This window comes from Apteryx mantelli, chromosome 26, assembly GCF_036417845.1.
Source record: "Apteryx mantelli isolate bAptMan1 chromosome 26, bAptMan1.hap1, whole genome shotgun sequence".
In the NCBI taxonomy this organism is placed as follows: domain Eukaryota; kingdom Metazoa; phylum Chordata; class Aves; order Apterygiformes; family Apterygidae; genus Apteryx; species Apteryx mantelli.
Window position 1 is genome coordinate 1,396,305 of NC_090003.1, and position 66,876 is coordinate 1,463,180.

General features: G+C 45.5%; 3 protein-coding genes and 1 long non-coding RNA gene across 5 annotated transcripts; 3 read left to right on the forward strand and 1 right to left on the reverse strand.

Moving 5' to 3' along the window:
- Nucleotides 1–4,595: 4,595 nt before the first annotated feature.
- Nucleotides 4,596–23,238, forward strand: WRAP73 (WD repeat containing, antisense to TP73). 2 transcript variants are annotated; one of them, XM_067310897.1, is made up of 12 exons: nucleotides 4,596–4,737; nucleotides 6,006–6,158; nucleotides 6,720–6,836; nucleotides 14,355–14,427; nucleotides 15,868–15,971; nucleotides 16,855–16,941; nucleotides 17,811–17,945; nucleotides 18,038–18,115; nucleotides 19,488–19,590; nucleotides 20,634–20,759; nucleotides 21,611–21,802; nucleotides 22,770–23,238. In XM_067310897.1, the coding sequence occupies exons 1-12, from the start codon at nucleotides 4,669–4,671 to the stop codon at nucleotides 22,877–22,879; spliced, it is 1,347 nt and encodes a 448-aa protein (XP_067166998.1). In that variant the 5' UTR covers nucleotides 4,596–4,668; the 3' UTR covers nucleotides 22,880–23,238. The 2 variants fall into 2 exon arrangements, with proteins under 2 accessions (XP_067166998.1, XP_067166999.1); XM_067310898.1 differs by lacking the exon at nucleotides 6,006–6,158.
- A 709-nt stretch (nucleotides 23,239–23,947) lies between these two features.
- On the reverse strand, nucleotides 23,948–28,855 carry TPRG1L (tumor protein p63 regulated 1 like). Its single transcript, XM_067310899.1, has 5 exons — nucleotides 28,627–28,855; nucleotides 28,436–28,527; nucleotides 27,030–27,206; nucleotides 26,237–26,390; nucleotides 23,948–25,473 (listed from the first exon to the last, which is right to left on the reverse strand). Exons 1-5 carry the CDS (start codon nucleotides 28,837–28,839, stop codon nucleotides 25,279–25,281), a joined length of 831 nt encoding a protein of 276 aa, XP_067167000.1. The 5' UTR covers nucleotides 28,840–28,855; the 3' UTR covers nucleotides 23,948–25,278.
- Nucleotides 28,856–31,092: 2,237 nt separating this feature from the next.
- LOC106485745 (uncharacterized) lies at nucleotides 31,093–32,916 on the forward strand. The gene is made up of 3 exons (XR_010886402.1): nucleotides 31,093–31,129; nucleotides 31,227–31,282; nucleotides 31,745–32,916. It is a non-coding gene; the product is annotated as an uncharacterized lncRNA (long non-coding RNA).
- An 80-nt stretch (nucleotides 32,917–32,996) lies between these two features.
- On the forward strand, nucleotides 32,997–44,750 carry LOC136994267 (EGF-like and EMI domain-containing protein 1). Its single transcript, XM_067311274.1, has 4 exons — nucleotides 32,997–33,587; nucleotides 35,761–35,895; nucleotides 43,751–43,860; nucleotides 44,632–44,750. Exons 1-4 carry the CDS (start codon nucleotides 33,502–33,504, stop codon nucleotides 44,748–44,750), a joined length of 450 nt encoding a protein of 149 aa, XP_067167375.1. The 5' UTR covers nucleotides 32,997–33,501.
- The last annotated feature ends 22,126 nt before the right edge of the window (nucleotides 44,751–66,876 follow it).

Sequence of the window (66,876 nt, forward strand, 5' to 3'; positions counted from 1 at the left end):
AAAGCTCTGTTGCTATTTCATGTAGCAATAATATATTCTCCACTATCCTGCCAACTCTAACAGCCCAAAATGAGATGTGACAACACTCTACAGCCACCTTACAGGGAGATAAGTGCATGAAAAATGGTATGACAGGACTGTTCCTAACTTCTAAATACTCTTGGCTCATCCTGAGAGGTAGACCTGGGTAACCTAAGAAGCCATACACCTCTGTAAATCTGCATTGCTGAGATGATGAGTAAGGACTAACTGTTCCCAGGCAGCACTGTGGTCTCGCAGTGAGAACACGGGACTGGGATCAGGACTTCTGAGAGCCACTTCCAGCTCTCACTCCCAGTTGCTGTATACTGCTTGAAGGTATATTAACCTGTCTCTGTCCCTTCTCTCCTCTCCTGCTCTGCACAGTGACAACAGCAAGGCTCACCCACCCTGCAGCAAGTGGGTTTATGTTTGCAAAATGTTTGCGGATCCCCAGGTGCCAACACTACCCAGTGCTATTGTTCATTCACCCCAGATTATTAAATTCATACCTGCAACACAGAGCTTAGAAAAGTAAGCAAGAGCCAGTGAGCTTTGCTGCAGTACACTTGAATCTCAGGAGCAATCCTCAGTGTCCAGCAGCTTGCTAACAATTTTCTTTTCAACGTCCCCACTGAAAGAAGCACTAAGTCCTTTGACAGCTGGTCAGCCAAGCCAGTGCTTCTCCTGGCTCGCTGCTCTCTGGCTTTGCTCGCACACAAGTACCTCCTCGGGCAGGCGCAGTGTCTACCTCGCAGGTCCAGAGCAGGGTGCTCTTTCGGGCAGTGTGGAACAGGTCAGCCCCGCAGCAGCCACCGGCCGCTGGGTGACGGCTGGTGCCTACGCCAGGGGGAAACAGCCCCTCACACTGATGGGGAGCAGATCACAGTGAAGCAGCCTGAGGTACCAAGGAAACAGCCATCCCTATCAGGTGCTTCCTGGGGACAGCAGTGCACAGAAAAAAGGAGGAGCAGGTAGGTTAGAAAGCCTGTCTGATGGTTAGAGGAGTCAACAGAGAAAAGAGAAACTCCTACCAGCCTTGTGTTGGGGCAGAAGACTAAATGAGTGACTCCCATTCCCTACAGCTACCAGCTAAGCTTCGGCTCCGCGTACAAACCTGACTGCTGAACCCATGGAGCTTGGCAGCCCTGCAGTGCGCTGGCAGGGAGCAAAAAGCCACAGCATCCTGCCTGCACCTATCCCCACCTCTGATTTTTCATTCAAAGCTTTGCTGTTTCTCCTTCCACAAGTGCTGTACCTGGATCTAAGGCACGTTGGACCAAACTTTCCAAGATCCGTTTCTATCATGTAGCTACCCTACAGAGCAAAGCTGCCACAGATCGTCTTCCAGCTGCATTATCAAGCAGTCGGGAGAGGGTCTGTGCTGAGTAACTCCCGCACACAAAGAGCAAGGGGTTTCCTTTTGTCTTTTTCCTCCTACCTGCTCTGGCTCCCCAAGCGCTTCGAGTTCCCCCGGAGGTCTCCCGCAGACAGGAGCGGCCTGGGATTGAGGATCTACGTTATTTACTGCACTACAACCAAGTAGCGTCCCGGTCGCCTAGGCAATGACATTGGAGCTGTTGAAAGCTATGTGAAAAGTGTGGCAAAGGCTTGTGCGCTCCTTCCTGGAATACAAGGCAGTTACAAGGGGGTGGAGAATGCTCAGCCAAGCGTGCTGGGGAATTAAGCCGGTCACCGGCGCCAAAGCGACTCACGGGGCTAGCTGGCTCTTCAGGGGCTCCCGCAGAGCCAGCCAAGGAGCAATGCTGAGCTGGAGACTGTTAGCAGTGTTTAATCACGACTGAATAAGAAAGGAGACTTGATGTATGCCACACCAGCATCACCAGATTGCTGGTCTGGAGTTATTCTTGGGCTTGCATCGGTCAAAATGACTCGCTCATCCCTGACTAGCGCGGGCACCAAATTTCACCTCGTTGCTTCCTGCAGCGGGAGATCATCCTCCAAAGGGCAGTAGGCCTGAGTGCCTTCTTCCTGGCATATAACAACTTCGTAGGCATGGACTGAATGGAACACGTTTTATAACGTTCACAAGGAGGCAGCAAGAGTGAAAGAATTTTCTCTTTTCTCAGTCTGTCTTTGCAGAGGATAATTTACCACACAGACACACAGACTCTGCTGACATTTGAACGGGCATGAGAAAAAGTGACTCGTCAAGATGCACTTGGAGTACCAGTGGATGAAGACTGAGTGTTTCTGATGAAAAACCATTGGCCATGAGGCGTTCTCCAAATATGGCTCTAATTATCGGAGTTCAGAGGACTCACTGAATACCTTTTAATTGATACCTGTTTTCGTAAGTTGAAGTTTTGCTGTTCACCTTCCTTTTAGTCTGCATTCAGGCACTTGGGGAAAAAAGCTGGGAGGTTTCCATTATTCTCTGTTCAGAGACTAACAGCCAAAACTCTGCCCATAGGCACCCACGCATCATTTTCTGGGGCAGACTGTGTCTTTAGACCAGCTGTCATTTTCACTCCTTCATTGTGTCCAGGAAGGACCAGAAAATCGATGCATTTACCAGATTCTAAACGCAGCAGAGTCACTATATCCATTTTGCAGGGGCTATATATATAATCCGAAACGTATCATGAAAACAAGCCTCAAATGTTTGCTCTGATGCTGAGGTTTATTTTTAAAATGATAATGATTCTAATTACCAAGCACGAACGTGGGACGACCTCTGCACTGCCACATTTCTGTGACAAGTCGGTGAGCAGCACCTCGCCATGCCGCTGCTCGGCGCGCGAGCCGGGCTGAGCGGCAGGCTGCTGCCTGCGGGGGACTCACTGCCCCCCATCGAGCACAGCCAAGCAAGCTCCCACACGGCGTGTTCTCAGCTTGGTTTTCAAAGGGCTTTCCCCAGCTCAGCTGGTTACTATAACGGGATGTTTATGGTTGAGCGCAGCTCAGGTACCGAGTGGCAGTTGAACGTGATCAAGCAGGAAAGACTTGTGTATACCACACCACTGAATGTGGCTCTCCACCTCACCAGGCTGCTGGTCTACCGGGTGGTAGTTCAGCATGCAAGAGCAAAGGAGGTCTCCTTAGCTTCTGTGCTCATGGCCCGAAGGACTGACTCATTTGCAGGTCCTAAATGTACCCAAATGCAAGAGTGGGACCCGTGCAGCCAATAAACCTCTTCCTTCCACCTTGCCAGGTGCAGCAATTAAACAAATACCGATTTTACAGTTTGACCCAGAGCAGTGTAAGTACATCGTCCAGTGAGACTTGCAATGAAATCACTTTTCACACTCCAGGGTAGGAAAGAAGGAGCCCCAGAGAAACCTGCCGGGACTCACAGTCCTCCGCAGAGAGGCCGGCTCCTGTTTGCCCACGACAACTATCCAAGTGTGATTGTGGCCACACGAAAAGGGAGTTACACAAAGCCTTATCGTGCACTGTTGGAGTCCGTGAGTAAAAGAGAAGGCCGGGGAAGCGGGTATGATTTCAACGGCTATCGCTGCTGAATGGGCCATTAAAACGCAGCAGGCCCCCGTGGCATCTAGCCTGAGTCGTACGTGGGCGAGCACACCCCCGTCCCTGAACGGCTGACCCAGGCAAACCAGGGCCGTGCAGCCCGCCCGGCGGCTGGCTAAGCTGGCAGGCGGCCGCGTCGCCCGGCGGAACGGCGCTTCGCCACGGCCCGCGCCACCTGCTCTCCCCCGCGCGGCGCTTCCCGCCCCGCTCGCTCTCTCTCTCGTTTAGCGCCGTCTCCTTTAGATCCAGTCCGCATCCTCTTTACTGATATGGGGCATTTGCGGTCCCCACGGCCGAGAAAACTGCCACAACTTCTTGCCCACTTTGTTCATTACTATCAACAATTAGTCAGGAAGCCGCGTGAGGTCAGAAATTAAGGCTCAGGAAGCAGGCGGGGACACGCTTCCTTCCGAAAACGTCTAGAAAATAAATCGGAGGGACCTCTTCCAATCACAAAAAGGTTTTGCCGACTTTTGCGGACTACAGGGGACGAAGCCTGCGGAAGCGGCGATGAGGAAATCGGTGTCTAATCACGCAGCGCTGCACATCGCATCTTATTAAACATCCTATTTGCATAATAACTACTTTCATCTCTGCTTGTGATCACTGACGCCTTGCGCCGCCCGCAGCCTGGCGCGGACTGACTGACGGACGGACTGACTGACTGACGGCAGAGTGACTGACTGACCCGGCCGCGCGCATGTCACGTCTGCCTGCGTCCAAAACCCGCGGCGGCAAGCGGCCTTGCAGAAACGGCGGCTCCTCACACCGGCCTCCCGCCAGCTCCTTCGCGGAGCCGCCTCGCGGCCCCCTTCCCGCAGCGCAGCCGCCGCCGCCCGCCGCCGCCGCCGCCGCCCCCCGATCGCGCGGGGCCATTGCCGCGCTCCCCCGCGGACTACGGCTCCCAGCGTGCCGCGCGGCGGCCCCCGCGCTCTGATTGGCCGCGCGGCGCGCCTGCTCCCGCCCCTTCCCCGCGGCTTCCGGCCCGCGCGACGGCTAGGGCGCGGCGGGCGGAGCAGGCGGGTTTGAATCGGGCGCCGCTCCCCGCCCCGCCCCGCCCCGCAACGGTCCCGCCGCCGCCGCCGCCGCCGCCGTGCAGGCCGCGCCGCTGCCCCTCAGCGCGGCGGGGCGGGAGGGAGCGGAGCGGAGCCCGCCATGAACTTCTCGGAGCTCTTCAAGCTCTCCGGCCTGCTCGGCAAGTTCTCCCCCGACGGGAAGTGCCTGGTGAGTCCGGGCGGCCGCGCCGCCGGCAGCGAGGGCCCGGGGCGGCGCCTCCGCGGGGGCGGCCCCGAGGCGCTGAGGGCCCCGAGGGCCCCGCGGGCCCGGCGCCGCCGGCGGGCGCGGCCTGCTGCGCCGAGGCGGGCGCGGCCGTGGGGCGGGAGCGTCCGCGGGGCCCGGCTGCGGCGCGGCCGGGGGGGCGGTAGTCGCCCGGGCGAGGGCTTCTCCCCTCGGTGTGGTGGGAGCCGCTCGAGCGTCCAGCGGCAGCTCGCCGGGAAAAGGGAAAAAGGCAAATGCCGGCGTTCACGGAGGCTTCCCCTTATGAAGAAACACGGGAAAGCTGCACAGTCCAGTGAACTTAGCCCCGAACTGGACCCAGATGGAATCTTTTTTTTTTTTTTCTATTGAAGGTCATAAATAATTCTAAAGTTTTCTCTAAATTTAGTTTACCGCGATTTTAGTAAAGTTCTAGAGCAGTTAATGGACCGTAACTTGTGTTTAGCGACTTGTGAAGAAAATGCCATCGCGTGTGTTACAGTGACACCCAATGGTAAAGTCTTGTTGAAGACCAGTTAGGCTGGTGGGTTATACTGGGACGTAAAACCTTTTTTGGACTGACACACGTCTGCCCTGAAATATAATTTTCTAGGGTCAGGCTTCTTTCAATGACTTCAGTGGGAAAAAACTTAGCCGTTAGTACTTTGAAACTCATCGCCTTGCCAGCGCTGATGATTCTTAATTTATGTTGATCAGTGTTATGGCTGAGGCGGTCAGACTTTCTAGTGAAAATTTTTTTGTGTGAATAAGAGAACCTCAGTACATTGAAACACTAAGAGTGCTGCTAATCCTGTGAAAACTTAACTATGTATATAGGATGACTTAGTAGTTAAGCTGTTTAGTCAGAATAGGTCTTAATAATTGATACCTAATAAAGTTTCATTAAATAAAATAGTTATGGGTTGAAGGTTTTTTTTTAAAGTAGATTTAATTATACTTAACAAGCAGTTACAGAATAAATTAGTTGGGGTTTTTTTTGTTGTTGTTGGGGGTTTTTTTTAAGAATGTGGGCCCTGCTCCTGGCTTATTTATTCTTACTGTGGTTTGCACTAGAACACAGCTTATGCCAAGTCTTTCTAAAAGTAAAGATCCTAATTGCTTTTAAAACATTTCAATGCTACAACAGCACAGCAGGTTGTCATGATACAATAAAAATCACAGTTCTTTTAAATCCAGTGTTGATGCATGAACTCAGCTTTGTTTTTGCTTTTGGTCAGGCTTCGTGTGTGCAGTACCGTTTGATCATTCGAGATGTGAACACCCTCCAGATTCTTCAGCTGTACACTTGCCTGGATCAGATTCAATATATAGAATGGTCATCTGATTCTCTCTTTATATTATGTGCCATGTACAAGCGAGGGATTGTTCAGGTAAGGACAAATACAGAATAGAAAACATTTGCTCTCTGGGATTCACATGCGGTGCGAGTGAGAGCTTCTTAATGGCAAGCACTACTTCGATGCTTTTGCTAAAGTAACTGATACTTTGAGGATAACCCAGCATGCCATTATGTTTGAAACCATCATAAAAATCTTAGTTTGAAAACAAACAGAATAAAAATATTTAGGAAAACTGTTTAAGACAAATCTCAAAAGCATCTTAGGAATTTCTTATTTCAGCAGGAAATAAATTCATGCAGACTTGCTGAATGGACTAAAATAGACTTTCTTTAAAGTGTTGAATATTCAGAATATTTGGTACCGAAGAAAATTTATTTTACAATTTGTGTTAACACACAGAGATGTGTGGCTTACTTTTGTAGTGGGATCCAGCGCCAGTCCTTCATGGCCACAGGCTTTCAGAGGTCTCCTGACCCCTGTAGTGTGCGAGGCAGGAACTTTCTTTCTCAGCTGTGGCGTGTTCTTGTAAGAAGAGGTTCTGATGCACTGTTCGTTTGGAGCGCTGCCTGACTGATTTCCGCTCTTCCCTAGGTCTGGTCCTTAGAGCAGCCGGACTGGCACTGTAAGATTGACGAGGGGTCAGCAGGATTGGTGGCTTCATGCTGGAGTCCGGATGGTCGTCACATTCTCAATACAACCGAGTTCCATGTAAGTGTGAAGTCATGATTACTCTCGACAGTATCAAATGTTACTGTCTGCCCTTTGCCTCCTAAAATAACCTAGAGCTCTTAAAGCTGCAGTGGTGGTAAAGAACACAGATGTAGTTTCCCTAAGTCCGCAGATGTAACTTGGCTTAATTCCAGTTTAGACATTAGTTATTTTATTAATGTTTTGTTATCTTGCTTTGATGAAAAGATAGAAAAGGGACACTTAGCTTTAAAGCTAAGAATGTCTTTCTGAGAAAGGTTTAGGGATAACTGGCATTCATTAAAGTAGCTTTAGTAATCAAGTGTGTTGGTGGCTCAGGGAAAGCAAAAAAAAAAAATCTTTTTTTAAGAAGGCCTGTTGAATTAAAAGGTGTAGTGTTAGGTTTATTGACCTCTCCAGGTCCTGGAAATACTTTCAGAAGTGCTTAATTTTGCACGCAGTAATCAGACTGATGTTGACAGAACTACTTGCAAGATTAAAATTAAACACACGTAAATGGCTGTTGGTTGAGCCGTGTTCTGGAATCCAGATCAGAGTTTGATGTGTACATTGGATGCTGTGGGCTTGTTGGAAGGCGTGCGGAAGTCCGAATCTTCAGTTCTGTAGTCTTTGGATTGTAGCTGATGACTGATGCTGTTCATTACAATGAGGAACAGTCAAAAAATAGCTAAGAACATATAAGAAACTTTTCTCTTTGCTGTGTCTAGTCTGTTCAAAACTGTAGAGGATTTCAGATGCCAGGTTATTGCACTATAACCCTCACTAATGCTGAATTCAAATGTTAAGCTTCTATTATTATTGTTGTTATTATTATTATTTAATCTCGGTCAGTGGAATACAGGATGGGGGACTTTGTATGCAGACTGGAGTTAGTGCTGCAAATGCTGATGCTCTCAAGGGAGTCTGTGAGGAAACTTGCCTACAGCTGAAGCTTATTTTGTGACGCAAGTATGGTGGAGTTGTCTGGTGGATTTGCCTGGCAAGAATATTTAGTGCTGGCAAAGATTTTTAATGCCTGCTAGGGTATAGGTTTTCTAGCGATACAATAGTCTTGCAGACCATGCATGCCCACCCCCTCTATTAGAGTGTGAGTTACAAGGAGTGATAAATCCAGAGCCGAGTCTTCCCAGGAGTGACTTATCTTGATATGGCGATTAAAAAAATACAAATAAAATGAGTCTGGTGTTGAACCTGAAGTCAGTAAAGGCATGTCTGCTAGCTGGGCAGAAGTGCTGTAGTCTGAGTAACCCAAACTGGAGGCTGGTGCTATGTGCTGCAAGTGAATTTCTTATGGCACGTGTGTGTGGGGGTGGACTAGCGAGTATTTATTACCTCCCAACAGAACTTGGTTTGACCTTAGAGGATTTCATTAAGCCTTTGCCAAGCTGGCATCTGTGTCAGGATAAGTTTTCTTTCCAGCTGTAAACAGGTTGCTAAATTAGCTTGGGTCAGACAGCTGCCTGGGTTATGCCGATGTCTGAGTTGTGTTTACTCTCTAGTATGCTAAATCCATAGTCTGGTGGGACAGACGTGAGTAGTGCTTGAGACAAACTGTCAGGATACTTAATATTGGTGTATTATGTACATTATCAAGTTCAGGGTTTGCTTGGAGGGTTTAAAGGTTCCATGTCAACCAATTCAGTTTGGCTTTAGTAGTCTGACATTTTCACACAGCACCAACTAATTACTCATACTTGTAATTCTTCAGGTCAACATGTGAGCTCCACTCTAGGCTCACAAATAACTTTCTTACTGCTCCTAGAAACTTTTAAAAGGATATGTTTATGCTACTTTATTTCTAGCAATCCATACTTGTTACTGCCACATTAATTTTTAATTTTTCATCTGCTAGCTTGCAGTCAGGTTTTGTGGTCAGCCTTGTAGTGAATAACTTTTTTTTTTTCTTTTTGAATGTGAGTGATGTGCAGCTTCTAACTCAAGATATGTGCATGAGAATTCTGGCGCGCATTGTCAAAATCCATTTTGACCTCAGTTATCTTTTGAGACTGGCAGCAATGCTCTGTATGCGTTTGAATATCAACATAAGTTTGCAAATGTGATCATCTTTATTGCAAATGGGTCTGTAATAATGTGTAGTTTTTTGAGTTCCAGAATTATGTAATAATGTATAGTAATATAGAATAGTCCAGATAGATAACTGGATCTTTACTTAATTACCGCAACAGACAGCACGTGCATGAGACAACTAAATAGTACAGTCTTATCAGAGGAAGTATACAGAGAAGCGCTATCCTTTCCCTCAACAGTGGATTGTTTTCCAAAACTATGGATTAATGGCAGATGCAGAGGAATTCACTATGCTTTACTTCCTTTAAAAAGTTTTATCTTCATTTATACACACGCGCACACACACATATGTGTGTAAACCCCTAATTTAGGTATCTACTTACTTACATGAAAATTTTGAAAGCATCTTTGTGCTGTATCCTAGCTTAAGGGAACCTTCTGTGAACATCTGAGTTGCAAGTCCTCTTGATGTAGAGAGGTTGTCGGCTTGTCCCTTAAACTGACACCTTTGCTATGCGGGATTAGAGGATTTCTTTCGATTCAGAACTGTCAATGCTGCTGTCTAGTCTGGCAAGCTGCAAGGTGAGGTACAGGCTTGCTAGGTTGGGCCAGGCAAAAAAGTACTTGTAGCAGGCAGCTGTATACATTCAAAGCTACTTTAAAGCTTGGAAGGTAGGTTTTTGTTAACTGCCAGCTTATATCCTAGAGCCCACATGAGAAGTGGTCAGTGTAGTTGCAGTGTGATTTTTTTTTTTTCTTTTTTTTTTCTCCCTATCACCTTGGTTATAGCAAGCTAGCATACAATTCTGTTATGAAAAGCAGTTTTGAAAAATGATGTTTTGGAAGTACTTTTTTCTCATTTAATCAAGAGCAATTCTAAATAATTAGAAAAACATTTTCTGGCAGCCTGCTATGCAAAGTCTATCTGGAACCTGAAAAAGTGGGAATATGTTATTTATGTTGAGTTATGTAGTGCACTGTAAACCAGTTTGTTGTCCCATAGGGGTGTCTGCTACTTAATTTGTTGCAAGTGCTTCCTCTCCTGTTGAAATCCACTCTGTTTTGTGAGGCAGTTCTGCACGCCTGCTGTATAGCAGCATATCTAACACAGCAGATTACCAGAAGATTCCATATTATCAGTTTTTCCTATGAAAAATGTTGTACCAGGTATCTTTCATCTTACAGTGCCATTGTTCAATCTGACTTGGATTCAGAGACGTATGTAGAGCTTGAACAAGAACTGCAGGTATAAAATACAGGGAAAGTAAAAGGAACTTGTGGTTCCTCATAACTTAGATAAATAATTTGAAAATCATTAATATTGTTCTTGTAGTATTTCTTTTAGGAGCCATATTTATGAACTACATACATTGTGCTTTTTCTAGTTCTGCTTTAGGAATTGAAGCATTAATGAGCTTCTTTCAAATTACAGCAGCGGCTTTAAAAAAAAAAGTGTGTTCCTGTGTATATTGGAGCTAATCCTTAGTAACTCTAAATGGCTACACTGGTAGAAAAATACTTTCTGTCGAGGAATGTGCTCTGAATAATCTTCCGAAATCCGGTGCTGACAGACGCTGCTATGTAAGGAGGCCTTGTGACCCAGTCAAGTCTGGGACAAAAGTTGACAGTCATTTGAGATGCAAGATTGTTTGAAAGTGTGTTTTTATCTAGTGAAAATCACCAGTCTTACACCTGCCTATAGCTGTCAAAATCGGGATGTAGTCCTGAACCCAGCATGGGAGACTGTTTATCACATTACCATCTAAATACTTTTTATTTCTCAGCTGTTTTTAGGCTATTTTAAAAATGTTTCTGCTTTTGGTTTGTCTTTCCACTGCAAAACAACAGCTGAAAACTTCTCAGACCCTATTATTATTTGGATTTGAGTTTGACAAGTCCGCTTAATCCAGTCATCTATGCTAAAGAGAAAGTACCCCTTAAAATGATCAGCAAAGAAGTGCCTGCTTCTGACTTAATTAACTACAATCTTTTCTCCTGCTTTAAAAGCCGGTGGTCCTCCCCCACAAACCCTCTGAGAAAATCAAATGAGCAATACAATTTCTTAAAATCTTTAGTGTGCTTGACCTCCTTTTTTTTGTTGTTGTTCTCTGTGCATTTTATATTTTTGTCTTTCAATCTCTGCTAGCAGTGAAAGAATCCTTGATCTAGTTTACATTGGCATCTTGGGCAGGCATGTGAAATAATGTTGCAGTTCCAGCTGGGAGTGTTAAGATTCTCCCTGTCTGTCACATTTAATTGTAAGCACACTGTTACTATGTGTAAGATAGGTTTGAAGTCCACAGGTTAAGCATACGATGTAATTTTCCCAATTTAGGAAATGTTTTTGACTGTACACAAAGAGAACAGCTGAAAAGAATCCTAATTTGAGGAATCAAAAATGGTTACTTTCACATGTTTTTAATATTAGGCCAACATTTTCAAGTTGTATTTTATGTGATTTGGAGAAGAGGTCACAATGAAATGATGGAGCTTATATGTGGTCTCTGACTTGCAGCTGTGTACTTTTTTTTTTCTAGTTTGCAGCTTTTTCACAACGGAGATACTGAGTTGAATAGAGGATCTTAGTTGTTACAGATATGTTGTGGCTAATTTAGATCAGTCAAATCTTGACTCATCTAGAAGTTTGAAGATCAAGTGCTTTGATTATTGAAGAACTGTATGTATCCAGTATAAGAAGTCTGTTTTCAAAAGTGTGCTTTCGTGTTTGAGTAGATTAGGTGTAAACATCCCATGGACGTTTAGGGGTTGTATTCTTTAGCTGTAGTCTTTACCCAGTATTGCAGTGACATCACTGCAATTTATGCCTTACATGCTAGAAATTGTTAAGGAGATATATGGAGCAATACAGTACTATTCCAATAATAACTTTTAACGTTACTGAAAGTTTCAGTGTCTCTAAAGTAAGCAAATGTTTAGCAGTTAAATGCAACGTGACAAGAATGACCAGGGAAACCATCGTTAATGTCTTTTCTGGGGAGTTTCGCTTGACCATTTTAGGAAGTTTCTATGTGAATAGCGAACAAGAGGACTGCAGCCAAGGACAAAGCGGAGGTGGAAGTAGAAATAGCTTTCACGAGGAAGGTGTACTTGCCTTTTCTCTTCTGAGATGGAATCTCAGGCAAGGCAGCAGTTGCAGTAGGAGCTCTGCACGTGATGTGCTGCTTCCCACCTATAGAGATTTCCCTTTTCCCGTGTCCTTGGGCTTGATGTAAGGTTTCGCCTTGTTTTGAGCATCTGAGACGGTCTGTGTGGTACAGGATAGAAGTGTATTTGACACACAGCAGGCCAGGTGAGTTGGTTGTGCGGCCAAGTAGTAACACAACTGTAAAATTTAATGCCTTTGTCAGGAAAAATTATGACCCAGATCCTAGCATTCAAAGCTTGCAGCTGCTAAGCTTGTATTAAGTGGTGTAGAATGTGCGTGTTGTGTGCACCGCGTGGCTTGATCAAGGGAGGAACAGCAGCAAGTACATTTAACACTGCAATTAATAGGAACGAGCAGCATGTCACTATTGCAGTTGCTGGAAAAGAATGTGAGTAGGCATTGTGCTGGTATTTTTAAAGTAAATATTGCATGAAGAGCCGACTAACAGTGCTGTATTTTTGTAGGTCCGGAAGTGAGCAGTTGGAGTGATAAAACTTGATTAATGTTGCTCATCTAATGGATTCCTCCAGGGCCTGTCTAAAAACTTAACAGTAGTTCTACAGATGTCTAGCAGTAATTTCATACCTGTTAAATAAAGAAAGGGAGCAAAAACTGTTATACGCTCTTCCAATAATGTCTTGTTTTAAACTTTGCACAGAAAGAGGCTGGAATCCAATCTGGTTGTGCTCTTTCCTGTTATTAAAAAAAAAAAAAATTGTGCTGCTTCAAATCTCCTTTCACAAGCTTCTGCATATACAAAAGTGGTAGGAAAAATGGCAAATGCTGCTCTTCTCGCTTTGGGACTCCACATATCTCTGGAGCGAGGCAGCATTTATTAGGATTCTGCAGCTTGGCTGGAACACTATCAATTGAGTCAACGCTTTCTGGCCAACATGGTAGTGTCAGTGATGGGGGGGTGGGGGAGTGGGATGGGAGGAAGAAAAAAAAAGAAAAAAGCAAACTTACCAAATTCTGTTGCAATGAGCAGTCTATAAAGTTCCCAGATGGGAAAAAATACATAGGATGCTACACTGGAGTCTCAGGGTTGAATAGCACCAAATACGTCAGAGAAGGAAAATGTGTATTGAGAGCAAACACAAAGTGCAGCAGAAACTTCTTTCCAGCACTGCTGGTGATCAGTCCGCAATTTGTGCGGGAGGAGCGTACCTTCCTTCACCGTTGTTGTGTGACGATGTCGTGTTAGGTGGTGCTGAAGTTCTGCTTATGTATTAAATCAGAACTAGCATTGTTGTTCAGTAGTTTGGGGAAAGATAGTTTTGTGATCATGGTTCTTTATTGCAAGAATAGTCTTACCTGTCTCTCTTCTAGAGTCTCTTACCTTCTTTTATGGTGCAATAAAAAATAGGAAAACGCTAGAAAAAATTACACTGGAAACATTCCTCATTTCAGATATAAATGCAAAGGTTCACATGGCATGTTGATTAATGCACATGTCTCATGCGGCTGCCGTTGCTAAGGGAGAGTAAGTATTTGTTTTTAATCGAATAATCTGCAGATGGCAACACAGAGCTCCCAGAATGCAGGCTGTGACCTTGAAGAGCTGTGGAGAGGTTTGTTTTGCAGCTGACTGTCTTCTCTGCAGTTTTGGTATTGTGTGGATGCATGAGCCTCCCCAAGTACCCCAGACGTGTTATTTAATGCCTTGTTTTGCATACTGTATTTTGGCTCTTCTAGTTCTTCCAATAATTATATAATGTGGCAACCACCTGCAGGTGGCTGAGGAGGGAAGAGAGAAATGCAAATTAGCTGTCCAAGCTGAGTATTGATTTTAAAAGCGAAGAACACAGCTAAGTTCTCATACTTATTAGTCTTGTCCCAAGAGATATGATGTTCTTAAGTTGCTGTAACTTCTAATCTATTCATAAATGCAAGAAATATTTCTTTTTCCAAATTCTATGACAAAACTGTTTGTTCAACTGAAAAGTGTGTATGATACATTGTCAATTGTGTAGCTGGATTTATGCTAATATCAGTCACTTTAATGTAAATTAACAAAGTGGTGTTGTCCATATTGGTGTCCTGCATCTTGTACTTCTCTAGGGTACGTGATGTGCCTGTAATATTAATTTGGAATAAGTAGCATCCCTAACTGAAGGGAAGAGAAGATGTGTGATAATTCCTAGAAGTTATTTTTTTAGGATTCAGTTAGTGCTGCATAGAATAGCTGCAAGGCTTAATTAAAGCACAAAACATATTGATCTGCTTTGCATTGTTGAATTAGGTTGTTTGGATTTTTATTTACTTCTCATTTTTGAAGATTAAAACAGGTCAGATACTTCCTTGTCTCTTTCTCTTTGCAACAGCTGCGGATAACCGTGTGGTCCTTGTGTACAAAATCTGTATCTTATATCAAGTACCCCAAAGCTTGTCAGCAGGGTAAGTGTCTCAAATCTAACAAGGAATGGTATTTTTAACGTGGCAAAAAAGGAAAATGGAATTTATATATAGTGATGAAGCGCATGCTTCTGAACGGAATATGTTCTTGCACCTCCCGGCCGAGGGGTTAGCTCGCCCTCGGGGATGCGTGTCCGAGATCAGCCCCAGTGTGCCACCTACTGCGAGTGCTGCACTGAGACCTGGTCTGCAGTTGTCGGCCTCCCTGTGCCTGGAGGAGGATTACGTCTGGTCCAGGTACCTGTCCTTCAAATGTCAGGTAAAAGAATGCTCTTGAAAAGCAAACTGCCAAGTTTGATGGTCGTCAGCTAGGTTTTAGGTAACTAGAACAGCTGGAGAATACATTACGTCAAAGCAAACCCTTTAAGGGAGAAACGTAAATATACTTTTTCCTCCCCGCGCACGCTTTCGTGTGGATTGGGTAGGCTGTTGAAATGGCTGCAGACGGGAGTTCCTGTGCAGGAACAGAGGGCTCTGGGAAACTCGCGCAGGAGGAGGGAGAGGGGGGAGGATTCTTTTGCAGGTTCAAAGAGAAAAGGAGAAATCATGGGGGTGGAGGGAACCAACAAGTTTGAGATAAGATTGTAGGGGGGTGGTTTGTTTTTGGTTTGGTGGTTTGTGCGTGGGGGGGGGGGGTTGTTGTGTGGTGTTGTTTTTTTTTTGTAACCACTGAAGTGACACTGTGGGAAATGGTTTAGTTAGATACTGATCAAAGGTCAATCTTTTGCATAAAATGGTGCATAAAACTTCTGCCTAAAGCTTTAGGTAGTTATTTCTTTGGGACAGTGATTTTTGTTGCCTTCCCCTCTGAAGGGTGCTTTAAGGCTTTAAATTAACAATTGTAGCACTTGGAAGTTAAGCTGGATATGTTAGCGAGGAAAAGCACTAATCCAAAGTGGTTTTTATCACTGTTTTACATATTAAAAGGTTTGAAAGGGAAGCTCCTGTCAGAGCTGCTAACAGCATATCTGTAGTTAGCAGTTACTTGCCTGAGGTTTGTACATAATTATCACAAAGATAATTATGTATTACCTGTATAATAAGAGAGTGAATAGGGATCAATACCTGGAAGTTGGTGGAATACCAGTGGTTGTGTAACTAATTCATACAGTTAAACAAAAACGGCATATTAAATCTGACTGTGGGTTTTATAAAATGACTGTCAGTAATCAAGCGGGTGATTTTACAGAAGCATGCTGAAGTTCTACAACAGCTGTGAAACTGCAGCCGTAGCAATAGTACACTGAAAGTTTAAGTATTGCTGGGATAACAAAACAAATTGGTTTAAAAAAAAACCAGTGTTGATCTGTGAAATCTTCTGTGAAGCTGATGTTTCCTTTCCTTTTGCTTCCTCTTTGAGTTACTGCTTTGCTTTCTCTTGATTATTATTATTTTTTAATGAACTTTCTATCTCATTGCCAGGAATAGCTTTCACTAAGGACGGCCGCTACATGGCCTTAGCGGAAAGACGTGACTGCAAAGACTTCATTAGCCTCTTTGTATGCAGTGACTGGCAGCTACTGAGAGTAAGAGATGTCCTGGCTTTCCACTGCTTTTGCACAGACTGCATGTACACCCTGCCTGCTCCTTTAAGTGCATAGTCGCTTTGCTAGCCTGGTTTTAGGTTTGTCAGTGCAGTTTCTTGCCAGTATCTGGCTCCTTCGCCAGCCTGCAGGTGCACTTCTGTAGCAGAGGAATCCTCTTCAGGAAGCCATGTATTTGTCTAAAGAATTCCTGATGGAATGCAATAACTTCACCTCCAAATTTCTGTGTGAGCTTATTTACAATAAGCTATTCTGCAGTAATAATTGTGAAAGTATTGACTGCTTGACAAAGTGATAATTTGAAATGTATAATATAAATCCTCTTATTTTCTATTTAAAAGTGAAAATGGGCTATGCAGAATGCGCTTTAGCTTGTCTTAAAGGACTGGATGAATCTGTGGAAATTAAAACCCATTAAGAACTAGTCTGTACATGGCATTGCCTCTGGTTCAGGAATTCTGAGTTTCACTGGAAACTGATAGAGTAATTTGGGGAAATAACACAAAATGCCTGCTATGTTCCTGAGCTCTTCCCTAATGATCCCGTCTCAGTCTTTCTGAGACAAGGACTTAGGCTAGATGGTTTTCTTGGCTGATTCAGTGTAATTATTTTTATTTTCTTATAAAATGCTGTTCATTTAAAAACATACCAACTTCTTGATTTTTCTGGAAAGGGAAACCAAAGTGGTAGTGAATGTAGTATATTAAAAGTGCTTCTACACGAGTAAAAAAGGCTCTGTTACATTTGTGATGGGAGTTAAGGGATAAAATTGAGGATTTTGTTTGGAAGATAGATGCAACAGTATTTCTTAGTGTAATGTTGTAAATGGTTTTATGTTTTTTTTTTTTTTTTTTGTGGGGGGCAGCATTTTGACACCGAAACGCAGGATCTCTTTGGGATTGAATGGGCTCCTAATGGCTGTGTTCTGGCAGTGTGGGATACATGTCTGGAGGTATGAGAAAAAGCACATTATCTCCTTAGAGTTCAAGTTGCCTTTTATAGCTGCTATGTGTAGAGCAGTAACTAAAGAAACCTAGTTTTGTAATACCTTTTAACAAACATAACAAATGCCGCAACTCTAAGAAACCGTTTAAAATATAATACCTATATTGGCAATGGACGTCTTTACGTGTGTATGTGAAACTGTTATGTAAATCTTTTTAATGATAGCAAATTATATTATTAGCATTCTTTCTAATATAACTAAAAATATATTTTTAACTTTGATTTTAAATATTGCATAAGCAGCTATTAAGATAATGAATGAATTATTCTGTCAGACTTTTCTACAGTATTAATTTACACTGCATTGCATAGTGACTTTACAGTTAACTAAACGTACTCATCCAAAAAGTTAGCAAGGAATACGTAAATTGCTCTCCTTACTGCTCTGAATACACAAACTTCTAGATGCCGAAGAGGAGGTATGGGCCTAAGAATATGGGCAACGTGATCAAAACAAATACCACTGGGAACGGGCAGGGAGGGACCTCTGACATCCTCCATCAGGTGCCGAAGGAGCAGGAGGGTCTCCCTTAATGGCATCTGCTGCTGGCCCTGTTGGGCTTGGTGTTCCGTTGATCTGACCCAGCAGGGCGTTTCTGCTCGCAGGAACAGGGTGGACGTGTTCCAAGAGTGCCGGAAGGGCCAAAGGGGTGGCCCAGAACCTCTTGTCTCGTATCACAGATGGAAACAGAGACCGTGGCTTCTGTGTTTAACTTGCTGCATTTTAAGTTGTGAGGGTTTGGCAGGAGTGCTTTTGCCTGTCTGTGGCTTTTAATGATATTGTTAGTCTTGAGAATTAATCAATTTATATTTCAGTATAAAATACTGCTCTACTCCCTTGATGGCAGACTGCTGTCCACGTATCGGGCTTATGAATGGTCACTAGGCATAAAATCAATTGCCTGGAGTCCCAGCAGTCAATTTTTGGCAATTGGCAGCTATGATGAAAAGGTAAGAAACAGAAAAGAGAAAATAAACGTATTTAAGTCATTTGCAAAACTTTGTCATAAAAGTTCTCTCCTGCAATGCTTGCTTTGATTTAGGTGCGTATCTTGAACCACGTAACTTGGAAGAAGATCACAGAGTTTGAGCATCCAGCAAGCATTACTAATCCGAAGACTGTAAGTATAGGTCCAAAATCCACTGAATCATTAGCAATGCTCTGTTAGTGCTGCTGTTTGTCTGAAAGATGCTAGTAAAACCATTCCATTCTGGAGACTTTGCTTTTTTTTTTCCTGCCTATCTCTAAATAGTGCTTGAGGAATTGCATGAAAATTTGTGGCTATAAGAAAAACAGAAATCCTTTCAAGTTCCATGGAATACGCACATCTGATCCTCTCTCTGTGCTAGCACTAATGGGTTCTCAGAGGTCTTCTGTTATATGCCAACATATTTTGATGTAGGTGGTTGATTGCATTATAATTTTGGGTCTGCAGATGATGAGACCAGGCTGGGAAATTTAGCAGAGGATAGATAGGCCTCCAGTTTTATGCAATTCTCAACATTAAACAGCATTTGAACTGGACTGTGATCAGATTTAGATTTTGTAATTACGAGCTCATTCAGCTCACCTAAAGAGGATTTCTTGTAAACATCTGCCATCACTTATTTTTAATCTTGCTTATGTATATAGTCTCTGGATAGTTGGCGGCAGGCAAAGAACTAGCTTTTGCTTCAAAAAAGCTTAAATTGCTTTTCTTCTTCAAGGTAAAAAAGAATACTTAGTAATAGCATTGCATGCTATTGCAAAGGAAGCACTAGTCTTCCATTTTTGCAGATATCCTGCGAGTGTTTACCTGTGTAGACTGTAAATCTACAAAATTCACATGACTGCGTTAATGCCTCTTAACCAGAGGTAAGAGCTGTAAAATTAACCTCAGCAAAATTTTTCCCTACTGAAAAATGGTCCTAGGTGTGAAATATGTAATGGAAAACAAATGGAAATTGCTCTGTTAATCCCTTTTTACAAGGACTAGAATTTCCATTGATCCTTTTCTTTTCTTTTTTTTTCTTTTTCCTTCCCTCATGGGCTTGTGTTTGGGAATAGTAAGTTATAGGTGTGGTATTAAAATGTCTTTACTATTGCTTCCTGCAGTGTTCCACTTTAATTGCATCCTATCATAAATAAATACAAAGATTGTCTTTGTTACAAGAAATGAAGTCCATGTTCCCAACATAATAAAGACTTACTGTGCTGCCAAATTTAACTTCCAGGGATGATGAATGAGGCATACTCTGCTGGACTCATTCTTCATAGACTTCAATTTCATTTATTTATCACAGAAGTGTTTTCCTGATCATGGTTTCAAACTGCAAATGGTTCTCTGAGAATGCCAGATTCAGTATTTGCCTGTTGAAACCCTTTCCTCCTTTGATGAAATAGGGGATGCTCAATTCTAATATACTTGAAAATAAGTTAGTGGGAGGTGGATGACTTGGTAATATCCAATTCTCCTAAGCCCTTCTGTAGAACTCTCTCTTGTTTCTTTGTAGATTGTGTATAAAGAAGTGGAGAAATCCCCATCTGTTGAAACAGAGAGACTTTCTTTTCCTCGGAGAGCACTGGCTAGTTCTCTCTTCAGCGCACAGAGTAAATGTAAGCCAAAGTTTACTAAAATGAGACACTTGAGTTTGCTGTGTGATGTGTTTCTGTAAATAAACACTACAGGCAAACTCTGTCTTTTGATATTGGAGTAGATCCTCTGGATGCTCTGCTCAAGTCTTTTGAATTATCTGAAGTATTTCCAAGGGCAGTAGGAGCCCGAATAGATAGGGTGCTGTCTATATGGTGTTTTGGAGGTGAATTAAAGAGTAGGGAGATGCTGTAGGAGAGAACTGTGATTGCTTGGGCAGAGGACAAATAGCAGGCAGATCTTCAGTGTTGGGGTTCCTTGCAAAAATTGCCTTAACATTGTGCGATTTTGTTTTTCCTCGTTTGTCCAGTCTATACAATATTCTTTTGTGCCTTATAGTTACTTTAACTGTTGCAGATAATTGTGATAGTTCAGCTTATTTTAGCAGTTAAAAATCTTAGTGTGTGCCAATTCCTACAATAAAAAAAGGAAAAGGTGTCAAAATGCACTCTTGCTATCTTTTAGGATAGTAATTAATCCCTTAAGTAGGAGGTTAAGTGAAAAAGCAGAGCAAGAAGAAAGGGACTTGACAAAGTGATTTGTCTAAGAGGTTGTAGACCTAGCAATGCTTTAAACTTACCTTCAGACAACAGACTCAGATAGCAAAGAGGTCATAGAAAATGTATGTTGTTTTTTTTTTCTTCTATCTTTAAGTGTCTCGTTACTTACGGGGCTGTAATTTCACGACTACTTTGCCTTGCACTGGTGTTTGTTTGAAGCACTAGTTAAGACAGTGAAAATTTGATCTGACTACTTTTTATAGTTTTAATCTCAGACTTGCCTGGATTTCCAGGCCCTTTTTATGTGTAGAAGGGCAAGAATAGTAAGCTGTTTATGTAAAGATGCAAAACCTTAAAGCAACTGAGATTTTTTTGATTGCAAGATCTTGCAGAAGTGTAAAATACTGCCCTATCATTGCAGAGATCCAACTTTTAACGGTTGGAATGTAAATATTATTTTGTCCGTCCAGGCTTGCTTAGTAAAGTACCTTTATTTCAAATTACAGATGATATTTCCCAGGTGCCAGTTTCTTTACAGTATGTCAAACCAATCGCTGATAGGGCAAATCCCAAAATCGGGATTGGAATGCTGGCATTCAGTCCAGATAACTGTTTCTTGGCAACCAAAAATGGTAAGTTCCTACTGGACTCTTATTAAAGGAGAAATGTATTTGTTATGTAAATGGTGGTATTTTCATACAGTAAACAAGGACAAATGAGTTATTTTGCACTATGGGAAGACTCATCGTCTTATTCAAAATTGGCTCCATATTGTGCAAACACTTTTCAGCTACAGAGGAAATCGGCCTGTGTCCTCTAGCATCATAACATATTATGAGCTGTGACCCGCTTATCATTGCGTTAACTCAGTCTTGGCTTTCTGTTTAATATGTGCTTTAATTTTCTCTGTGTGTGTGTGTTTATCTTATAGAGAGAGAGAGAGTGTTCCATTTTGGAATACAGTGAGTTTATATATGTGTATATATATACACACATATATACATATATAAACTCACTGTATTCCAAATAGAACACAAATCTTTCTTCCTTTATTTACAGCAAATATCTCCTTAAAAGGCAGAATTTCTCAAAGCCTGTAATAGTGGGGTTTTGATTAGCACAAATAATAAAATTATGGAATTAACATTTAATTTTGCCTCTTGGCAGGGCTGAGGGCTGTTTACTTCAGGATGCAAAACTTGTGGTTCAAAGGCAAAACCTACAAACGGCAGCATAATTGTGAATAGTTTCACAAAAGCTAGTGGAGGACTGGAAGATAAACTCTTTCAGTTCTTTTTGCAGTTTCCACAAAGCAAAACTTAAGGTGCTGTCAGGTGAAACTGCAGAGGTGTTAAACCTGTGTTGTACCTGAATGGTTTGTGTATTGTTAGACCTCATTTAATGTCTGTTTCTTAAAATAAATATATGCATGTTCCTTTTTTCTTTCTGATATTCACGTGGTTACTCTTTCCTTTTCTGATAGATAATATTCCTAATGCTGTCTGGATCTGGGACATTCAAAAGCTGAAACTGTTTGTAGTCTTGGAGCAGTTGGGTGCAATCCAGTCTTTCCAATGGGATCCACTACAACCTCGACTTGCTATTTGTACAGGGAATAGCAAAGTGTACTTATGGTCGCCAGCTGGATGTGTGTCAGTACAGGTTCCGATGGAAGGTAAGGCTGCCTGCAGCAACCTCCACGAGTCACCACTGGCTTTTCGTTTACAAAATGTTTTTCCCACTTATAAATTGGCCAAAATGTTGTTGTGTAAAGGTTCAAAAGTGCACTCGGAACTTCTTAAAAATGGGTACTTCTGTCTACAGAAAAGGCATTCACAGTGAGACATAGTAAACATGGGAAAATTTATCAAGAACAGAGCACATGGGTTAAAAATGGTTTATTGTTGCTTTAACCATATGATATGGTGAAGTCTTTCTAAGACTTATATTAGTTTATTTACATAGAAACAATAGCTGTCCAGAGTGGCAAGTGTTGAAATAAAGCCTTTGAAATGCCTAGAATGATTTGGGGAATTCCAAAAACAGTTAAACTATAACAAAGCACTAGTTGGGAGGGGGAAAATGAACATGTTCAATCTACTGTTGAAAGATAGGTCTAAGAACATATGGGACCTGAACTCTGACTCAACCTGCAGGATGGAAAGTTTTCTGTGTTTTGCAGTGGGTCATATCAGGCCATTAGCTAGACCACATAAACGTCTTTCATATTAGGTAGAAAAGAAACAAATCACAAAGTTTCAGGTTTGTCTTTTCTACACAGCTAGCATTTAGATTGTTGGGCTACGCAGCTCTGCACCACTGGACAGTCCTGTGGCATTTGTTTGCATTAAAATGATGTGGCCACAAACGTGGCTGTGATTGTATATGGAGCACAAAGTGACTGTAGATCTTGTTATGCGAAGGGGGAAAAGAGTGAGCGCTGCAGCTGCTTATGTGCATTGAGTACTGGAGAGCAATTGGGTCTAGTACAGCAGGACAAAAATCCATCGCCCTGTTAAGCCCCCTGGGGAGGGGAAGCAGGCGTCTTTTGCAGTCTGTGTGACTGTTACCCTAAGAAAAGATAGCTGGAGTAGGATGGTTGACTATCAGCTTCTTGCTGACAAACTGATCTGTTTCTACAGGTGACTTCCAGATCCTCTCTCTTTGCTGGCATTCTAGCGGAGATTCTGTGGCACTTCTGAGTAAGGATAACTTTTGTGTGTGTTACCTAGAAAGAGAAGAGGTAAAATAATCATTTACATTAAAAAACGTTGGCAAGTTTGAGGGAAAGTGAGAAAAGGTCAAACCCTATTGTCCAATCTGAAGCTGTTTTGTACTAATAAATTATTTATTTGAAGGGGCATAAACTCCACTGTGTGAACTACTGTGATTGTGACTGTATTTGAATGAACTGATGTTACAGCTGAAGTATAGAGAATGAAGGCTGGATTTTAAGGAAACTTCAATATTGATGTAGCTGAACTTTCTCTTGAACTTTCTCAACTATGAAACTTATTTTCTAAAATTGTAGCTGTGTGTATATAATGTATAGACACTATTTAAATTTGATAATTCCCAATAAATATTTTGATAATTATTTACCTTGCATGACCCTAACTATAAGCCTGCATTTCTTCATTCTAGTTCTGAGAGAAAACTGAAGTCTACTTCACTATCATCGTCTTGGTTTAACTGCAGCTGCACAATACTGTCAGTGACACCATTGCATAGCTATTATGTATCCCAAAACAAGAAACAGTTATTTGCACATAGCAACACACAACTTGTATCTACCCCAGCAAGACAGTAGATTCTCTCTTCTATTAGAATTAAGTATTGTAGCAGAAGTAGATACATCAAGACACTTTTCCTAGTGAACTGATTACTGCTAAAACAAAACGAGTCCTTTGTTCAAAAAGCAAATGAAGTCATTTATAATAATTACTTTTCTTTTCCAGACAAAGATGTTAACCACTAACAGTAGTAGTGCCAGGGCTACTTTAGATTTATTACATAGGATCTATTCAAGAAGGATCATATCTGCTGCTTTAGAATGGCATGTGATACAACAGGGAACTAAGTGGGAGCTTTCAACCCCACTGTGCTAGGAGAGCAAACAACTGTTTGGTGTCAAATTGGAGTGGACGGTTCAGTAGGAAACAAACGCCTGGACTGTCTTTTATCTTTCTTCTGAATAGCCAGCCGTGGTCTTCCTCCAAGGAAGGGGCCCATTAGTTGGGAGCTTATTGCATGCTTTTTTTCTTTTGCTACTTAACTTGAGACCTTCAGTCTCCACAAAATGAAGAATAAACAACAATAGTTAAGTTGGAATTTAACTTTACTACAAGATTAACAAAAGTTAAATAGATACCTTAGAAAATGCATTGAGGGGGCATGCAGTTTGTTGCATCCATTCCGTCATCACTTCCACTTTACATAAGTTTCAGAAACATAGATCTACTTTATTTAAGTTCAGGAAAAAATACCACTGCTGCACAGAATTTTATTCAGCATTATAGTAGCAGAGAAATGCAATGGTAAAATGACATGTAGAAGGTCATACACAGTGAAAAAGCTTGTTACGATAACCTCATGAGCAATTCTGGTTGTAGTATCTCTTATGCTGCATCTGAAAGTGATTCCATTCTCAAGATTTGTATGAGGTTAAGTGCAAGATTATGTAAATCAAGATTGATGTACAGTGCTTAGTTTTATCTGTCTCCATTAGAAAGTCCTGCTCTGCTTCTGTCCCAAACTAGAGTAGATTTAAGAAAAATTGCTAAGAATATAAATCTAATCAAAGTAGAATTTCTTTAAGTTATAAAACATGTTTTGTGTAAATAATAACTTCGAAGGCAAATGTGTTTGTGAGGCTTTTGGCTATATTGTTTCAAGAAATGTCTTTATTATATGGTTGCAGCAAGAAATCGTATGTGAGAAACTTGCAAGTTAGATTCTGTTTTGAGAGAGGGAGGCTATTACAAAAAGCTAATGACCTTATATTCAGCCAGATACTTCAGTTTATAAAGTAATAGTTCAAGTATGCTGTTTTTGAGATGGTATAACAGTACAGCTTTCAGCAACCTTGCTGACTCAGTGTTTTGCTAAAGAATGACTGACACAGCTTTAAAATTTCTTGATAGGGAATTAATCAAAATGTTAAGATTACTGTAATCTTGAGCCACTAATACCTCTTTGAACAGTACAAATCAATCCCAAACACACCACATGATTTGAGCTTATATATAGGGATACAACTGTAATATGGCATGAACATGCTACTGTATCTTGGATATTTGTGTGGAGTGTGTGTAGCAGATACCAGTCACACTTAGTTAACAGGGAAGAGCTTAGAGCTAGAAACGGAAGAGGAAATACCACTGTTCACTAGCCTTGCATATGAACCAGTAAGAATCGAAAATTAGATGCAAAATACAGAAATGATGCTACCTCGTGTCCACTTCAGATTACGTGCATTCTAGCAATCTTCATAATAATCACAGATACTTATGTGAACTGCTGGTTCTGCAACCAACTGCTTTTATTCCCATAACTTCATTGTGATTATTGAGTATTCTGCCACACAGTGTGCTCTCTCCAGGAGACTAATTTCAAATCACTTTGCTTTGAAAACATTGAACGCAACAAATCTTAAAATCCAATTTTGCCTCTTGTCATGGAGTAGCCAAGTTTTGCCTCGTTGTTGATGAAGGACATCAATCCCAGGTAGGTTTCAATCAGAAGAGGACGCTCCAGCACTAGTACTCCATTAGCTCTTCCTGGCAGTGGTGACTCCTTATGGGCTTTCTTCACAGCTTGAATTAGTTGAGTTTTAAAGTTTTCCAGCTGAAAGAAAAGATTGGTGATGTTATTTTTTAACTTTTTAAAATTATTGTGCTTTCATAGGCAAAGAGCTTCTGATGTTGAAGCGTAAAGGATTAACACTAAAGCTGTAGTTGTCTTGGAGCTCACACTCAGTAATAAATTTTACATTGACATTTAATTTCATATATGGACACTGTCCACATGTAAGACAAAACATGTGAGTTAAGTGCATAAAGATTTATCAGTAACAAATATTGCTTATCATTGGCCACAATTCTCTTGCCTTTGTAGTCGATGTGCTGAAGTTAAATTAACGTTACATTTTCTAGTAGAAACCTTCAGAGGAAAGCAACCATTTAAAAAAAAAAAAAAAAAGACACCTAAGTGAAGGCTTAAATTTAGAAGCTATAGGTTTTGTTTAATTAGCTTGCAGTTCTAGATGCGAAGTCAGGCATCTGCCCATCATATAAACAAAAGTAGGAACAGCAGCAAGATGTATTTTCTTTTGCGTTTCACATGCCCTTTTTTTGCATGTTTGGAAGTTTTAGCTTCCTTTTTGTATAAACCAGTTATGATTAATCAGCAAAAACTGACTTGCAGCATTAGGAAAACAGTTGTGCTGCCCTGCAGAGTCAAAATTTGGAGAATGGGGACACTTAGCTTGCAACTCTGTCTTTGATTTAATTGCTTGCACTTGATTATTTTGAAAAGATATAGCAGATAAAGCAGTATCCAGCCTCTGATTGTTAAAAGCCATCTAGAACAGGAGAGGTGATTTCCTTACTAGGCAAAGGGATGCAATCTTCTCATCAGCATCTGCCATTGGATGTTCAGTGAACGTGGCATATGGAACATTTGTGGACCAGGGATTCCATCGATTTATGAAGGAGGCACGACTTTGCTTATCCCACTGAATTCGAATACCGATACCCTCTCGCCTGGTATTGAAGAGAGCAGAATTGATATGGTAAGACCTTTAAGTCTTTGCAGCAAGTTTAGACATGTATTGTCTGAAAAAGATGAATGTTACTTAAAACTGGAAGTTAAAATTTAGTTTGATAATAGGTTTTCCTCTAGAAAAGTGTTAAAGAGTAATTCAACATCTGGAAAACCTGTTACTGAAATTCAGCCCCTGAAATATGTAAAGATATTTTCTTACAAGCTAAGTGCAAAAAGGTTCAGCTCATTAGACATCTAGGACACAAAGCCTAAACCATATTCCCCGTGAGAACCTACACTTAAGTATGACCTGATATTTACACACAGCTTTCTAATAATGCTGATGTACCACTGCCACCTACTGCATTACGTAATGGTGATGAACTTCTGCTCTAAAATCCATTAATCTCATCCTGAAAGTCCTTGAGTGACTCACTTTTAATGTAACTAATAAGTTTCCCAGCAAGACAGCAGCTACTCTCTGATTTTTCTTCTAATGAAGTTTCGGTAATTGTTTACAAAGTCAACTAGCGAACATCAAAACAAGGAAGAAATCTCAAACTTAATGGTTAGTGATAAAGGCTGACAGTTCAAACTATTTACAATAACAATATTACAGTATTATTATGTCAACTTACTTGTTCAGCGATTTAGGTGGGAACTCAAACTCCCCTACAGAGATGGTATCAACTGCATTGAGTGATATTCTTGTCACATGCTGGCACTGCAGGCTAATGAAGTCATACTTACAGATCAGAAGGGACCAATCTGTGATCAGAACTAGACGCTCCTTCTCGTTATTCCAGTGATCAATTCTGGTAAGATAACAAAGGCTGTGAGCTTGAGCAGGTCTCGTCTGTCTAGAATCATTTAATAGCGTGACAAATAGAGCCACTAAGGAGAACAAACTGAAGTCTTAGTAACGCAGTATTTTCCATTACAGCCTTTGCTTTGAATCAGCCAGTCTACTAAGAGGTTGAATGCCACAACATAAATACGAAAGTAGGAAAATATTAAGAAATTGGAACAAGTCTGAGATCTTAAAGAGCTCTAATGCTGCCTCATGTTATTTGAGACCAAATGCTGCAGCTACTCAGTGTTAAATGGAGCAGATGGCAGTTTCCAGCAACTCCTCCAGTAAGCGTTTAATACTGTGCTGTTAGCTTGATACTCTTTTTACTAAGGTGTTATTAACCATATTTGTTCCTGTTCAGGGGAGAAAGTCTTTATAACTAGTTTATACATTCAGAAGCTTGTCTGTTTCTTCAGACTTTAACTAAAAGATGTTACCTTTCCGTAAACATTTTGCCACCCTACAGTCTCCAACCACCACAACTATAACACGATTTCATCCTTAGAACATCCTTCTAGAGTAGGTCATATTTTCACTCTAACTGGGGTGAGCTCAGACTTTAAAAGAGCACCTTCAAAATCTGCTACGGCTTATTTTTGTGGTTACTGATTTCACTGTCTTTACAAAAACTAATAACCGTCTAATGTTTTAACAGGAACGCTAAGGTAAAGCTGATGAGACCAAAACTATCCTCACAGAGTAATGGCAAGTCCCCCCAGTGAGGCCAGGCAAGTGGCTGGAGCGTTTCCGCCTCAAGCGAGACTTTCTCTCCATCGGTCCCTGCCAGTCTGACTCGTGCCCCCCGGAAGGGCCTAACTGGCGGTGCGAGTTCCCTGCTCCGAGGAGTGCCGGGACTCGCGAGCCTGGTCGGATTTGATGCTAAGGAGGAGGAAGGCTCAGCTAGCGGTTTGCTCCTGTCTCCTCGTCCGGCTGGTGAGCCGTGGAGCTAACGGGGTGCTCCTGGGGCCCTGGGCCAGGCTCCAGCCCGGGGCAAGGCCGGGCTTTGGTGCAGTTCTGGCTTTCTGCGAGGCACTTCGCACGCTTTTGTCCCAGTCGCGCAGTGGGTAAGAAGCGGTCACGGCCCCCCCCCCCCCCCCCGGCCCCTCCGTGCCCTGCTCCGGCCACGGCAGAAGCGTTGCCCAAGGGGCTGTGGAGGAGCCGGGCCGAGGGCCGGGCCCCTCCGCCACTTACTCGGCGAGCAGCCACACGCTCTGCACCGCGCCGTCCGCCGCCGGCATCACGACGGCGCGGATCTCGCCGACCGCCTGCTCGATGGTCCCGGGCTGCGGCAGAGGGGAGAGAGGGGAGGGGGCGCGTCAGTCCCGCCGGGCCGGGGCAGCGGGGCCCCCCGGGGCAGCGGGGCCCGCCGGGCCGGGCCCTACCCGGAACACGAAGTACTCCTTGAGGCGGCCGCCGCGGGTGGCGTTGCGCACGCTGAGCGGCCGCAGCGTCTGCCGCGGCGGCGGCGGGGCCCCGCGGGCGGCGGCCGGGCCCGGCGGCGGCCCCACCTCGGCCGCCACCAGCACCGCCGCCGCCGCCGCCGCCGCGGGGCTCCCGGCCGGGCCCGTCTCCACCGAGTCGCGGAGCTGCAGCATCGCGGCGCTGCGCGGGGCCCTCGCCGCCTTCCGGGGCGGAGCGGAGCGCGGAGCGGGGCGCGGGGCGGAGCTGAGCGCGGAGCGGAGCCGCGCTGCCCCCCCCCCCCCCCCCCGGGGCTGCGGCGCTAGGGCCGTGCGGCTTAATTGCGGGCAGCAACCTCGCTCCGTAAGGCACCACATCGCCTCTTTGGCCGCTTTCCAGCGCTGTTTTGCTTTGCGCCGGAGGATGACGTCTGTAACAGGCAAACGCGCTGGGAAACGGCGAAAGGCTGAAAACACGTTAAATGGGCTTTGCACGCAGTACCGGATTTCGGATATCCACCTTCCACACGTGTGTTTCGTGAATTCTCTGCTGTGCTCTCTGCAACCCGTAGCTGCACGAGCATGTCTAAGTGGGAAACCTCATTGCTTTCTTTAAAGACACTTACAAAAGAATTGCAGGATTGGCTTTCCATCCAGTAACTTCTCCCACTATGTCCAAAGCAGGTTTTTCCGTCAGAGTTTCCCCTCCTCTTTCCAGACAAGCTGCTGAGGATGGCCACAGCAGAGAGCAGAAGAGGGCAATTGGCCGATGTCCCTGCCTCCCGCCCAGGAAAAGCAGCCCGCAGCTTGCCCGTAAGTTGTCTCCTATCTGTGTATAGCCAGGGCTTTCACCTGAGTTTGGAAGCTCCGGCCGGAGCTGGAATAATCCCTGGAATAATCCTGCCTCCCTCTGCCCCTGCCAGGGCTCAGGCTGCTCCCTGGAGCTGCGGCAGCCTGCCCGGCCCGGCCGCGGGCTGAGCTGCCTCCTGGAGAGGGAGCCACACTCCAAGCTCTGACGGCCCCGGGCCTGCTGGCGGGGGAGAAGAGGCTCCTTTTCCCCCTCTCACCGCCCTGGAGATGGGCTCTTTCCCCGCCTCACGCTCGGTGAAGCACGCGTGTGCGGGCGGTGCAGTTCGTGGGGGCCCGGGTGCTGCGAGGTGCCTGGAGCGGAGTTTTCCCCCGGGTGGTGCGCTGGTCGGGGCAGCCGCTTTGACTTCCCCTTCCTAGGCTGGGGCAGTGCGACTGAGACCCAGTGCGGTTTGGGGGTGGGTTTTTTTTCTTTCTTTCTTTTTAATTTAAAAAGAAAGCAGACTTCATCTAGATGCCTGAAAAGCATACACACAGCGTATCTGGTGCTACATTTGTCAAAGTTATTGTTCAGATCTAAGCAGAGCATCAAGCTACTACATGTGAAGAAAGATTCTCAGATAACAGTAGTAAGTTGTCTGCCTTTAAAAACAAAACAAAACAAAACTGAAACACAGAACAACTGCGAACAGTCCTACAATTTCCCTATTATAAGAATATGCTAACCTTTAAAGACCTAACAGGAAAAGGGAGGCCTGAATTTGTTGTATCTTGAGGTTTTCTGCAGCATTATAAAGCATTTTTATGTAGTTGCCTTTCTTCTCCAGCAACAGTGAAAGATGTTGTCCTCCTACCTGTTAGGCCTGGCAGATACTTTACTTCTAAGTGATAATGTTAGCTGCTCTTACCCTCTTTTCTCTCTGACCTAAATGATTTATGTAACTGCTAGGATTTTGGAAGGGTTAATATATAAAAACTCATCTGCCTCAGTTCTTCTAGTTGCTATTAACTTTTGGTCATGGCTCATTGGTGGCTTTAGTCTTGATATGAAGTTCATAGCATGTCCTTCAGTGGTGAAACATATGCATGGCATGGACTCTGAAGCTACCCAAGCTTTCTTATCTTACTTCTCTCTCAAAGATAAATTAAGTATCAGTAAAGTGTGTTAGCCTCCTTAAAATATATTATTATAACTAAAATATCTTTTCTGTGTATGTCAAGATTTAGCTTTTCTCACCATTCTGAGCCAACCATGCTATTTTGCTATTCCAGCTTTCTACTTGCTGTACTAAGTTCACCATCAAGCGAGACAAGAGGGAGGTGGAAATAAGAGCAAAGAGTTGGTGGAACCTTGGAGTTTTCTCTCTGGCTCACAGGGTTCCCACCCTAGAAGTAGTGTGGCTTTTCCAGTGAAGCATTGAAAGATTTGAGTTCTATGGTCATTTTAGCTAATAGTTTGCTTTAGAAAGATCCTGCTTTCTTATTCACTTCTTTGGGAAACATGTGTTTCACAGGCAACCAATAGCTCTGTGCATTGAACTTAGAGAATCTTACGTATCATTGCCTTCCTTTTCCAGCAAACTCTCTGGGAACAAGAACTGTACTGTGTATGTATGTTCAGCACCCAACAAGTGAAGGTGCCTACTCAATTCCGTTCCAGACAACAAAATATAAAGTGGAGGTAGGATACTGCAAATCTGGCCTTTTTCAGCACTGCTCAAGGCTGAATAGCTGTATATGAAAGGCTGTATAGCTTTTCCTCTCCCCGATTTCCACAGGTAGAGCACAGACAGCTGTGACGCTAATTGCAACACTCAGAAGAATGCATTGCTTTGTAAGTCATCTGCCTTTTTAGTTGTTCATATGAGCCTCCTTGTTATATTCTGTTTTTTTTGCAAAAGGTCAGTTTTGCCTAGGGCTACACCAGGGCAGTGGTGCAGTGCTTATCTGCTGCTTTGATTCCTCCTCCTTTTTGGTAAGAGAATTTATGTCGACAGATTCTTCAGGTAGAAGAGTTTTGCTGCAGCATTCCCACACTGCTGCGTTCTTCCCGCTTCCTTTTGTATCAGCCGCAGCATGGAAGGAAGTCAGAAGGCAAATCAGTCTTCCATAAGCTCTTCAGTCCTCGCCATTTCTGCTAAGACTGGCAGTAGCAATTCGTGACAATTGTGGCAGTTGTTTCAGGCCCTTGGGCGAGGGACGCAGAGCAGGTGGGGATACGCGGGGAGAGGGAACGCAGCAGCGAACCATCTGAGAATTAGACCTGGGCACTCCTCTCCCCGTTTTGTCGTTTCAGAGTGGCCAGCTGACTGTCACGGGATGGGAACGCAACTGGATTTGGTTTGAGTCAGGAACCTGAAAACGAACATTTCGGTATCCTTCATCCTGAGCCAGCCAGACCATTCTCAACAGGAGTCCAGAATAAACACACGAAATGTGCTTAGAGGCACAACTTTTCTTTTTACCCCAAACCAGAATGTCCGTTGCAGGCAGGACGTTTTTTTCTGCATGCCAAGTCTGAAAGGAAAAGAAGAGAACTGTGAATAATACTTGCTCTTAAATGGTGTTTGAAAAGAAAAGGTGTAGTGCTGAAGACTAGGCTGTGCAGGCACCTCAGAAGGCTGCTGTATTCATTGGTGCTTGTACTCCGGTGAAAAGGGCCCTTTGGGCAGTCATGTCACCAGCTGCAAGGGCTAAAGTAAAATTAAATAGCAATTACACTCCTCAGGTAGCACAGCTGAGTCCCCAGTAGAACACTTTCCTTTTTTCTCTATCCATCACCCTGTTTCTGTCTAATCCCTATCAACTCTTCTTTTTGTGCAGTTTCCCTTTATAGTAGGGGAGTTTGGTAGGAGCAGGCAGAAAACAATTTAATCTTGTTCCCTACCTCCTTCTTTGGCCGGTGTATTTTTCCCTGTCGGGGAACTGATCATTTAGTAGCACTCCACCAGCCAAACGCAGGTTGGATTTTTCCCTGGCAGTTTTACGTGCCCATCAGAATTTCCTTGGGAAGTCGTTAATTTTATCATCTGTTAGAATGCATAGGAAAGCTTAAATCTCTCTGGGATATTTTTAGACCTGCTGGGGAATGGGGTTTTGGAGGGTGTGTACAGAAGTTGTCCTCGGGTAGTGCAAAAGAACTGTCTTTTGAGCAACAAAACCAAATGATTTTTGCTACTGTTCTGCAGGGTTTTCCCCCTCCTCTCTTTGGGGCTGGACACAGCTGGTGGGAGGGATTTCTGGCTGTCAGCAAGAGGAGAAACAAGAGAGCATGTGAGTGAAAGGAACTGGACCTGGGAGAGGCAGGAGGAAAGTTTTGTTGCTCTCCTGAAATACAGGAAAGCTGCTCTTTGCGTATGCATTACTCAGTATCGTCTCAGGAGGAAGATGGGAAGCAGTATCGGGAGGATGGCGTTAGCTGTGCGGATGGGTTAAATGAAAATTCTGCCTGCTTTTGGAAAAGCCCTCTGGGAGGTGGACTTCTCTGTGCACAGGAGAGCACCCCCCCCCCCCCCCCCCCGTTTTCCCTTCCTTTCCTGAGTGCTGATTTGTGTATTGCTTTATGAAGTGGATCAGGACTTCGAATCAGCTAAACCCACGTGGGGCTTCATTCCTGGACCGAACTGAGATCTTGTGAGCCACCAGGTCTTTGGACCTTGTCAAGAAGCAAATGCAAGAAGGAAAAGTAACTTCAGTGTATTTCACTACCAGCAGATGAGCATAAGAAGCCAGGTTTGGTTTTGGGAAAAACTCAGTGACAATCTGCCTTGTAATAATTTCCCATGGACTGAAGAAACTTGCTGAACTGAGCTCGTATGGGAGAAAGCATCCAGGAGTGATAAATCTGCTGTCCCCGTGAACCCCAGCAAGAATCCCTGCGTGCTCCGATAGCCTTGTTCCTCGCAAGAAAGAGCGAAACTGGCAAGTGGAAACAGGAGGTAGCGATGAGTGGGGTTTTTTGAGAAATTGGAGCTCGCTAATCTTGCTTGAGAAGGCTGCAGAATTTTCTAGGCACCCACCAGAAGCACCTGGGGGAAGAGAGGAGCTGTTGCAATGGAGTTGCACATGTTGGCGCTATCGTTCACTGTTGCATTGCGAATATCTTCTCTTGCTTCTGGGAACCAGCTTCAGCCCCATATGTAAGTACCAAGAAAAGAGTCTCCCCAGTGTTTCTGCAGAGCAGGAAAACAATAAAGCAGAAGCAAAGTACAATTTTTCGAAATCAATGGTGGAGGGAGAAGTGGGGGGGCAGGAGGGGGTTGTTCTGTGCTTCTTTATCTAGTACCAAATGTACATAAAGGTGAATAGAAACTTGAAAATCTGGATAGTCGCTGCTTGTAGGAGGTAGCTCACTGTCTTGACTGAAATGTTGCTATTGTGTAAGCATGAGAGGCAGTTACTGTAGTGTAAATAGCCTGACCTTTTTTCACAGAACTGCTATTTTTATGGCTCTTGCCTGTATATGCCTCTCTCTCATTGCGCTCTTCTTAATATTTGTTTTTCTCCTTTTGCTGTTACTCTAGAAGCACTTAGTCCTTTCTTTTTAATTAAATGTTACAGTTACACTTTGGCGTTAATTGTTTGGCTCCTTTGGAAAATTTCCTTGCAAATTTGGTCTCCTGCCAGAAGATGATCTCTTGATGCAGGGGGATTGCTCTGTTTCTTGCTGTAAATGAGCCAGGCGTTGCAGAGCGCGCTGACTCCCAAGTACTCTCCCTTATGCTTTTAACCTTTGGATTTAGGAAAGAGAGGACTCCTTTCAGCAGGTAGGGGTTTTGCAAAGACACTTTTTCTCCCTGTGTCTGAGATTTTGTGCTTCTGCTCTGACAGATACTTTTAGGACATCTTGGATGAGACACCAGGGGTGAGCTGTGTGCCAAGGTATCAGAGAAAAGCAAAGGGCAGGCGCTGGGAAGTGCTGTCATTTCCCATAGGGCATTGCAGACGATGCCTGCTGGGCACAAAACCGCTGTTTGGGGCACACAAAAACCTCTCTTCACTCCAATATATTACACCAAAACATTGCTGCTGCCAACTTCATTTTTATGGTTCCTTTTAGTTCTTTTTTTTCAGAAGTGCAGACAGCTAAGCGTTGAGATATCTGTGCATTAACAGCAAAGGACATCCAGAGGGTAGGGAAATATCCTTCCCTAGATTTCCTCTTGTACAAACTTTCATATCTGTTAAATGGATGAACTTGCTGCTTTCTGTTTATGGAGACACTCACAAAATAACACTGCTTCTCTGGCATTCACCATCAGCACTTGGGTCTGTTATATTAGTGAACTGATGTGGGGGGGGCTTTGCTAGTTGAACAGCTCTGCAGTGGCCACATGTGGGAATGACAAGGAAAGATTTTCCAGCAAAGCTATTGGGGGAAACATGCCATTAATCCTAAAGGCATTTCCAGGCTTTCTGTAACAGTAGTGTAATTGAATGTCCTGGAGCAGTAAGATGCCAGCTGCAATCCCTATTCTTCACCATGTCCAAATTACTTAGTTTAAATTTCTGTTATAGAAAATATTTTTTGTGAAAACTCACAAGCCCTTTTAGAATTGGAAGTACCAGAAACAGTCACAAATAATGAATGGCTTGTAACTCATTAATTCAAGGACAAATATTTCCTTCTTCATTCTTAGGTAAAAACTACTGACTCGTATTTGGTGAAAAAGAGTTGCAATTAGAACAGAAATGAGGCACAAATTATATTTTCTTGCTAAATCATTCATACTCACTGAATCTCATTTATTCGTTTTAAGGAAGGGATTCAAAACTGAGACGGCTTTCCATATCTGCCACTGATTCAGGGTGTCGGCTTAGTCGAAACGCACCTTTTCTGTGTGTGTCGGTTTTCTGTCTATAGAATACCGGACTGTGATGTTTACTTCGTAGGAGTTCTTTGACGCTTAACTGTTTCATGAAGGCTAATGCCGTGCTTTTGAGAAATACAAATGCTATGATTGTACTGTGTGTGTTTTGCTGGTGCAAGTGCCGTGTGGTGAACAGAGTATCTTTTCGCCGGAGCGTGAAATTCAGGTCCCTCACCCGACCTGGCTCCTGTGAGTTTCCAGGAAGAGGCTGATGGGGTCTGTTTGCAGCCCCTGGATGACCTGTGGCTGGTCCACATGGCACACGTCCTCACACTCCTGCATGATTTAATCCAACAAGGAGACGAATACTGTGTAACTTATAAGATCTTCCTCCTCTTTCCAATAAGCAGAAGGAAGTTACCCGTACCTGGTGCCTTTTGTGCATTGCGCTCGTCTCTGAGCAGTATGCAGATTCCAGTAAACCTCTGTTTCTCTGCGACAGGCCAAATGTTTGTGCGGAGCAAGAGCTGGCGATAGTGGGGCACAGGCAGCCGTGCGTCCAGGCCTTTACTCGTGTGGTCAAAGTGTGGAAACAAGCCTGCGGAGGACAGCTGTGGTGTGCAGGCTACGAGCGGAGGTACGTGTTCCTTCTCAAGCCTGGTTTGTTCGTTGTGCGGCGGAAAGCGATCCCTTCTCAAGCGGGAAGGGAGCGTGTTACGGTCGGCGTGGCGCCTGCGGCTGGTGTGCACGGCGGTGTATGCGAAGGAGGAAGAACACCGCTTGCACAGCAGCTGCGCGCTTACTTAGCTCGCGCGCTGCCAGGGAGGTCGGGCAGGGGCTGGCCAAAAGGGGGTGAGACCTGCTGGGGCCGTGAAGAGCCCCGCGCACCTCCGTACCCCTCATCGCCCTCTGCTGCTGCCCGGGCCGTGGGGTGGCCCCGGGGACGGCCTGAGTAACCCTCGGGTGCCCTCTGAGAAGTCTTAGTGGCCAGGCAGTTTGAGTGCCCTCTGCAGTCCCCAGCAGCTCTCCAGGGACAGAGGAGAAAACACCCGGGATGCACAAGTGCTTTATTGAATGATAGTCGACACACTTCCGACAAAGACGTTTGGCGCCTGGCTTTCAAAGGCTCTGGCATTAGGGTAACGTAACAGCTCGTTTGGAGGCTGGCTCAAATGGAAAGCTGTGCGCAGAGAGACCTGTGGCTCTGCAGCCATAAATTAGCTGTAAGCAACAGAGCTGTTTAATTAGATGTTTTTCTTGGCTAAAACCAGGAGAATCTGGGAGATTTTGTAAACCCTGTGTGCATCTAGCTCAAGGGGGTTCTGACCCTACCTGGGACCTTTGTGTGTTATGTGACACTACTACTAAGAGTTCTCTGCTGAGAATTTTTAAACAGTTAAGCATTTCATGAACAGAAGATATATTGTTTTTGTTCAAAAGAAGCTCTGTCATTCTGGTTAACTGTTTCCAGTCTTCTGACTATGTATTACATCTGTTTCCTATGATCATGCCATGTTAATGAAATTACTTAATCACATCACGGCCGTTATTCCTGTAGCTTTAGATGTCTCAGCTTCAAAACAGAGACATGTCAATGGCACTCTGAAGTTTTACAGGGCTCAAGGCAGCCTTCTCTCGGTCCGAGTGAGGTTTGCTGTGCACTGTTAAATGTAAAACTCATATTAAAAGAGAGAAATTTTATTCTAGAGAAAAAACTATTCGTGCAAAGAAACAAACATCGTTCGGTTTCGTTACAGTAAGCTAAGGTGAGGCTGAAAATGATTTTCTCTCACCTTCTCTGACCAGTCAGCATTACGTCAGCCAGCTTAGTCTTTCACATCCTGATTCGGTCATTATATTTGTGGCACAAGACAACAGAATAACAACCATGCTGTCTTGTAAGGGTGGATTTTCTGCAACTTTTCTGTCTTCTCTGTTCTTTACTCATAGCGTACCCTGAAATTTCATACTGTAGCCATCCTTCCACTTGCCAAGGGCTGGACAAAGGTGCTGTCAGACCTCGCTCCTAGTGTTTGTAGCTTGGTCAAAGGGGTGCCAGAGATTAAAACCTGCTTCAGAATTGCGTGGTCTCCAGCCTCGTCTAGCCAGCGCATCCTGCAAACTGCAGTTCAGCCACTGGCTTCTTCCATAGCAGAGTGAAGTTTAATCACTCACTGCAACTCTTAGTAGTCCAGGCTGACTTAGGCAGCAGGTTTGAATTCAGTACAGTATAAATCCAGAGCACCCCGTTTTATAGACTATCACAAACTTCATATTTATTGAGGTAGAAACTATTAGGAAAAAGGTTTCATGCTACAAAATTTTTATATATCCCATTGCCTGCTTCCTGGTACCAAGCTCTGAAGTGCCGGAGCTTTGGCGACACCCTCCCCCTCCCAAACTTCTTCCACACGTGAAAGAAACTGCATATCTAGGCCGATCATTACTGAATGTAATGTTCATAGGATAAAAACCTTTGCAGGTAGTAGGCTGCGGTTATTTAAATGGCTTTTCCAAAGAAAGCAAAGAAAAAACATCCTTTGGGGGATAGTGGGAGAAGAGAGGATAAGAAAATTAATACGGTCCCATTTTCACTACATCCCTCCAAGCAAAGACTTTTGAATAATCAGAAAAATGATAGGATTAGCTAAAGCAGGTACTATGCAAAAATATCACAATCGGCCAAACCATGAAAATTCAGTCAAGGGGCATGCTTCAAGGTTTTGTTTCTCTTGGTTCAAATGCAAGGAGGTTTTACGCAGAGAATTGAGGACTAGCTCAAGAATATCCAAATCTTGAAATATCTCAGATTTTTTGGAAAGCTCATGAGCATTTTGGTTTTGGATTTTTTTTCCAAATTAGGACTTTTTGGTTCTTGTGGAGAATGTGGAAAATTCCCGTATTATCTTCATGACCTAATTTATATGTTAGCTTTAGATTTGTGACCTGCTGGGATGAAGGAATTAATAGGAGAGATGGGTGTTGGTCAGAAAGAAGAACTTTCAAAACTATCAGTATTTGTATCCTTTTACTTGTAATTAGCCGTAGAAACCAGCATCCAGACCCTATCTGTATTTGAAAACAGTGTGTCTTTTTTTGAAACAAAACTCGGACATCAGGACCCTATTAAAAGATGTCATTTGCTCAGGAAACGTGGACAGTCAGGATCCAGGAGCTCTGGGCAGGGGATGTTGCCCTCTCAGACCTGCTCATAAGTTTTGCTTTTGTCTAGTTTAAAGGTTCTAACACACAGCTGTGCTTGACTAATTAAAAACTCTCCTTTTGAAAGGCGTTCTGGAGTTACAGCATGCATCTGCTCGTTCCACAGCTGCTGAAGAGGGGATGTCTTCAAAAGGCACTTCAGATCTTTAAAAATGTACCCAAAGAGACCGAGGGAGCACGAGTGGTGCCTAAGCGAGGGCTTGGGTCAGAGCGGGGGAGCACTGGCTTTGCATTTGCCCTGCGAACTCCAGGGCTCCTAGAAGGCTTGTGGGCTCGGCAGGGTTCAAACGAATGGCTTCGTTCTTTAAAAGGTGGTTCATTACAGCGCATGTGCTGCTGCCGAATCATTCCTGCAAAACGGCTGAACAGGGTCCGTCTGGCTGCGCTCTTGGAGGGCCTCTGGAGGGGAGACAGTATTGCCAGGAGGTAACCGCGGGTTCTCTGCAAGCTCATTTGCTGCTGCGGCAGGTGTGTATTTGCCTGCTGGGTCCTTGTTTTTCGCTCTAATCGTGAGCTAACAGTGGTCTCGCTGGTCAAAACCTCCCATTCTTTATGAACAGCATTCCTGTTTCTGCCTAGATAACCCAAATGTTTAACATTTAGTGGTTTAATTGCTAATTGACTGTTAATCTTCAACGCTCTTCTTGGATGGTCTTGGCTGTAGAATCCCAGGGCAAAATTCTCTGCCATGTTATGGAGTAGTTTGGCCTGCTTGGTACATTGGCCCCTTCTGGCTTTTAATCCCCTGAATCAATAAATAATATACGCTACCACGGGTGGGCTTCCTTCCAGCTAGCACTGCGAAGTGTGGATGTAAGGTTTGTTGGAATAAAATGAGATGAGTGCAGGATGCTGTCAGCAGCTCAGCTGTGGTCTTCAGCTGCTGTTGGCACAGCGGCGTGGAGTTTGTTAACAGCAGACACACATCAGCGATCATCTCTAAGCCCGGAACACCGCTGGAGAAGGCTGTTTGCTTGGCTGCGGATGAAATCAGTTAAGAGAACGGGCTGGCACAGTCGGGAGAGGAGAGGAGATTGTAACTTCGTCTCGGAGAGGAGGCAGTTGTGCAGGAGTTGCTCCACGAAGACAGGTAGCTGCTGTCGCGATGGCAGTTAACCAGCGCTTGCTTTGGTGCAGAGTCGCGGGGTCTCCTTTTGCGTGACTCGGTGTGCAGGACCTAATTCAGTCCCCTGTAAGAGCAACGGGGAGTTATGCTTGCACGTGTCAGAAGTGAATCTGAACGTACCCGAAGTGGAAAATCGATGCAGATGCTCGGCTAGTCATAGTATCGTTTGAGCAGCGAAGAGGCCCTGACTGGGAGCTGGGAGACAAAGCTAGAGAAGGCTGCGGATGGAGGACTATGAATTTGCGCAACAGCTCAAGTAGTGAACTTTTCTTGCCTGCACTGAAGTCCAGACTACAATGTGCACAATCTTTTTCTGTAATCCATCTGCTTTTCCTGCCTCATTAAACAGTTACAAGCCTTTGCACAATAATAATAATAGTAGTAGTAGTAGTAATAGTAATAATTCCAAGGAAGCATCTTGGACTAGAGACGGCTTTTAAGTCTGGAGTGTAGGAATTCCTCCTAACCTGTAATTGCTGGTAATTATCTTGGTGATGATATCTGTGCAGTGGCAATAAAGCAGCAACAGTCTGCCTTTTGACTCTGTCTTAAGAGAGGACTTTGAAATGATAGGTACCTTGTCTGCTTCCACTTCAAAGGCTGGGATTCTTCAGTCACAGATGTTCCTTAATGCATGCTTTTGGCATTGTAAATCAAGGAGCTAGAACAAGACAATTTGGTCATGCTGTATTGTGAATATCTGAATGTGCTATGCTAAAGCTCAGTCCACGCTAAAAACATGGAGCGAGCCCTAGAGGTGCTGTGAGGGAGGCTGAGATTTAGCCCGTGGAATTTTTAAAGACAAACGTTTCAGCAAAACTTCCCTGAGGCCCGGTTTGGTCCCCTCTCTCCTCATTCTGAGCTTCTTCGGGGAGCTCCCGTCGCAGCCGGTTTAGTCCGTCGGGCCGAAGGTCTCTTGCCAAGCCACCTTGTGCCGTGCGGTTTAAGGCGCCGGAGCGCACAGTCACGGCATTCATGGGGACGTTGCACGGCCTCCGTCCGAGCCGCTGGAGCCGCTCCAGCTGGAGCGGGCCGCAGCAGCAGCACGGGGCTCGGGAAGCACAGCGACGGCCTCGGGACCCGGCGGGCAGGGGCTGGCCCAGCACCGGCCTCGGTGCCCGCGACTTCGCCGGCGCGGCTCGGAAGGCGCTGCCCCTGCTCTTCCTTCCGCCGGCGCGGTTCGGCGCTGCGGTCCGATCCCACCCGCGCAGCGGGGAGCAGCTGGCTCCGGGCGCTGGGACGCCAGCAGCCCGCCGAACCGCAGCGCTCGTAGCCGCCGGCCGATTCCTCCAGCTGCCGGGCGCGCGCGGGGCCCCGCGGGGCTGCGCGTGGAACGGGCTCGCCAGCCCAGCCGAGGCGTTTGGCGGAGCCGGGGGACGGCGGCAAGTCCGCGGTCCTGCTGCCTCCGCTGCCTCCCGGGGAGGTGGGGGGGGAGCGGGGAGGGCCGCTGCCCCCCGAGTCCGGGCGCTCCAGAGCGACAGCGACTGGCTTTACAAAATCTGTGGCTGTGCCCAGAGCGGTGGCGTTTCGTGAAAACCGGCGTAAACCCCGTTACGCGCTGGTGTGGTGGCCGTCTCGCTCACCGATGCCTTCGTCGGGGTCCGAGCCGAGCTGAGCCGATCCTCCTGTCCCGCTGCTGTGGTAAAACACGGATACCTTAGGACACAGGCCCCGCTAGTGCAGAGACTAAAAAGTCGCTTCTTAGTGGATAAACTAAGCTCTTTGGGGGCTGCACTTTCAGCCCTTCCTGGTAAAGTTATGTTTTCGCTGCTACTGACGGTGCAGCTTTCCCGACACGGCAGAATGCAGCTGCACTTAGCCCTCGGCAATGAAACTTTGAGGAATGGCAGCACCGTCCCAGAGGGACTGGGAATCGGTTTTCCAGCGGCAGGGCACAGCGGTGTTTTTTAAGCCCAGGTTTCGTTAGTTCTGGCTCATTCAAATTTTTCTGTGCCAGGGACTCCTTAAAACACAAAAGAAAACAGAAACATTGCGGATGAAATATCTCCTGTGAGGTTCTCTGTAGCCTGTAACATCCAGCTATCCACAGGCAACTGAGGCTGTCAGAATATCCGCATCTCGTGAGATCCCACTTGGATTAACTTAAGGATCTGAGTCGTCAGGTCGACCTCGTGGAGGTGAGGTTGCTCCTCAGCGAGGCGCCGCTGGGGGCGGAGAGGAGCCCGGGTCAGTCCCGAGCCCTCCTACGCTATCAAGTCCTCTTAAATGTGCATGAGGGCAGAGAAGAAGGTGCGTTTACATTCAGCTTCTGGACTTGAAATATTCCGGTTTCTCATCCCTTCTCATGAGGGATGTGGAAACGAGGGTGCAGCATGGGCTCTACGTCACCATGAGAGCGCTTGTTTCTCATATGCCTCATCTCCGACTAAGATTCATCGATTTTGCAGAGCTTGTGGTTTATCCTCGATTTATCTTCCAGGAGAAAAATGATATCTGTATTTTTTTTTTCAGCCCTTTTGCGTGGTATCTACTTGTTTCTGAGAAATGCCTCTTAACTTGTGTTCTCATAGGTAGAAACAGCAGAACTGGGCAACCTGTTCCTTCATCCACGTTCTCATGATTTAAATAGGAAGCTCATGTGAATTCCTAAGGATGGAAAAACTCAGTGGTCTCTACTTGTATTCTTTCTCCACCTTTTCGTGGAACACGTTTTCCTCATCATCTCTGAGCTTACGCAGAAAAATGCTGCCTGTCGCCACACAGTCTTTCTGATCCGGGATGGGAAGAAAAAGTGTGTGTTTTGCCGAATTGCCTGAGCCTCGGAATACGGGGACGTTTTCGATATCCTTGCGCATGGGTCAATAGTCTTTCGGTTCTACTGTGAACGCTTTTTGAGTTAACGCTACCCCAGCTACACCGTGTTATTTTTGTACTTTGTAATGCATATTGCCACAACATTAAGAGCCCTGGGCTGGCAGATAGCTCTTGATTGCAAGAGGATCCAGATGGATCTGAGCTTGATTGTAAGCTGTTCTGGTGCCTGAGTGACTGTAAATTGCTTTCTCAGCTGCTTCTGGAACACGATTATTTCCTTCTTAATTTGTTAACAGCTTGTGCAAAAATTGGTATCTGCTTTTATTTTTCTCAGCTGTGCTTCCATATGCTGATTGACAGAGAAGAATAGCTGAAGATTTCCTTCATGGGAATTAATGGTTCACCGTTATTTAGGATTTTTTTGTAGAAACATTCAGACAAAATCAAACAACTAGAATGAGTTAGGATAAATATTTTCAGTGGGCATGTACAACACGTCTGCTTTGCCAAATATTTGTTGTTGTTTGTCTGATTTGCTCTGGTGGAGTAGTTTCATGTTCTGCCAAAGTATCTTTTTAAAAATCAGCTTCAAAAGTTTTATCTCTGTTTTGATGTGGTGTGCGTGAGAAAATCAAATTTTCGGGAAGAAAGTGTCTCATTTATTTATTTACGTTTCAGCGCGCTCCCGGTGTTACTACCGCAGCTCCCACCCTGGAAGTAAGTGGCCGGAGCGGTGGAAGGCACCTTGGGCGCTGGGCCGGAGCGTGCGGTTGGCTGCAGCGAGCCGTCCGGCTCCGCAGAGCGCTCCGTGTGCCGGCGCGAGCTGGAGCTGCCGCCGCCGCCGCCGCCGCCGCCGGAGAGGCAGCAGGGCCCGGCCGGCCGCGCGCGGCACCGGGCTGGGAAGGAGTTTGCTTCTAATTTATTTAGAAACACAAGAAAGAGGTGTTTGGGGGGGTTCTGGGTTATTCACTACAGACCCCTCAGAGCCGCTGCTCGTGCTCAGTAAGGCTTGGCTGAAATACCTGTTGTTTTTACGATTTGTTTCCTTTGTTAACGAGCAGCTTGAGAGAGGAGGAAAACAACCGCTCAGAGCGGTAAAATTACTCAGAAAAGGCGAAAAGGGCCGGGAATGTTATGAGGACCTGGGCACTCTGGTCTCTCGTGTTCCCAATTACAGCAAATTAAGGAGTCCTTTCTTAGGATCAGTGGTCATTGCTAGATGAGGTGCCAAAAAAAAGCGCACTTCAAAACTGGATTCCTCATTTTATTTGTGCGCCCCGGCTAGAGTTACGTTTTCTGTTCTTTCCGGTTTCCTCGCTCTGCGGGAACGGATGTTGCCTGAACGGCGCTTTGTTTTGTTTCGTTGCAGGACCGCGTACCACACGGCCTACAGGCAGGTGTACGCGCTGACGCGCCAGACCGCGTACCGGTGCTGCCCGGGATGGGCCCCGCGCGCCGGGGCTGCCGGCTGCCTCCACCGTAAGTAGCGAACCCCGTCCGGGTGAGGTTCTTCCCTTGGTGCTGCCGGCGTTGCTGCTTTCGCCTGAGGGTGCTCGGTTCAAGTCCCCTACCTGCAGCAAACGCTCTAAAAACGATGTAGAATCGTCTTTCAAAAGAGCTGGTTTGGAGGGGGGGGGGTTGTTTTTTTCTCTGGCTTCCCCTGACCTGCTGTGTGCTACTTTCCGTTTTTGTAGCACTTCCTCGTTATAACATGAAAGGGTTTTCAGAGTCGCGCTGTTCATTTACCCGGTTGCCAAATGCTATTAAATGTTTAAAATAAAGCCCAAACTGGTGATTTAAATGGTGCCACTGGCAGAAGTTCTGGAAAACTGTAATCTGAGCCCTGAGTGGACTTTTCATTATGCACCACATTAATTGCTGTCTGTGTGACCTGAACACGCCAGTGATAGCTAATTTGCCCGCTAGTTGCTCTTACTCAGCATCCTTAAGAGCTTTTTATAACAGCTTCCTTGGAAGAGGAGGCCTTTAACTAAGGCAGCTTTAGAGCAGATGTGAATTACTCAAAGCGTCAGAAAATGGGCTTGGCTATTGTGCGCCAGAAGCCAGTGAATTTTGGCTGGAAACACACGGTCGCTTACTGGCGTATGCTTCCTCGCCATTCCCGCTCTCTTCACCTTTAAACGAGAACGAGAGACTGGGATTCATTCATCAATTTACTCTTAAAGGGTTGTGACTCCTCAGCTACTTTGGAAAGGCTCTTGTGTCAGCTGTTCGTTCTGCTATTTTTAGGATTGCTTGAGCCTGAAACACCTCCAGAGGCTGGAGATCTCTGCACTCTTTCCCTTCAGCCTGCTCTCTCCTTCAGTGAAAAGACAAGTGCTCGGGGTTCAGGCCGGGTGGGCCTCTAACGAAGGTGTTGCAGCATTAGCCTCAGAGGAAAAAGCAAACTTCTAGCATGGATGAAGTGCTGGCACTAATAAGGTTTGAAGGAGACACCCACAACTTGAGGCTTTTGGATTCCATGGCTGCTTTTTCTGCTCTTCTGTGTTTGCCCCAGTGTAACTATCTGCAAAGCAGGCATGGAACTATCTACTTCATAGCTGTGCTGAGAAGCTGCAATATGTATTAACGGTTGCAGATGAGTCAGGCTATGGACATCAAATTTAAGTATATATGATGATTTTATGTTATTATAATAGAAGGCAGAGGCAGCATTATCCTCCTGGCCCCTGTACTCACACAGCCCCTGTAGGCTGCGCTGCCTGGCATGTGAGACGGAGGTGCTGCAGAGCTCCTGTCCCCTTCCCCTGAACACTGCAGCCACATCCAGCTGCGGGAATACTTAACTTTAAATTTTGCTTTTGAGAAGTTGGAAGCCAAATAAAATCCGCTCTTGAATCAAACAGAGATTTATTTGAGCATATATGTAGAAATAAACATCACTGTTAAGGCAGAATCACATACGTTCCTTGCGATATACTCTTAATTTTGTGCCCAGTTACAGAATGGCACTATCGGATCATTTTGGCTTCGAATTTGGAGGTGCACTCCTGCCCGCACTGAGCAAAGTAGCTTTCACTTTAGGTAATAGGCGGGCAAACCAGCAAAGCCTTTGGGGTCCTAGGTGCCTTGCCATCAAGGGAATGAAAGCTAGCAGCTTTCGGCTCCGTTGTAAAAATGATTTTGATTGTAATTGACCTACAATACAAGAAAATCTCTCTCTCTCTCTCTCTCTCTCTCTCTCTTCTTTTGTTCTCTGAAAAGGCTGCATATACCCTCCTTGTGCTTTGATGCTTGAAGTGAAGGTTAAAAAAAAGTAAAGGTTGGCCTAGCAAGCCAGTCTTTATTCTTCCTATTCAAAAGCCTGTAATACAGGAGACCAGCCCCACTGTGTCAAAGGAAACTCGGTAGGTGCCTAATAACGTAGTGTCAGTGAGCAGGTAATAACCTCAGATGAGCAAGTGAGTTCTGTAATGACTTTCCTGTAGAGGAAGTGAGTAATTCCAGCCAGGAAGGAAGCAGAGGCAAGGAAATACAGCTGCTCAGAGCGTGGTCTTAACTCATCATCCTAATCAGAGAGAGCAGCGCTAAAAGGCTGCGCAGTGCTGTTCTGCACTGCTCTGCTCACTGGGGAGTCAGTGCGGGAATGAAAATCAGAAGGAGGTCCAGCTTTTCTGGAGAGGAATAGTTTGACTCTCCATGCTGATTTCATGCTTGTTGCTGATGTGACAGGCAAGCCATTGGTCTTTATTCTCTTATAATGCATAAGCCTGTTGCTCGCTCTTAAATGTTTCTTGTTTACATGTTTTTCGCATATTATTCACAAGAGTAGTAAAGCTAGAAGTATATGTATTGCAGCTGCAATGTAAGCTGAAGAACAGATTTCAAAGTCCTTGCTTCTCCATTGCTTCCATTCACTAAACTTTTTATTTCAAAGTGAGAATGAAGGTGATAAAATCAGTTAAATAAAACTTTAGCAGGAAAGAAGTGAATGTGGAAGTCAGAGGCTAGCAATATGCCTTGTGCCTTGGCATAGCACTGGTTAACTGGAAGTCTACTCCTGTCTCTGCGCTTCGGCTGTTGATGAGCTGTTCTCTCTCTCTCCCCAGTCCTAGCCGTTCTTCAGCCAACTCCCTCTGTGTCTGGCTAAACCTGAGCGCTCAAAGCATCTTAAATAATGTTCCTTGTGATCGGCAGCTTGTGTGTTCTTATCTCCTTTGTAGCAGCTCCTAGGGACAGCTGGCCCTGGCTGCCTGCAGAAGGAGAGCGACACTAACTTGAAAAATTCAACAGAAGGAGCTGCCAAACCACTGCTCGGGTTTGAGGGTTGAAGGGGGAGACGCTAGCGTGCAAAAGCACTGGCTTGATAATGTGGAACTTGTATTTATGGCAGAGAGGTTTCGGTTTCCAGAGTCAAAGGCTGCCCTGATCAGATCTGGCGTAAGCTCACGTAGAAGCGTGCATTGGCTTTCCAAGTGCCTTTCTGGAGCTCACATACCAGCATCTTTATGTTTGAGTTCTTTTCATTTAAGTCTGTTTTATACTTGTGTGATCCTGAAAATATAAATGTTCCACCCTCTGTTTCACTCATTCACCAGGAGAACCGTGTGTTTCTGATGTACAGGGCTTCGCTTCCGTTCAAACATTCGGCTGTGGTTTAATACCATTGATTCTAAGGTGGGACTGTGATGTAACCTTAATTTCTGAGAGAGAACAAAGTGGTATTCACACACGGTAAGTGCAATGCCCGCATTAGGGAGCTGCTCTCTTTGGGCTCCCCACGCAGTTAGCGGAGAGAAAGGGACACTTCCAGAAGGTTGCTCAGGGCAGGAAAGTCAAGTTACACTGCTCTGAATCATCCTCTGAATCCAATGAAAGCAGCAGAAGCCCAGTCACCTAGCTGGAGGCTGAGCTGCGGCAATGCGAGTCCTGCTCCCCTCTTGCGGAAACTCCCATACGTAGCACGGCCCAGCTCCCAAAGACCCGTTGCTTTCCTCTTTTTCGAATGTGACGTACTGCCTAGGATTTGATGGGCTACGTTAAATAGTATTATGAAACACCCAGTCCCGGCACCTTTGTAGGTATTTGTTCAATCAAGCTGTTTGTGCTCTCTCTCCGAGCTCGCGCTGGCTGCCTGGAAGAGGAGCGCTTGCCCCGTCGCAGCGCCCGTGCTCAGCTTAGTCCCTGTTGGTTTGGGCTGCTTGCTGCCTGCAGAAAGGAGGGGCGTGTTTCTTTTCCCAGCTTGCAGTCTCGTGCTTCTGAGCACTTATAGGTGAGAAAATGGCTAGTACGGAGCTGTGAGGACAGTGCTCTCTTAACGATCCAGAGTGCGTGGGCTCTGCTGGGAACGAGTAACTTGGAAAGAGAGGGAGAATTTGATAGAAACACCCTGTAAAATGGCACCGAAGCCAAGCGGTCCAAACACTAATGGCTCCGTGGAGATCTGCATGCATCTCAAAGAGTATTTGATTTCTTTGTTAGTCTCCTACTTTGCCATTTGACGTTGTGACAGCTGTGCTCGCTCACAACATCCCCTGGAGCTGTCAGATCTCACCTTATAAATGTGGAGTACGCGGTCCCATTGCGGGGTGCCTGCTTTGTGTCTCGTCGCTTCTGCTGGTAGCCCGTTACTGTGTCACCACGTACTGCATTTCCGCTGACCTTTGTCCTGCAGCGTTCATCTGCTCAGGCCGGTGCAGGAGGGAAAAATGTCAGAAGTCCAGACACCCTTTGCATTTTTAGCTTGGCATCAGGTTCCCTTCCTGCCTGATTACTGATAAGATTGGTTTTCCAGCTAAGCTTCTCAGTTGCAAGTGGCATCTGAGATGCTATATAAATTCCGCATGGATTGAATAACGCAGTTAAAGCTCTTGCTGATTAGGATGAGGGGCCTGCACGTCTGGTTATCCACACGATCTCTGCTTTTAGCTCAAGATGTTGAAAAGGTGAGGCCCACCGAGTGTTCGGAAGCTATAGCTCTCGCTCTGCGCGCAGCGGTTGGAGTTCAGCAGCAGACGAAATGCCAGCGCTCTTGTGCCAGCTCCTGCCCCTTCCGTAAAGGAGACAACGAGGCGGGAAGGCACCACAGACAGCAGTAAGGGTGGAAAGGCTAAAAAAGACGCCCTCGCTAGAAGATTCAGCACGTGGCCATCTTGCCACAGATACCTTGTCTTCTGTGAGCTGTGCAGAAGTGCTAGTGCCAACCCTGGCCTGAGTTCACGCTCCCGCAAAACACACGAGCTCTTCGCTCAGGTTAAAACAGCAACAAGGGCAAAGTGACCCGGGTTGCAACTGGGGCTGCGGTTCAGCAGAGAGCGCGTCTCTGCTGCAGAGTAGGGTGGAAATATCTGAATCCGTTCTTAATGAACCGGCCCAGGTAAATGAAAGGGCCTTGGTGAGCACGGGCTGCCTGCGCAGCCTGGCCAAGAAGAAGGTTAGCCGGCTCCGAGCATCGCGCGGCTGGGGCCGGGCAGCGTCTGCGGCCGAAGCTTGCTCGCTGCAGGCTGCCTGGTGCCTTGCGCTGCGGTGCGCTTTGCTGTTCAGACGGACCCCGGAGCTACGGGAGGAGCTGGGCTCGAGCTGCCGGTCTGAAACGTTAGTCACCTGGCCTAGCTGTTTTTATCTTGAATTTTTAGGCAGCCCTAGTTGAGGTCACACTTCGCTCTGGTTTTTAGCACAGGTGTTTCCTGAGGTGGAGGCCTGGCCCTAGGTGAAGAGGGAGAATAAACGTTCATTGGCGAGGAGGTGGGAGGGAGTAGCAGAGCCTGAGACGGGATGAAAACCCCTCTGAGCGTTCCTGAAGGCTAAGTAGAAAGCACTTGAATTTTAATCACCTCATTAAAAGAGAAACTTTTATTAGTCACAAATGGCCTATTAAAAGGCTCCAGAGTGAGTCACCCTGCGCTGAACCACATTTCTTACTGCCAGCTCTGCTCAGCTTTAGCCTGTGGTTCAGCGCGCAGTCCGGCGGCTGCTGCGGTAGCTGCGCTCGGCCGCCGGGCTCTGCTCCGCGGCGCGGCAGACCCCGGCTGCCCCGGCACGCGGGGATCGCCCGACCGCGCGCGCACGGGGAGAAGCGCGGCGGTTTTGTGCTGCGGGCTGGGATGCTTCGCGGGAAAGGTGCTCGGCCCGCAGCCTCGTTCCCCCGTGAGGCTGCCTCGCCTTCGCGCATCGCCGCTCGGCTCCCCGGGGCTCGTTGCCTTGTCGGCTGAAAGGCTTTAACCGAATCGCTGAGCCTTTTGCCGGGATCAAGCCTAATACTGGTTAAACTTGTCATGTATTCTCCTGTGGGAGGCCATCTCTTGTCCGTACAGACGATGGCCGTATTTTGCTTTTTGAGTCCGTACTTTGTGGGAGAAATGCTTCACTCCATCACTTTTCGTTTTGATTCAGTCTCTTGTCTCTGACTTCCCAAGAATCCTGTCTTGCTGCATCCTTGCAAAAGATATTTTAAACAGATGATGATGATGATGATACTTTCTGTAATTTATCCTGTCTTTTCCATTCGCAGAACAGCGTAGTTATCCTTCTCCCAAATTTCCATTGCATTAAATTATGTCGTACTGAATTACAAGCTAGTTTGCAGAAGGCCTTAGAAAGCGTCAGGGACTGAGACCTGCAGACCCCTTCGGCCCAGTGGGCTAGGAAGCAGATTATTATTTTCACTCTGTCCGTGCCAGCCTGAAGCACAGAGCAATGAATCGTCCAAGTCCTTCAGGAAATCTAGTGCAAAGCCAGGAATAACACCCATACCTTCTAACTCCCGACCTGTGTCGCTGCAGTTTCTTCTAATGTTTTCCACTGCTGTCGTCTGGGCCTCCCTGAACTGCCTCTGAAGGGGGAGCATCGCTGGCAAGCGGGACATCGTGGAACCAGGCTGAGCTTTACTGGGCCTCTCTCCGGCGCCTGCTCATTGAGGTGAAGGATTCCGGGAAAACCGAGCCGCGTTACTATGCCGTTTGACCACTTGATCGATTCCGTCTAATAGCACTGAGGCAAGAAAGAAAGGAAACAGAAGATATCCCTGCTTGCAAGACTAGGCATCTAGCAAAAATTTAAGCCTGCAGGACTTTAGAAAAACGCATCTTGGAGCACCCACGGGCACAGGAATTTCCAGCGACACGTTCGTTGCCGTGGGCTCTTTCTGCCTGGCTGCAGGGGAGGGAAGAGGCCTGTGCCCTGGCAAGTACAGCTAATAACGGGCATTATATTGCAAGACTCAGCTGAACAGGATGCTTGCGAAAAAATTTCCCTGGTTCCAGTATGTTACACCAGTGGGCCAGCATGCGATCGATACGGGATTGCCCGGGTCCCCAAGGTTACATGGCTGCGAAAAGTGACTAAAACATGAGATAAGAAGATAACTGGCTTTCTGAAACAATATTTCATCACCATTTCATTACTTTGGGTAGATGAGTACTTGAACTTCAATGCTACCTTTGTATTATTAAATAGTCTTTTTTTTTGGAGGGGGGATTTGAAAAATCTTCAGGTCCTTAAAAGAACCGGCACTGAGGCTTAAGTATTTCGGCGCTAATGCATCTAAGGTGCAAACTGTGCCGAGTTCAGATGTCAGTCAGAATGAGACTTAGAACCAGGTAAAGTTAAATTTCGGGCTTGCTAGTTACAGCTTAATTAGTTCCCAGGGAAATTTTGCATCTTACCAGTTATCTGCCTCTGCCCTTTGAGCCTGAGGGAAGTCCATAAAAGAGGAAATAAATAATTTATCCCCTGAACTGTGGACATCCGCACTGCTTCTGAAAGGCTACATGCTAATGGCACCGTACGTATAAGGAAAACGAGAACTCTTGTTTGATCCTGTTACCCCATGTAGCCGTTTTAAAGAGGGTTTTATAGAAACAAAGGTGAACAGTGCATGTGAAAAAAAGGGAGAAGCGAGTGCTCCTGCTGACTTCTCCGATATAAATGTAAGATGCAACACTGTGAAACCCAACCAAATCCGATCAGTGTGATCAAGAGGTCCCTCTCCGTCGGTTACTTTGGATCTTTTTCCTGTGGTGCGTTGGAAATTAATAACCCAGGGCATCCTTAGCCTTCCCTCCCGGGATCCGTCGTTTGGTTACTTCAGTGACACCCCAGAGCTGTTGCCCCCCCCCAAACCCACTTTTTTTTTTTTTTTTTCTTTTAAGCGAATACCTTTCTCTCGTGTTTTGGAGCTGCACATGGAGCTAACCTGGTGGACGCGCCAAGATGAACCTTTCTTCGGTGTGACCGGTTCTGGTGAACCATGCGAAACATAAGAACACGCTTAGATCTTTGCACAGACCCGTAACTAAGGCAGGTTTAAAATGAGAAGAAGTTAGGTGACATTACCCCTACCTTTTTATACGTGAATTTAGCTCTGCAGTTTGTGTGTGTTTGTTTTTTAACCAGGCATATTTTGAACATTTTTTTTTTTAAACATATTTTGAAATGCCTAAAACCAGGGTGTTCTGAGGTTTCTCCAGGCTGACTGGAAAATGGAAGTGATTTAGTAAAGCCTGTGTTTTCCATAGGTTTGTGCAGTTCAGGTTTTTTAGTATCTTTTCTTCTACTTGCTGCCACAATACTTCTCTTCTGCTGTGCGCAAGTAGAAGTAGTGATGGAACACACATGGCTAGAACAGATGCATATCGTTGTCTAATAAGAATGTGTGTATAGATAGCAAAAAAGCAAATTTACAGAATGCAGTGTTCACCCAAACCTTAGCAAAATCTCCTTAATCACTGCAAAACAGGGGGAAAGCATTATTCAAGACAGTATCAAGACTTATTAGAGAGGGGAAATTAGGAAACCAATTGTGTTTCTGTAGGAAAAAAAAGAGCCAGTATTTGATATATGAAGCATTCAATGATAGAAGGAGAATAGCAGGAAATTTAGTAATGTGGTTATTAGTTTTCCATGTAAGAGTGGGTCGTAACTGATTGCACTATGATAAGAGCTCTGCAAATACCTGGCAAAGAAAATGTGCTTCTAAGGACTGGCTGCCACCAATATTTGACCAAGGTCTAGCCTCAGTGAGCCCTGAAACAAAGTGGAAAAAATCCTTGGTTTTATAACTGCATCTCCCTTTCTGTGTCAGTTGGACGTTGCGAGCTTTGGAGCTCCCTTCCCTGCTTTTTCCTGCTGTGAACCCATTCCTTAGAGCCTTGTGGCTTTATGTTTGTTCATTTTAATTCCAAATACGCGTGATACCTTCTAGTTTTGCCTGAATCACAGCAAAAGTAATTGACGCCCCATCTTCCTATGCGTAGGAGACGCCTCTATAGCTAATCCAGCTTACAGAATCTTGTATGCAGAGTGCATCTTCATACGTTAAATGGGAATACTGAGCGTTGCTGAACCAGATCAGCCGTGACCTCCGGTGGTTAGAGCTTACGCAGATATTTAGACCGATATATTTTTGTCCTGGGCCACAGATCCGTTACACAGTAACATCACGAACCTTTACCACCCACTTCTCGCTGTTTCTTGAAACATTTCTGTTTTGTCGCTTCCACGACTGCAGGGCAGTCAGTGCACTGTCTGGATATGGCAAGGGGGAAGGGAGAATTCTTCCTTCTATCCCAGGGGAACGAACCTCTCCTATACACAGAAGCAACTGGTCTAGTGGCTTTTTATGTTTCCATTTTGTGTTCCACCGAAGCGGCTGGTGCTAAAATGCACAACAACCTTTCCAGCTCGCTCCGGCTGTCACAGTTTCCAAAGGCTGGAAGTTCAGTTCTTGCTTCCCGTTTTGAATACTGTGCCAGCTCCCGCTTCCCCTGAGCAAGGGCCAGGGAAAGATTTACACTGAGCAGCAGAAAGTCGCTCCGCTCGCTTGTCGCTGCCTATTAACATTCCAGCTTGGGACACAGCAGGAGCCCAACAGCGCTGGAGCTGTTCCAGGCCTGGAGGCCAGGAGCGACAGTGCAACTTGCTGCACGTGGAGCCAAGACTGGGAGGATACGTGTGAGACGTATATCCTTCCATCACAGGACAAATACGTCCTGCTGCTTCCAGTGGCGACGGATCCCTGTTTTATGGAGAACGGAGTTTTGGGAGGTTTGTGCTTCTGCGAGAAAAGCTCGTCGCGAGTGTTTCCGCGTTGATGTATCTCTTTAGGCCCCGTGTCTCCTGCTCGGCACTCTTACGGACGTCTCAGAGCAGCAGTGCGGGAGTGAAAATCTCCTGTCGGAAGAACAGTGGAGTTTCCGCTCTCACGCTGGGCTCGTAACAAAGACTCTGGAGCTGACCCTCCGTTGCAGCTCCTAGTACGGTGTGTCAGTGCTTCGAGATCTTTGGGAAGTGAAGGCCCTATGTAAATATAGAATACTGGAGAATAAAAAGGCCGGGGGCGTGCCGGGCACGTTGCTGGTTGTCATCGTTGTAATCCATTAGTTGCCTTGATAATTAACATGCTTCGTGTTATGGCTACGGTGTTGCTCATGAACACAAATGAGAAGTTTAGCTTTACTCTTGAGATTCATTGCTTTGGGATCAAGTTGCAGAAAACAGAGCAGAACTTCTTCTCCCTTTCTGTTTTTCATCCCTTGCAGTTAGCATTTGCAGGTGTGATACCAAATTTTGGCCTGCATATTCCATGTAGTGGAGCTCAGGTGCTTGTCTGACAGGAAACCTCTTTCCCTCTTTTTCCTTCTTTTCTGTCTGTCTGGCAGAAATAGGTCTTCACCACAGGCTGGAGCTTTCTTTCTGTCCTTTTACTCTTTGGTCGCAGTGCTCACATACAAAAATGCTTTGATCTCGTTTAACCCTTTGGTTGATTCTCAAAAGCACTGTGTCAAATCTCTAGTTACCACCTTGGCAACAAGTTAAAAGTCCTTGTGAACTGTTTGTGGGAGCTAGGTGGATCTTGTCATCCCATTGCTGATCCTCATCCCGTTGCCTGGGTCTGCTTTGGCAGGGACACGTCCTTCTGCGTAACTCCAGGTGACATAGCTGTGTATTGCCCCAACATCAGGCCACGCTACAGTGTTGATTTTTCTCCCTCTCCAGATTAACTTCAGGAGGCCCAATATTTCAGGCAGCTTGATGTGATGAGCTTTCTGCAGCTGATGAAACCTTTCAACATTTAAGACAGCGTTGAGGATGTGAATCTGCATTGTATTAACTACATCACCTTAATTCCTTAGCTGGGTAGAGGATTGGAGCTGAGGAATGGGGAGCTAGAAGGGACTAGCCTTTCCTACTCAAATAGTCTCCTTCTGATTCTGGGGAATGCTAATACCATCAAAACGTGACCCCTAGTTGCGCAAATGTTAGGAGGCCTGCAATCAGGAGGGAAGGATTTTTTCAGGCATGGCAAGCTGAAACCTGCATGCTTTGGCTTTCGTTTGTGCAATTAGTAACCTTCTCTTCTCCCTCTCTGGTTTTGTGGGTATGTCTTCAAAGTCAGCCGTTCAGATTATCTTTGTAAATGCATTGGTAAGATTGCAAATTTATCCTTCTGTGTGCACAAACTGTCCTGACAATTCACCAAAAAAATGCAAGTCCTTCCTTGCATTCTTTCTTTTCTGTTCCGAATGCACAATCGGTGTTTCGGAGCATGCATCAAGTATTTTGTGCCAAGTATGTTGGAGGCATTTTTGAAGCCTCACAGAGTGCCTTTCCTCCCCAGTTATGATGGCGCAAAATGAATTGAATAATCACAAGACCTGCTTTTTTTATTAGTTACTGTTGTTAATTGAATGTTACGTTAATTTAACGTTAATGGAATTTAATCGTAGGCTTTTGTATGCTGAATCTCCAACTGCAAAGATACCGTTTCGTTACTGGCCTTAAGCAGGGTTTAGCGCCTCTGGGCCGGGGAGTTCTCCCACCGGCCTGCGCGCAGGACCGAGCACTGCGCTCCGTGCCGTGCCGTGCCGGCCGGCGTGGCCACTGTCTTCTGAGGGCCTCGTGAGCACACTTCACTAGCTGACGGTTGGTTGCCAGGCTGTACCTGCTGGAGACGCATTTAATTCTCCGGCCTTTTCCTTAACGGCAGCTAGGACGTAGAGAACTGGCAGCCTTGCAGGTTTAGGGAAGAAAGAACTGCCTTTCCAGAAGTCGCTGGCTGTTTGTTTGTTCTGCCTGCACGCTCGTGAGCCCAGAGAATATTAACAGGAGATGGTGGTGTTTTTTCACTAGACGTGAATTTAGTATGAAGAGTAGCAGACATGTAATGAGAGTGGCCAGAAGCACATGGGTCTCTGCAGTCAGGCCGAAATTCCTGGGCCTCTTCTTTACTAAATAAAATCCTTGAAAATGTCGTTTAACCTGAACCATGCAGTCCAGCTGTTTAAAGAGAGGGTGAAGGTTAAAGTTTCAAGGAGAGGACCCAGGTCTGAGTATTCTTCTGGAAGCTGATTTTAAAGAGTGTGAAGGGTTGTTCTGTCTGTGTGTGCTGCGTCATCAAACCCAGCTGTACCTACCCGCGGCGGGTTCTGACTGTGGGTCTGGAGTGGTGTCACTGACTGTCATCAGTCGATATTACATAGCAACTCAACTACACCCTTTTGTGATTTGGTATTGCAGTAATCCGTAACTGTTTTAGCAGGAAAAAAACATTGCAGTCATTCTTTCCACTGTTGTTTCCACCAAAGCCAAAGATAAATCTCACCTTTACTTTGGTGGAGAAGGCTTTGCATCTTCAAAAGGATGCCGTATGTGTTTGATGGTTCACTTCTTCTGTTGGCAAGAAGTTGTAGTCAGCGACTGTGCAGGACAGCAGTGTGTTTCAGCCGGAACATAATCCAACTAAATCTCAGTGTAAGCTGCACTTGGCTTTCATTAAGCCACAAATGTTTGTCTGGGTCACTTGCGTTCTCTGCTCTTTCTAGTAAATATGTCTTTCTGAGCCAACAGGTCTTGGACTGCCAGGTCTGTCTTTTGTAATTTCAGCTACTTGAAATAATTACGGTCTCTGGATCCATAAACTGGATCTATAGGGACACCAGGGCCTCTAACACAGGTGACCGTGACACAGTTGGCAGTTGCAATGAATTCCTTTCTGGGATGCATAAGCTGTAATACATCACTCCACATTACTGCTCTTGGCCAACCCTGTCCACAATGCATCCCAGGCCGAGCGGGAATCTCAGCCTAGTTAAGTGGGAGCTGGTCGGACCAGGAACCATCAAGACGTCTGTTACAGATGCGTATCTGCCAGCTCGCACCATGCAGGCGTACGGTATTCCTAGCCACGCCGACGCATGACGTTCTTCTTGTTCTCCGTTAACTGCTTCGATCCAATTCCATTATTCTTGGATTTGTTTAATGAAAGTGAAAAGGGAAAGGGAGAGGAGATACAGGAAAAAGAAACAACGAGAAACTGGCCTGCAACACGGCTGTGTCCAGATTGGTGAACAGAGAAAAAAAATTCATCATCCAAATCTTTAAATGGACCTAGAAGATGGCGCTTGTTCTGCTTGCTTGCGTTTTGACAAAGTACTGCACACATTATAACGCAATTTATTGAAAACATTTCTCTTTTTGAGATAAGTAATTCCTAGTGGGAAGTATAAAATATTTGTTGCACTTCATAAATTATACAAAATATTGTTTTCTGTGGAGGAAACGGAGCCTTGTTTATGGTCTTTGTTTATTTAGATGCTTTGAAAAGGTGGATTTCAAAGCCTAACTGAGCGTTCTCGGGCGCCGTGTACGTTTTACGCTTCGCTTGGGGAGAGCGGCGAGCTGCGACCGCTCGGGCTGGCTCACCGTTTAGCTCGTCCGTTCAGGAGGCGACCCAGCGCCTGGAGAGCCAGCTCTCCCTCCGGGAAAGCCTAGCGGAGAGACACAAAGCAGTTTCGAGCCCTTTTTTCCTGAAAGAGCCCTCCGATTTCAAAACAGGCAAGCTACCGCTTTTGCTGCAAGATCCAGTAGGATCCTGCGGGAGTCCCCGTTCTGGCTCCTTTGCCCGTTTGTGGGCCGGAAACACAATTATTTAGCGCCGCAGTTTGGCAAAGGCAGGGCAGGGGCTGTGAGCTGCGTGGGGAGCGGAGCGCTGGCCCTGCGCCCCGGCGCGGCGGCGGCGGCGGCGGCGGCGGCTCGAGGCATCGCGGCTCTGCGGGGGCGCCCAGCAGCGTGCCGCCGGGTTTCGGGGCTGCTGTGGGCATGGGCGGCAGTCCTGGCCCGGCGAGGGCCTTCGGGGCGCGCCGGGGCTGCGCCGTGCCCCCCGCCGGTTCCGGCTCTGCAGGCACGCTGGCGCCTCTGCGTTTGCCTGGGGAATACGACCGCGAACTCCGCAATTTACGCCTCTCCTGACAAAAACATGTTTCTACTGAGAAATAAACGTGCTGGGTTTATTTGTGGAAAGCAAAACGTTGATGAGAAAGTCCCTTTGGAATTTCTAAAGTACAAGCTGGAGAACCGGAGACTTAATTGCATATTTAATCGCTGATTCGCAGTGACAGAAATAATCCGAGCTCTGAGGGGAAGGTTAAATAGCTCTATGACTGTCTTCCCACTGCAAGATACGGGGCAAGAACCATGGTGGAAGCGGTCCTTCATTCAGCCAGCTATAGGACAGGTTTTCAAGAGGATATGTATCTTCTTAAATGTTCCAACCTGTGATTTCAGCAAGACTTTCCATGAATGCAATGGATGGCTGTAGGGGCTGGGATGAAAGCATGCAGCTCTTCACCTTTGGGTTTCCTGTTCGAGTTATTTACTTGGCCAAGGTTGAATAATTTTGCTGTTTGAAATCCAGACTGTGTAAGTTGGTGATGTCAGCCTACCTGCAGAGGTTTTCGTATCACGTAACATTTGGCTTAACCCTGATGCTGCCTGCAGGCGCTTGTAGCAAATTACAGGGCCGAGAACCTCTCTGGCAAGGCGAATGCATCTCGCCCCTTCTCGACTTGGTGCGAGGCTGCAGGGCTTCCGTAAAGGACCAGGCGCTCCGAGTTTCTGCTGGAGGGTTCGTTCAAGAAGCCGCAGGGGAACAGGGCGAACGCTCAAGACAGCAGTCTTGGTGAATTCTTTGGGACCGTCTGTGGGTTGAAATGTGTGAACCCTTTGCTGGAAGACTGTAAATAAGGAGCGATTACATGCGTCTGTTTGCAGGTAACAGCGCGGGAGAAATTGATGCATTTCTTGAGCAAACTCTTTACAGCGAATAGTTCCTCCAGAGCAAGTCAGCTTCATGGCTTCGACACCCACAAGATTTCCATGTTGGATGAAATGTTGTTTAAAGTAGAGCCCGATTTACAGGGAGACTGGTTTTTAAATCTCACCTGTTGTTCAGTTGTGATTTTTCACAGATTACATTTAAGGCAGTTTTACATCTTGCCACTTCTATACTGTGGGGATTGACATGTTACTGACAGAAGATGTTGTCGCATTAGCCATGGGGTGGGGAGGTGGTCAACTAATCGCGTGTACTCAGGTATTTTACTTCCTGAAGATATTGGTTTAGCTCTGTCAAGGTGACAGCTGTCTGCAGTGTCACCAGAAGGGGATGAAGGCAGTTGTTTCGGAGGAAAATCGAAACGGCGCGCGCTGGAGGTGGTAGCTGTTTAATTTTATATAGCACCTCTGTGAGAGTTTTTAGAACAGAGAGGGAGAGCAAATATTACATCAACAGAAACAGCATGATGGATTTTAGGAAAAGAACTCATTTACTAAGTGGCTTTTGGACAGGTTGTCAGCTTGGGCGATGCCAAGAATGAAAACGGCTGCTTGCTGTCATCAACCTGGGCTCTGTTCAGTGGGCTCTTTGGGTGGACGGACGTACTTCCAGGGAGGGAGCGACAGGCTCTAAACAACCCTCAAACTTTGTAAATAGTTTTGTGTGAATTCTCACTGTTTCCTTGTAATTAAATTAGCTACACTTTAAGAAAAGTACTTGTAGATCAGGCTAACCCTCGTGGTCTGATGGCGCCAGGCGCAGGAGAGATGACGGGGGAGTTTGTGAGTGCTCAGCCCTTGCAGAGTTGGCTCCTTAGGTGCTACCGTCTAAAACTGCAAAAATTACCCACTGCCTTTAATTCAAGTATTTCTGAAAATGGGTGAGTGGACTGTCTCAATGCCTGTGTGGAATGATTAAGATTTATTTTTCCATTGTGCTGATAGGGGCTTACTCTCTCCTTTAGGGTTTTGCTGCTGTTACTCCCTCAGCAAGGAGTGTAGAGAAAAGGTTTGTTACCGTTTTACTGACAAAAGACCCAGTGAAGGCAGCCTTAGTAGAAAAAGTCACCTTCGTGTAGCTTAGTTTGTTTGGGGAGCTGCCATAAGTTACACGACCAAAGACTTTTGCTGATTGGGTGGGTTGTGTCTCCACGAGAAGAAGTCTTCTGTTTCCTGGCCCTGGGTGCCCACCGCGAGAACGTAACACAGTGCAGCACACCCAACGCAGTCAAGGCAAAGTGTTTTGTTCGCTCTGTGCCATCACGTTGGAAGGACTGAGTGATTTTCCAAGTGTGAAGCGAGAAGTGCAAGAATTTGTTTTCCCATAGCAGTTGCTGAAGCAACTAACTTCCTAACAAAGGGCAAGGGAACGCGGGGAACGTAGGTCCTGGCTCCTGCTTGCGTTGCTGTGCCGTTGCTGTGGAAGGAACAGCACAAAATCTGAGCTCTCACTTTCGGCAAGTGAGTAAATCTGAAGTCCTTGAAAAGGAAAGTGAAAATGTTAAAATCTGTGTGTGCATATTTGCTGGCTGGGGATCATGGACTTGCCTTGAAGCAAGTCATGGAACTGCTGCTTTCAGACGTGCTTTGCCGGTGCATAACTGACCTAGCAGGTGAGGAAAGAGGATCTTTCTTCACCCTAAGTAACCAGTTCTGGTATTTAATATTATCAGTGCTGCAATACATTCCCTTTTCTCTTTTATGTGCCATAAGTAGCTTATGCAAATCGGGCTACTTTGGTGAAGGTATACATGGGAGACCTTCGAGAAACATCTGCTGGTTATGTGGCAAGTGACGCTGATCATTCAGGAGCTGGCAGCAGTTTTTCTGATTCAGCTGGAAATCAGGGCTCCAGATGGAGGATAAGAAAAATGGTCGTGCTTAATAAAATCCTTTTCAGATGAGGTCTGGAATGGGATCCTGGTGTTTTCTATTTTAATAAGACTGGATGTTAATATCATCCTGCAAACCTGTGCAAACCATTGAAACACATAAGTAGACATTAGCTGAGATATTTTACCTCCTGTGCTAAATTTTGGGAGATTCTCTGTGTATAGTTAGAGTATCGCATTGTCAACCAAAAGAAAGTTGCATTTCAAAAATGGTTTAACAGTATTTTTATAACTATTGAAGTTTGTAACAGGGCTTTAGGAACTTGCACAATGAATAGGCATTTTTAGTGAATGTATTCTTATGATCATGATCTCAAGAATTATTCTCTCCCTCCAACTTGCAGCTGCCTGCAATTACGGAGTTTGTTTCAACGGTGGAAATTGCATAGAAGGATCTTCTCAGCTCTGTCACTGCCCCTCCGGTTTCCAGGGACCTCGCTGTCAGTATGGTGAGTAGTCTTTTCAAATCCTTCCTTGAATTTTGAGTCAGAAGTGGAGGGGATAAAGACTAGGGGATGCTCCCCCCCTCCCCCCGCTTTTTTTTTCACTAGCCATTATTTTATCTGCTCTATGCTGTTTTGGACACTGTTTGTGATGTTTTGGGAATTGAATGTTTGGGAAGGAAGTGCTTAGCATGACTTGCTGTGAAACGTAGCGCTGCTTCTCCGTACTGTACAATAGCCTTTATTCCTGGCTGCCATCAGCAGAAGGGATTTGTTGGAATCGGAGAAGGAAGCCGATTAAAGCTGGGTCAGACAAAGAAACCCTGGGGTCATTTCCTGCGCAGTGAATCTCAGCCTGCGTGAGCGTGGCAACGGGCTGCCACCATCAGAAAGGAAAACACTTAAGCTGTGACTAACTAGATCAGTTATGTCTTTGGTTAGGCTTTCGTTTGGGTCTGTTAAGCGTTATTTAATTAACTTTTGTGCAATATACAAATTATCTCATCAAGGTTATTGAGTTTCTTATGTTTGGTAATTCAGAGATGTTCTGATTTGTTGATGTGGTCGTGTATAGCAAACAGCCCCTAAAAGTAGGACTGGTGGTCTGTGCCTCACACACGGTAAAAGGAAATGTGCCTTGTGCTGTTCCAGAGAAACAGCTATCCGTACTTCTTCTTCCTTTTGACTGCTAAGTCTGAAAGGTGCAAGGCAGTAACAGTTGCTCACATTCACTTTAGACAATACTAATTTATAACAGCAAATTAAATAATAAGAAAATTATTTATTTTTTTACCATTAGGTAAAAACCATTTCTTCCTTCAGAGATATGCAGTTCCTTGCTCTTTAAGAACTCAAAGCAGATTTATGTAGTTAGGAGAGACTGGTCACTGACATAGGAATAGTCATAAGCTGGAGCTGGTCTTTTCCGCTGAGAAGGACTTTGAGTATCTGGGAAACCCAGGGCTGGAGAGGAATGTTTTCTGCAGAGCCTGAAACCCGTTGACATCCTCCTCAGAGGAATCAGAACAGAAAACAGAACGATGACTAGTTCCAGAGAAAGAGCGTGTTTGAGCACTGTGTTTTAAGAGGGCGGATATGAGTTCTTGCCACTTCAGCTTGCAAGGAAGCTCATAATCATCATCTGATATTCTGTTCAGCCAGGTTTCAGCTGCTGAGTCAGCCTGTTCTTTCTCATTTTTCATGGTACATCTATTTTAAGGAACTTTAATTATTGTTACAAGTGTCAATTTAGAAGTGCTTAAAAGGCCCTTAAGTCTCATTCAGATAATCCCTTTAAAGAAGGAGGTTTCTCTCAGCCAGATACAAACTGTAGATTAATCAAAAAGTCCTTGATACGCTTGACTTTAGGCTGTATTCGTACCTTGCTCTTTCTTTAACACGTATTGTTAACAGGATTTGAAATTATGCTTGTTAGAGAGGCTGAGGCTTTCCTTGAGCTTGACCGGACACCAGTCTGTGGGTGATGGTTATTGGAGCTGAGTGTCCAGGGTTCCTGCGATGGCGCAAGTTCTCCATTAGAAAATGAAACAATTTGCTTGATAATGTGAAAAAAAAAGTTGCCCCAGGCGCAGCTGTAAGGATCCCGAGCCTGGCTGCTGCCCTTTTCCGGAGGACGCCCGAGCCTGAGTGACCTCCAGAAACGCAGATGCCGTTTGGAGGCGAGTGACTCCTGGAGCCTGGGTCCTTTGCTGTTTGACGGCGACGTGCTCGGGGCCGGCGGCTGCCGTCCTGCGCCGGCGCGGACGCTGGCCCAGCGTTTCGCTCGAGGCCTGCTTGAAATACCCTCCCCATTTCTCTGCAAAAGGCATTCGTTGTCCGTCTGTCTAGGATGACTGACACCGCGAGCTGGTCTGTGATTTCCTGCAAGGCCAGGGAGAGTAATTAGTGCTAGTGCCGCGTTACCTTGTTACTTGAGTACAAAACCTTGCCCCTCTCGCGGTTTCACTGATTTCCGTGATTTTTATGCCCTGCGGCACAGGCATTGCAAGCATAGAGGTGGCCTGAACTGGTCTGGCACGGTGCAGAAATCACTAGTAGAGTGTCTGAGACTTTCAAAAAATTCATTTCTGCCTGGGTGCCGGGTCCACATCCTACGCTAGCGCCTGGTGTCACCAGCGAGCTTTCATCTCCCACCGCAGCAAGGTGTGACGCGTCTCCCAGGCCGACTGTCCTTCTGCCTACAGCATTCCCAGGGATGCCATCCGGTGTTAGCCCCGCGTTGACACCACGCTGGACATACAGGCTGCTCCCTCCTGCGTTAGCATCCTCGTGTCCGAGGGAGGCGCAGCGTTCTGCTCGTCTTGAGCATCGTGATGTTGACACGTACGGACCGCTTTGGGTACCGTTTGTGTACGTTTTACTCCAGAGACTTTTGTGACCTGGAGAGATGGCAGGAGGGCGAGAAGTTCCTCGAGCTTTGCTTATGTTGCTGTTGCATTTAGGTCAAGCACGGCAGAGCTGCTCCTGGCCTGCCGGCAAGGCAGGTACAGCGTGGGCCTGGCACTGCTTCTGCCTGCCTGCAGAGGCCGAGATTAAGATGAAAAGGACACTGGTTGGTCTAGAAACAATTTTCACTCTATTTTGCTTTTTTGTTTGTTTTGCATTTCTAAAATAGTCAAACTGTAATAGCAACGTACCTCCAAATTATTTATCCAGCCAGTGATATCCTGCTATCTGCAGTTTAAATGTACTAGTTAAAATACTGCTTCTCCCTCGTCCTTGAACCAAGAAGGATTAGAGCGTAGCTAAATTCTCAGAGATGTACGCACTCCCGCACTGACTGCTTAGGTTCATGCTTGCACATGTGAAGGCTAGATTACAGGGTTTTCTAGGAAATAAACAGTCCTTAAATTGTCCACTGCAATTTTTTTGTCATAGCTTCTCTCATACAAATTAATAAAATAAATGCAGGGTGCCTTCCAGTGCAGAACCAGCATGGTAAAAGCATTTTCACATTTGGAAATATTTAGCAATTCCCAAAATTATAATTGGTTGCAGATTTGAAAACAAAGAACACATTTCTGAGACCTCCAAATATTCTTTTAAAGGGGAAATGACTGGTTTATTTTGGAGAGGAAGAAAATACATCTGTAGATTCCACTAATGTTGCCCCCCTCGAACAAGGAACCTGAAGCCCATGCTTTTGGTTTTAAAAGGTCAGACTTTGGAAGACTGAAGATTAGCTTTTATTTTACTTCCCTGTAAAGCTTCTGGCAGGAGCAGCGTGAGCCAGAAAGGGAGGACAATAGCAGCTTGTGTTAGCAGCAGGCTCAGCGTGGTGCGCTGTCTTCATATACTTCTGCAGGGCTGCTGAAGAGAAGGAAGGAAAAAGAGAAAGGGGCAAATGGAACAAGGCAAGTGAACTGCAAATCACTAGTTAGTATCACAGTTTTCTGAGCTGGTTTCCAGTCTTCCCATTGCACTGACAGATTTTCAAGGCAAAGGGAAACTTCTAGTGCGAAAGGACACTGATCACATAAGAGGTGACTGTAAGAGAAAGTGGAAAATTATAGTCTCTGATTAAAAATAAGGTGTGGATTGACCTCCAAGAGTTGCAGTTTGGACAATCATGTAAACTATAACGGGTTTTGAACCTTTTTGAAGTGCTAAACTGAGTAAAAAGCCCAAGATTTTTCTACCAATTCCCAGTGCATGAGTTGGGTATGTCACTTTTCACTTGTGTTTCTAAATGACTGTAATTTCATTTGCATCCTCAAACTATTTTAATAAAGTGACTTATGTCTCAAGCTCATGGCAAGAGTAACCTCCTGACATCCCATTCTACCAAGATAACACTTCCCTAGCCCTGTTGTTTATAAACATTGCAAAGGCACAGCCATCCTGCTTCTTCCAGCAAATCCATCTAGACGTGAGTATCTGGTCACTTCAAGGGCTGGAAGGAAGTGGATGGACCTTTGAAGACTTAGACCTAGCCAGGAAATGCTGATTTGTTTATGACTTCTATTGTTTCCCTTGTCTTCTGGTAACGGGGCAGAAAATGTAATGTAACCAATACGAATCGGTCTCCTCAGTGGGTTTTTTGAAAAGGGCATGTGGTGAATATGAGAGGTGCTAGCAGTTTGAAAGGATTTGGCCAAATGAAGGGTAGCATATGTCTACGCAGAGCGAGCTGATCACAGCTCCTTAACAGGTCTTAGGTTCCTTAACTCGCTTGGGTTTAAAGAATGGCGTTAAAAATCCACCACACCTCAAAAGCCGGGTTGCGTCTGGTGTGTGAGCACTGTGGGTTCCTGAGCCAGAAGGTGTGTAGCACCCAGAGAACTCTCTGCTTTGCGTTATTCAAGGGTGGTTTATCTTCTTGGGCCGCTGTCTCACAAGCCTCGGCCACTCTGGAAAACAGGCTGATTTACAGCACATTTCCACAGTTTCTCCTGCTGCGTTCTGATTCCCACGGATCGTTGGAGAGTGACCTCCGTGGAAAGCATACCCCTAAAGCCCTGTCACGTCAGAGTCCCAGTGCTTTGCGATCATCCTGCTGGGACAAATGAAGCTCATCTGTAGCGAGAGCATTTCCTGCCTGAGAGAAAAGGATGAAGCTGCAGATATCCTCTTCTGCGTCAGCTCTCGTGACAGACCTGGGTGCAGGCTTGGGATAAAGGGCAAAATGCTCACATCAGCCCTTGTCATGGGAGATAAACAAGGAGGCCGCAGATAGTTAGGAAATCAACTCCGGTATGTGTCCGTTCTGTGGTATTGGCCATAGGAAGGTCCTTGAAGAATCTCTGTGTACTGTTAGTTGTCTGACTCCAGGTTCATCTCCCACGATGATGGTCATCCTGCTCAGAATCTCCTGGGTTTAGTAGCGTCAGGTGAAATACTGTATTTACGTCATAAAAACAATGGCCCTGAGGCTGGAGAGAGGAAAAAAGAGGTGAAACCAGGTACTTAACTTGCTTCCTGAGAGAACGCGTGTGTTCATATAATCCAAAGCCTATATACCGGTGTAGGTTCTGCAAACAGTGGAACGTTTGCATTAACTGCAGATGAAGGAAACAGATACAGATATAGTGGTTTGGGGGCGGTGTTTATTTTGCAAGAGCATCTTCAGAAAACTTTCCTGGCTTCCAAGTTTCATTTTAAACTTTCCTGACATCTAGCTTTTAAACATGTTGCCCCAGCTCTAGAGTCCTGAAAGGCTCAGAAAGACCAAAGAAAATGCTATATAAGCCCTAGCTTGCAGAGAATTGCTTTCTGTTTGTCTCTTGATGCTTTTTGTTGTCCCTAACATCCTCCCAAAGCCCTCTCCTGCTTGCCACAGAGAATGTGCTGATTAAGAGTACTGGAAGATCCCAGTCGCAAACTCATCCCTCCATCTTAATTTCTTACTTACTTCTGTAAATGGTTTTCCTTGGTAAATATTGTATTGGACAGACTTCTGGAGAAAACCTAATTATCTGGAATCTCATGTCCTCTTCTATGGTTAAAAGTTATCTGGATGGTTAATTTCTATGCCAGTCGGTCAGTCAACATTTGTGCTGAATTTCAATGATGGAATGGGAGGCCGGAGGCTGGAAATGCTGTGTGCTTCCAAGAAGTCCTTCAGAGGAGATGGCTTTGGAGAAAGACAGAGAATGGTTAATGAGTGAATCATTTTTTCTGATCTGTCACCTACAATATGTGGTGTCAGGACACACAACGCTATCTGCTGCATTTGGAACAGACATCTTTGCGACCCTTTTAGTCCAGTGCTGGAAACCACAGTCCTTCATTAAATATGTCAGAGCTTTGCTATGTCCCGGAGCTTTGTTAGTGCAGCAAAACACAGAAAGAGGTTGAACTGTACAATAATATAATAATTGCCGAGATTGTTCCTGAGCTGAGGAAGCGGCTTGCTTGTCCTAGACTCCGTCATTATTTTCCATGTCTAATAGATGAAGGGGCTGTAAATGGAGATTTCGAGGTCGGGATATTCCTAAGGCGAGTCTCACAGTTCAGATCTTTGAGCTTGGACAGAGATAGTCTCTCCGTGCAGGCGCCTTCCTAGGAGGGAGCGAGCTGCGTCCGGCTCCAAGCCCGCCTCGTCTTCCCAGGGTCCCCGGGACACCTGG

Excerpts from the sequence above, each read along its gene's own strand:
- WRAP73 (XM_067310897.1), top strand. The coding sequence starts at position 4,669 with ATGAACTTCTCGGAGCTCTTCAAGCTCTCCGGCCTGCTCGGCAAGTTC. Across the intron at positions 18,116-19,487 it reads GCATTACTAATCCGAAGACT|ATTGTGTATAAAGAAGTGGA; the intron begins GTAAGTATAGGT and ends GTTTCTTTGTAG. Across the intron at positions 19,591-20,633 it reads CTTCAGCGCACAGAGTAAAT|ATGATATTTCCCAGGTGCCA; the intron begins GTAAGCCAAAGT and ends TTCAAATTACAG.
- TPRG1L (XM_067310899.1), bottom strand. The coding sequence starts at position 28,839 with ATGCTGCAGCTCCGCGACTCGGTGGAGACGGGCCCGGCCGGGAGCCCC. Across the intron at positions 28,528-28,626 it reads AGGAGTACTTCGTGTTCCGG|CCCGGGACCATCGAGCAGGC; the intron begins GTAGGGCCCGGC and ends CCTCTGCCGCAG. Across the intron at positions 27,207-28,435 it reads AGCGTGTGGCTGCTCGCCGA|AATTGATCACTGGAATAACG; the intron begins GTAAGTGGCGGA and ends TTATCTTACCAG.
- LOC136994267 (XM_067311274.1), top strand. The coding sequence starts at position 33,502 with ATGGAGTTGCACATGTTGGCGCTATCGTTCACTGTTGCATTGCGAATA. Across the intron at positions 35,896-43,750 it reads TGTGCAGGCTACGAGCGGAG|GACCGCGTACCACACGGCCT; the intron begins GTACGTGTTCCT and ends GTTTCGTTGCAG. Across the intron at positions 43,861-44,631 it reads GGCTGCCGGCTGCCTCCACC|GATTGCTTGAGCCTGAAACA; the intron begins GTAAGTAGCGAA and ends TGCTATTTTTAG.